The sequence below is a fragment of the Henckelia pumila genome, chromosome 4 (assembly GCF_033568475.1).
Source record: "Henckelia pumila isolate YLH828 chromosome 4, ASM3356847v2, whole genome shotgun sequence".
NCBI classification, from domain to species: domain Eukaryota; kingdom Viridiplantae; phylum Streptophyta; class Magnoliopsida; order Lamiales; family Gesneriaceae; genus Henckelia; species Henckelia pumila.
In genome coordinates this window covers 154,566,229-154,636,826 of record NC_133123.1, presented here as the reverse complement: position 1 = coordinate 154,636,826, position 70,598 = coordinate 154,566,229, and the positions used below count along the sequence as shown (strand labels likewise).

General features: G+C 41.4%; 4 protein-coding genes across 5 annotated transcripts; 1 reads left to right on the top strand and 3 right to left on the bottom strand.

Moving 5' to 3' along the window:
* Nucleotides 1-47,849: 47,849 nt before the first annotated feature.
* On the bottom strand, nt 47,850-51,064 carry LOC140862134 (uncharacterized). The gene is made up of 4 exons (XM_073265137.1): nt 50,485-51,064; nt 49,623-49,694; nt 49,313-49,525; nt 47,850-48,347 (listed from the first exon to the last, which is right to left on the bottom strand). The coding sequence occupies exons 1-4, from the start codon at nt 51,062-51,064 to the stop codon at nt 48,271-48,273; spliced, it is 942 nt and encodes a 313-aa protein (XP_073121238.1). The 3' UTR covers nt 47,850-48,270.
* A 1,219-nt stretch (nt 51,065-52,283) lies between these two features.
* On the bottom strand, nt 52,284-54,181 carry LOC140865198 (protein PLANT CADMIUM RESISTANCE 6-like). Its single transcript, XM_073269755.1, has 4 exons — nt 53,558-54,181; nt 53,046-53,117; nt 52,726-52,938; nt 52,284-52,515 (listed from the first exon to the last, which is right to left on the bottom strand). Exons 1-4 carry the CDS (start codon nt 53,994-53,996, stop codon nt 52,427-52,429), a joined length of 813 nt encoding a protein of 270 aa, XP_073125856.1. The 5' UTR covers nt 53,997-54,181; the 3' UTR covers nt 52,284-52,426.
* Nucleotides 54,182-56,795: 2,614 nt separating this feature from the next.
* LOC140864947 (peptidyl-tRNA hydrolase, mitochondrial-like) lies at nt 56,796-59,456 on the top strand. The gene is made up of 8 exons (XM_073269395.1): nt 56,796-57,073; nt 57,188-57,272; nt 58,094-58,161; nt 58,249-58,299; nt 58,381-58,454; nt 58,820-58,878; nt 58,966-59,042; nt 59,141-59,456. Exons 1-8 carry the CDS (start codon nt 56,828-56,830, stop codon nt 59,252-59,254), a joined length of 774 nt encoding a protein of 257 aa, XP_073125496.1. The 5' UTR covers nt 56,796-56,827; the 3' UTR covers nt 59,255-59,456.
* Nucleotides 59,457-59,685: 229 nt separating this feature from the next.
* Nucleotides 59,686-61,913, bottom strand: LOC140865794 (ATP-dependent Clp protease adapter protein CLPS1, chloroplastic). 2 transcript variants are annotated; one of them, XM_073270568.1, is made up of 3 exons: nt 61,765-61,913; nt 60,752-60,899; nt 59,686-60,083 (listed from the first exon to the last, which is right to left on the bottom strand). In XM_073270568.1, the coding sequence occupies exons 1-3, from the start codon at nt 61,829-61,831 to the stop codon at nt 59,822-59,824; spliced, it is 477 nt and encodes a 158-aa protein (XP_073126669.1). In that variant the 5' UTR covers nt 61,832-61,913; the 3' UTR covers nt 59,686-59,821. The 2 variants fall into 2 exon arrangements, with proteins under 2 accessions (XP_073126669.1, XP_073126668.1); XM_073270567.1 differs by having other exon boundaries at nt 61,744-61,910.
* Between the last annotated feature and the right edge of the window lie 8,685 nt (nt 61,914-70,598).

Below are 70,598 nucleotides of genomic sequence, written 5' to 3'. Positions count from 1 at the left end.
AAACACTTTCTCCCCGACATCAAACTGCAAAGGCCTACGCTTGGTATTAGCATAGCTGGCCTGACGATCCTGTGCAGTCTTAATCCGTTTCTTGATCTGATCAAAAATTTCTATCGCCTGCTGGATAAACTCCGGTCCATCAGCCTATCTCTCCCCCACTTTTTCCCAGAAGAGTGGAGTACGACAACGTCGCCCGTACAACGCCTCAAAAGGTGCCATCCCAATACTAGTATGATAGTTGTTGTTGTACGCGAACTCGATCAATGGAAATTGATCCTGCCAGGCTGAACCAAAATCCATGACGCACGCTCTAAGCATATCCTCCAAAGTACGTATAGTGCGCTCTGACTGACCATCAGTCTCCGGATGATAGGCAGTACTCAAACTGAGAGTAGTACCCATCGCACGCTGAACACTCCCCCAGAATCTAGAAGTGAACCTGGGGTCCCGATCGCTGACAATGCTCACAGGAACTCCATGAAGTCGAACTATCTCCTGAATGTACAACCGAGTCATACGATCCATATTGTACTCCCGACTATAGGCAATGAAATGCGCTGACTTGGTGAGTCGGTCCACCACAACCCAGATAGCATCACAGCTCCTCGGGGATACCGGGAAATGTGTCACAAAGTCCATTGTGATAAACTCCCATTTCCATTCAGGAATAGGCAGACTGTGAAGCAATCCTCCAGGTCTTCGGTGCTCTGCCTTGACCTGTTGACACACCAAACATCTCGAAACAAACTGATAAACACTGCGTTTCATTTCCTTCCACCAGAAACGAGTACGTAGATCCTTTTACATCTTGTTGCTCCCAGGATGAATACTCAACTTAGTGCGATGTGCCTGAGACAAAATCTCCTCTCGCAACTCTTCATCCTGTGGAATCACAAGCCTACCAGACAAACACAGAAAGCCATCTGACTGATAATGAAATCCAGACGAGCTACCCTCGTTAGCTAGACGAGCTAAACGCTGGGTCTTCGAATCAGACATCTGAGCATCTCGAATCCGCGAATACAAGGCTGGCTCAGATAGTATCGCAAACATCTGGATACTCTGCATACCTTTCTTATGCTTGAAGGTATATCCTGAAGTACAACAATCACTGATCGCACTAGACATCGAACAAGTCTGAAGTGCGGATAGTCGCACCTTGCGACTCAAAGCATCAGCGGTGAGATTAGCAGCTTTCGGATGGTACTTAATCTCGCAATCATAGTCCTTAAGCAAGTCCATCCAACGTCTCTGCCTCATGTTCAACTCCGCCTGAGTGAACAAATACTTGAGACTCTTATGGTCGGTGAAGATCTCAAATTTCTCGCCATACAGATAATGACGCCAGATCTTCAAAGCGAACACAATGGCTGCTAACTCCAAATCATGGACTGGGTAGTTGTCCTCGTGAAGCTTCAGCTGTCTAGAAGCATATGCGATCACATGCCCATTCTGAGTCAGAACACAACCTAACCCCTGAAGAGAAGCATCAGTGTATACCACATACCCTCCAGATCCTAACGGTAGTGCCAACACCGGCGCAGAAGTCAACCGCTGTCGAAGCTCACAGAAATTCTCCTCACACTCGGAGGACCACTCGAAGTCCACACCCTTGCGGGTAAGATGCGTCAAAGGCCGAGCTAACTGAGAGAAGTTCAGAATGAAGCGACGATAATACCCTGCTAGACCCAGAAAACTATGGATCTCAGCAACTATCGTCGGACGCGACCAATTAAGTACCGCTTCAATCTTGCTTGGATCAACAGAAATCCCCTCCCTGGATATGATATGGCCAAGAAAGACCACTCGATCCATCCAGAACTCACACTTGCTCAGCTTGGCGTACAACTGCTCATCCCAAAGAGTCTGCAGTACCAACCGCAAGTGAGAAACATGCTCTTCCGTATTACGCGAATACACCAAGATGTCGTCAATGAAGACCACGACAAACTTGTCCAAATACTCTCTGAAGACACGGTTCATCAGATCCATGAACATAGCCGGCGCATTAGTCAAACCAAATGGCATCACTAGGAATTCGTAATGCCCATAGCGAGTACGGAATGCAGTCTTGGCTACGTCCTGATCACGGACTCTCAACTGATGATAACCAGATCTCAAGTCAATCTTGGAGTAAACTGACGTGCCCTGCAGCTGATCAAACAAGTCATCAATACGAGGCAACGGATACTTGTTCTTCACAGTGACTCGATTCAGCTGCCGATAGTCAATGCACAGTCGCATCGACCCATCCTTCTTCTTTACAAAAAGAACAGGAGCTCCCCAAGGAGATACACTAGGACGAATGTACCCCTTGTCCAAAAGGTCCTGTAGCTGATTTTTCAACTCACGCATCTCTGACGGAGTCAGACGATACGGTGCTCGAGAAATAGGCGAAGTACCCGACATCAACTCTATGCCAAACTCGGCTTCCCTAACAGGAGGAAAACCCGGAATCTCATCAGGAAAAACATCTGGAAATTCATCCACGACTGGAATGCTCTCTATCCCAATGCTCTCAGCGGACAAATCAACTGCATAGATAAGGTAGCCTTCCCCGCCAGACTCTAGAGCTCGACAGGCTCTCAAAGCTGATACCAAAGGCATCGGGGGTCGCGCTCTCTCTCCATAGAAAAACCAGCTCTCACTCTCCTCCGGATGAAAGCGTACTAATCTCTGATAGCAGTCCACTGAAGCTCGATAGGTAGTCAACATATCTATTCCCAGAATGCAATCAAAGTCGTCCATCACCAGAACCATGAGATTTGCTAACAAAATGTTCCCTTTGAACTCTAAAGGGCAACCCATCACTAGACGCTTAGCCAAAGCAGATTGGCCCGTCGGAGTAGAAACAGACATCACTACATCTAGTGCAATGCATGGTAACTTATGCCTCTTAACAAAACGTGCAGAAATGAAGGAATTAGATGCACCAGTGTCAATAAGTACAAGAGCAAGTATACCCTAAAGCAAAAATGTACCTGCGATGACTTTCTCATTCTCCTCCACTGCCTGATCATGTCTCAGGGCGAACACCTGGCCAGAAGCTCATGGCCTTAAATGAGAACTCCCAGCAGGCTGTCCCTGCGACCTCTGCTAAACGGTGGCCTGAGAACCAGATCCTGAACCAGAACCAGAACCAGAACCGCCTCCCCCAGATAGTGGACAATCCCTCCGGATATGACCAGTCTCTCCACAGCGGAAACAAGCTCCAGAAGCACTACGGCACTTGTCGGATGGATGGTTCTTCCCACAGTGATCACACTTGTTCTTCTTACCAAAACGGACAACACCTCCAGAACCAGAGGAAGAAGTAGATCCAGACTTCTTAAAAGATTGGGCACGGGGACCCAAAGAACTAGCAGGCCTTGACTGAGGGAAAGACCTGTTCCGCCGAATGCTGTCCTCAGCCTGGTGACAACGGCTCACCAAACCCTCGTAGGAAATGTCGTCGCCAACCGCCACACGGTCATGGATCTCAGGGTTAAGGCCCTGAAGGAACAGATTATATTTCATCCCAGAGCTGTCAGCAATCTCGGGGCAATAGGATAGCAGATCAAAGAACTTATGCTGATACTCATAGATAGACATGGCTCCCTGTCGCAGACTCAGTAGCTTGCCTGCCTTCGACTGACGGAGTGCAGGAGGAAAATACAGCTTTTGAAAAGCTGTGCGGAACTCGGCACAGGTGGCCACTCCTCTCGTCGCAATAAAGGGTGCAGAAGTAAACCCCCACCACCTACGGGCTCGCCCATCCAGAAGATAGCCAAGGGTCTCCATCTTCTGCTCCTCGGTGCAGTGGAAAGTCTGAAAAGTCGTCTCCATGCGGTCTAACCAATTCTCCGCATCCTCCGGAGACTCACCTCCAACTAAGGGCTTAGGACCCATAGCTAAGAATCGACGCACAGTGAAACGCTCGTCGTCATGATGACGATGACGTCGTTCTCGGCGATGCTCTCGATCGGCATCGCCCCAACGACCGCCTCCACTTTCGTGGCTACTCTCATCATCGTAGTTTGCCATCTACAAAAATACCTCATGATGAGACTAAATCCCAAGAATACTTTTGCATGCTCTAATACCATAAATGTAGTGACCCTTACCCGGATCACTTACTAAACAGAACTTAGGTATGCAATAACTTAATAAAATAGATATCAGAATAACCTTGCGGAAACCATAAATAAATACAATCCCAAGGAAAGGAATCTGTAATTTATCCAAATACTATACAACCAAATAGAATAACTGTATCAACCCAAAACAACAGAAATAAAACCTAGACGAAGCTCCAGCTGGCCAACCACTGCCTAGCCCCTCTTGGATCCATCAGCCTCGTCCAATCGCAAACCTGCCCCATGGAATAGGGTGTCAAGAAACACAGAGTACGAGACGTGAGCATAAAACGCTCAGCACGAGAGTATGAGTATACATACATGCAAAGTGAACTCCTTATAAACTCGAGGTCAAGGATCAGATAACAGAGATAGACCGGGCCCTGGTATGTAGCACGCTGTGCCGTTGCTTCAGGAGGTGGCTCCCATATCATAATACAAGTGGATATGCCGGACCCAAATCGATGGAAGTTCAACCACTAACAGGATAGGGAAAAACCCTACTAACAGACATCTCGAAGGAGATAGCTCAGTGTAACGCCCCGTTTTTTTTTTTTTTTATCTTAAATGAGTTTATTTGAGTTAATCGGAGATTGCAGAGTTCGCGAGCCGACTTGATTTTGATCAGGGTCCTTTTTGCAAAAATTGGATTTTTCAGGGACTAAAATGCAATTAATGGATTTTATATATTATCTTGTCTAGTTTGACTTGGTCCATTCTATCCCTCTCTTTCCCCTTGCACGCATCCTCCATTGAAGACGCCCCATTGAGCTTCCAAGCTTTCTGATTTCAGTCCGAGCTCGATCCGGTCGTTGGAATTTATTTCTGAAGGCAGATTAGTGATCACTGCAGTGAGAGCTCCGTTATACCGTAAGTATTTCTCCGATCAGATATGTTTTGTTTTTCGGAGGTTGTTAGAATCGATCTAGATTCTAGTATGTTGTTCTTGGCAGAGTTCTGATCATTTATTATCTGTCGGTTTTGAATTAGAGCGACGTTCGGATTTGTTGTGATTTTTGGAAGCCATTTTTCGAAAGTTTGAGTTTTGAGATTTGTTGGGATTGCCTTGTTGTTGTTGTATTAACATCGTTATGAGATTATATCGGTATTGAACTGCTGTCTGCGTTTTCAGTTTGTTCAGTTTTTAGCCGTTATGCCGTCGGTTTGAGTTTTGGGATTTCGAACCATTTTTGAGTTGTTGAACTTGGCTTGTAAGTTGATCATGGTTATTGATCTTTGATTTGTATCTGAAGAGATTCGTTTGGAGTTTGTCAAGCCCAGGGTTAACAGCATTTGTTCGTTTCAGAGATTTGAACGAAGAACGGTATAGATAATTACCTTGAGCCTTGTTGTTGTTTAGATTGGTTAGACTTTGATACAATCTTTTGTTGTAGCTTCCCAGAAGTTGGAACTACTGCCTTGAAAGGTAAAAGCAGTCATCGATAGCGGGATAGCATACTCGGGACAGTTGGTTCTCGAGTTTCCCTTAAAAGCACATACTTGCATCTACACTTGTTCTAGCATGAGGAACTTGTGTCTTGTTGAATTGCTTGAGCTTTTATTATATGGCTATGTTTTATATTCTGTTATGCATTCATCTTGATCCAACTTTGATTTCAGCGGGCAAAATAGCCCTTTTTTGTTTAGACGTTTGGGAACTATAATTGAGTGGCCTAGGTCGTAGTCATTTCGCCTAGTGCTAGCATACTCATTATAGTTGCTCAAAGTCTAGAGGAGTGGGATACGTGGCACCACCTCGATTGGGAGAGTCGGTGAGTGGTTACGTGATCTCATCCTCGGGATCCCAAAAGCACAGCAGAAATCCCTCGTTTATCAGATTTGATATCCCGGTTTAAAGACATTCATTTCATTACGTTGTTATTGATTTTGTTGTTGTTTTGAAAGCATGTTTGTTGTTGTATTACTTGTATGTTGCTTTTACTGGGATTATCATTCTCACCGGTTATCCGGCTGTTGCTTTGTTTTGTATGTGTACTTGGCAACAGGTGGGGCAGAATCAAGTCAGAAGAGGCATGGTTAGCTTTGAGGGAATGATGTAGAAGTGAGACTCGGTTTAGAAGTCTTGTTAGCATGACAATCTAGTTTATGTTTTGAAGCATGTTAAGAACTGGAACTTGGATTGGAAGTGGTCTTGCTTGTGGTTAGAACTCTTGTATTCTGTATTTGGCTTGTAATAGCTAGCATCGATGCGTGTTCTTCACTTTTATGTATTTAAATGCTATGTTGTTGTATATATATTAGTTGGATCATGTTAGAGTTCTTGTGAGACCTCGATTCTAAACCACTAATCTCGGATTAAACAACAATTAAGCGAACAAGAATACAAGAGTAAAACAAGTCAAAGTTTTTTTTTTTTTTTTTTTTAAAAAAAACTCCGCGCGCCCGCGCGAGGAACCAAGCTCGCGCGCGCGCGGGCAAACGATCCCGAGGCCCAACGGAGGCCTCGCGCGCGCGCGAGGAACGCCTCGCCCGCGCGCGGAAGGCCTGGGCAGAAAAAGCTCAGGCTGCAGAAAAAAAAAATAAAGGATTCCGCGCTTGGTCCGACATGCCTTCAAATACAAATGCAATAACAGGGTGTAGGGAAACATGCCATAACAAGTCATGCTTTCAGAAGGCCTAAAAACAACCAGAAGTCTAAATCGATAAAGCAACAACATACTTCGATTTCAGATTTCAATCCGAATACAAACTAATTCGAATAACAAAACATATCAAGTTCGAGTTCTAACATGCTTCAATCTTAAACTAGATAAACATGCTAATTCGACTTCTAAACCGAGTCTCACTTCTACTACTTGCCCTCGAAGCTAACCATGCCTCTTCTGACTTGCCTGCCCCACCTGTTGCCAAGTACACATACAAAACAAAGCAACAGCCGGATAACCGGTGAGAATGATAATCCCAGTAAAAGCAACATATCAAGTAATGAATACACAACATGCTATCAAACCACATATTCAAGTCGAAGTTAATGATATGCATGTCTTTAAAACCAGGATATCGATTCTGATAAACACGGGAGTATTGCTCTTCTTTTGGGATTCCGAGGATGAGATCACGTAACGACTCACCGACTCTCCCAATCGAGGTGGTGCCACGTATCCCACTCCTCTAGACTTTGAGCAACCATAATGAGTATGCTAGCACTAGGCGAAATACTACAACCTAGGCCACTCAATCATAGTTCCCAAATGTCTAACAAAAAGGGCGGTTCTGCCCGATGAAATCAAAGTAGGCTCAAGATGAATGCATAACAGAAACATAAACATAAGCCACATAACAAAAACTCAATCAATCAACAATTACATGTTCCACGTGCTAGAACAAGTATCAATGCAATATGTGATTTAAAAAGGAAAACTCGAGAACCAACAGTCCCGAGTATGCTATCCCGCTACGATGACTGCTTTTACCTTTCAATGCAGTAGCTCCAACTCTGGATAAGCTACAAAAGAGATTGTATAAACAACTACACAATCTAACAACAACAAGGCAACGGTTCAAGGAAAACTCTTTATACCGTTCTTCGTCCAACTCTCGACGAACAATGCTGCTAACACAGGGCTCGACAAACTCCAACGAATCTGTAAGAATTCAAGAGTTGATCAACAACCACGATCACTCACACACCAAGACTTCAATCAATACAAAAACGATTCGAAAACCCAAAACTCAAACCGACGGCATAACGGCTATAAACTGAACAAACCGGCAACGCAGACAGCAGTTCAATACTGATAACAACTCAATTCAATGCCCAAAACAACAATAACAAAGCAAACCCATCAATCTCAAAATCCACATTTTCGAAAATGGCTTCCAAAAATCATAACAAATCCGGACGTCGCTCTAATTCAAAACCGACAGATAATAAACGATCAGAACTCTGTAGAGAACAACATACTCGAATCTCAAACGATTCTAACAACATCCAAAAACTAGAATGTATCGGATCGAAGAAGAACTTACGATATAACAGAGCTCTCACTGCAGTGATCACTAATCTGCCTTCAGAAATAAATTCCAACGGCCGGATCGAGCTCGGACTGAAATCAGAAAGCTTGAAAGCTCAATGAATCGGCTTCAATGGAGGGAGGCGATGCAATGGAGGAGATGGAGAAGAGAATGGGCCCAAAAGCCTTATAAATATCTATAAAAACCGATAATTGCGTTTTAGTCCCTGAAAAATCCAATTTTTGCAAAAAGGACCCTGATCAAAATCAAACCGGCTCGAGAACTCTGTAATATCTGATTAACTCAAATAAATTCAATTAAGATAAAAACAGGGCGTTACAATTCTCCCCCACTAAGAAGAGATTTCGTCCTCGAATCCACAAGAACCAAAACTCATAAGATAGAATAAAGAACTAAAGACAGTAAGAAGAACTCACGTCATCCGAATAGCTCTGGAAAACACTGTCTCATGTCAGACTCTGTCTCCCAAGTCGCTTCCTCAACACCGTGACGGCTCCACTGCACCTTCACTAACGGAATCAACTTGGTCCTGAGTTGCTTTTCTTTCCGATCAAGGATCTGAATCGGTCGCTCAAAATAGCTCAGGGTCTCGTCTAACTCGGCTTCGTCAGGCTGAAGGATATGAGAAATATCTGGTTGATACTTTCGCAGCATAGAGACGTGAAAAACGTCGTGAATACCAGATAAATACGGAGGAAGTGCAAGTCTGTAGGCAAGATCGCCTATCTTCTCGAGAATCTCGTACGGACCGATGAATCTCGGAGATAACTTTCCTCTCTTACCGAATCTGACGGTGCCTCTGAACGGAGAAATCTTAAGGAATACACGGTCTCCCTGCTCAAAACTCAGAGGTCGACGTCTGACATTCGCATACTTCGCCTGTCTATCTTGAGCTGACTTCATTCTGGTCTGAATGATCTTAACCTGCTCTGCCATATCTCTAAGCATCTCCGGTCCCAAATCTGGTGACTCGGACAATTCATCCCAAAACAACGGAGATCGGCACTTTCTACCATACAAAGCCTCAAAAGGCGCCATACCGATATTCGCTTGGAAGCTGTTGTTGTAAGAAAACTCGACAAGAGGCAAAGAATCCTGCCAACTAGTGCCAAAGTCTAGCACTACCGCTCGCAGCATATCCTCCAACGTCTGGATAGTCCGTTCTGACTGCCCATCTGTCTGAGGATGATAAGCTGTACTCAGATGCAATCGAGTACCAAGTGCCCCCTGAAGACTGTGCCAGAAGTGAGAAGTGAATCTAGGATCTCTGTCTGAAACGATCGACTTCGTCACACCATGCAATCTCACAACATTGCTAACATACAACTCAGCCATCTGATCATGACGATACGTCATCCTGTACGGAATAAAACACGCAGACTTCGTCAATCGGTCGATCACTACCCAAATAGCATCGCATCCTCGAACGGATCGTGGTAGCTTCATGACAAAATCCATAGAAATGTGATCCCATTTCCATTCAGGAACAGATAGGCTGTGCAAAAGACCACCTGGTCGCTTCCGCTCTGCTTTCACTTGCTGACAATTCAAACACCGAGATACAAATCTCGCAACATCGTCCTTCATTCTCTTCCACCAGAACTGACTCTTCAGATCGTTGTACATCTTACGACCTCCAGGATGAACGCTAAACCGACTGCAATGAGCCTCTCGGAGAATACGCTGTCTCAACTCCGAAATATCAGGCACAACAATACGGTTATTCACAAACAAAACGTCATCTCTAACCTGGAATTATGACTGATGCCCAGTTCTGACTTTCTCTACCGAAACCTGAATGCTCGGCTCAGACTTCTGTGCTTCTCTGATTGCAACAAACAACTCCGGCTCGGCTTGAATAGCAAACACTCTGATAGTCTCCCTATCTGTTTCAAACTCTAAACCAGAAGTGCAACAATCATCGACCAACTGAGAAACACCGATAGTTGAAAGAGATAAAGAACAAAGCTTTCGGCTCAAGGCATCTGCAACTGCATTCGACTTCCCTGGATAATACTTGATCTCACAGTCGAAATCCTTCAACAGATCTAACCATCTTCTCTGTCTCATATTCAGCTCTGCCTGTGAAAACAAGTACTTAAGACTCTTATGATCAGAAAAGATCTCGAAAGACTCACCATAAAGATAGTGACGCCAGATCTTCAAAGCAAATACAATTGCTGCAAGTTCAAGATCATGAACAGGATAACGAGTCTCGTGCGGTTTCAGATGCCTCGATGCATACGCTATCACATGCTTATGCTGCATAAGAACACAACCCAAACCTCGGTTAGAAGCATCACAATACACTGTGAAACCTCCAGTACCCTTCGGAATAGAAAGAATTGGAGCACTGGTCAGTCTCCTCTTCAGATCAACAAAGCTAGCCTCACAATCTGAAGTCCAGACAAAAGGCGCATTCTTCTGAGTCAGCTGGGTAATAGGCTTGGCAATAGACGAGAAACCCTCGATGAAACGACGGTAATAACCAGCTAAACCCATGAAGCTTCGGATCTCAGGTACTGATGTCGATCTAGGCCAATTCATAACCGCTTCGATTTTGCTGGGATCGACAGAAATCTCATCTTCAGAAATAATATGACCGAGAAAGACAACTCGATCTAACCAGAATTCGCATTTCGATAGCTTGGCAAACAACTGCTCAACTCGTAAAATCTGCAAGACGATTCTCAAGTGCTCTGCATGGTCAGTACGGTTCTTCGAGTAGATAAGAATATCATCGATGAAAATAATGACGAACTCATCTAAATAACGCTGAAAGATACGGTTCATCAAACCCATAAAAACAGCTGGAGCGTTAGTCAAACCGAACGGCATGACTATAAACTCAAAGTGACCATACCTCGTTCTGAATGCAGTCTTAGGAACATCTTCCTCTCGCACTCTCAACTGATGGTAGCCTGACCTCAGATCAATCTTAGAGTAGACAGAAGAACCCTGCAGTTGATCGAACAAGTCATCTATTCGGGGTAAAGGATACCTGTTCTTAACTGTAGCCTGATTCAATTGACGGTAGTCGATACAGAGCCGCATAGAACCATCCTTCTTCCGAACGAATAGAACAGGAGCACCCCAAGGCGATACACTAGGTCTGATGTATCCCTTGGCAATCAAATCCTCAAGCTGCTCCTTCAACTCTCTCAATTCAACAAGTGCCATACGATAAGGAGCTTTTGAAATAGGTTGAGTACCTGGCACTAAGTCAATGCTGAATTCAACCTCTCGAATGGGTGGCAATCCAGGAACATCTTCCGGAAACACATCAGCAAAATCTCTAACCACTGGTAAGTCAACCAAAGCTGGGCTAGATTTCAGTACATCAACCGCATAAACCAAAAATCCTTCTGCACCTCTCTGTAACAAACGAGTCATAGATAACACTGAAATCAAAGGAATTCTAGATCGAGAACCCTTACCAAAGAATTTCCACTCGTCTGCCATTTCAGGTCTGAACCTGACAACTTTCAGAAAACAATCAGCTGTTGCCCTGTACTTGGTCAAAGCATCTATACCGACAATACAATCAAAATCTGACAACCCAAGCACAATACAGTCGAATTCTAACCAATTCCCCTCGAAACAAAGTTCATAGTTCCTGACTAGTCGGACAGAAACAATTCCTCCACCCAAAGGTGAAGTAACAACTACTACTGTAGGCAACAATTCAGTTGGCAAAGCATGCAATAACACATATTTCTCAGAGATAAAGGAATGGGAAGCACCTGTATCTATCAAGACATGAGCAGAATGACCGAAAATCAAACAGTTACCTGCTATGACATCGTCAGGTGCTGCCTGAGCCTGATCCTCTGTCAATGCAAAGACTCGTGCTTGCTGTCTCAGAGGCTGATTTGCACTAGAGCTACCTCCTTGTCTGTTCTGCTGTTGCTGGGGTTGGAAAGAGTGTACTGCAGACGACTGCCTCTCCGTCTGAGCTGCAGGTCTAGACGAACTCCCACTCTGAGCTCTATCTCTATTACGTTGAGGGCACACTTTAGAGAGGTGTCCCGGTTGCTGACATGTGTTACAATTGCCAAAGACTCCCACACACTGATCCGGTGAGTGTCTTCCTCCACACTTGCTGCAGTACAAGGATGATGACCCAGAACTCGGTCCTGAACCGAATTGCTTCGAACCACTGGAACTGGACGAACTGTTCCCCTGTCTCTTGAACTGTTTACCTCTTGCCTTGTACTGATCCTTTCTGTTTCCCCCACTGTTTCCACCTTCATACCTCTGCTGCTGGTTCTGATGTTGAGGTGGCTGATTCTGGTACTGAGATGGTTGGTTCTGATACTGCCTCTGCTGCTGAGGTGCCCCCTGATTACCTCTTTGCCTCCACAAGCCTGCTTCTGCTCCCTTTGCGTAATTCATGGCATCCGCAAAGTTGCTAGGCCTGTTGGTGTTAACCAACGTGAAGACATCGGGGTTCAACCCGTTGATGAACTGATCTGCCTTAGCTTCTTCATCTCCGGCAATTAGCGGTGCAAAACGCAACAGACTATCGAACTTAGCCACGTACTCTTCAATGTTCAGATTCCCTTGCCTCAGATTTGCAAACTCTGCTCTCTTATCCTTACGATACGAGATAGGGAAAAACCGCTTATAAAACTCAGATTTAAAAAGAGTCCAAGTAACCTCTGTACCTCTACTCTCAATTGCTTTCTTTGTCATGATCCACCAGCTCTTAGCACCACCACGCAGCTGATGAATTACTAACCTGATTCGGCGGTCATCTGTGTAGTCAATGGAATCAAAAAACTGATCCATATCATCCAACCAACTCTCACAGTCAACTGGATTTTCTGAACCCATCAACAATGGCGGATTGAACGACTGAAACCTCTTCAGCAAGGTTTCCATAGGAGTTGCTGAAGCATCCAACTGATCAACCTCAGTGCTAGCTTGCTCAGTCGCAGGGATAACTGGTGGTGTGTTTCTGTTTATCACTCGACGAGGACCCATCTGATAATCAAAGGTTAGCACACGAGATATCTCAATCGCTACCATCAGTGCCCTTACAACCGCTTGGAATACCGAATACCAGTCGAGAACAGAAACAGTTATATCTCAAGTAGATCATGCTTTATTAATTTAAATCACACAACCATGTAATTCAAATAATGCTCAAACAATAAAGCATGCTCTCATGGAATTAAGTACACAATTAAATAATTCAAACACATGCGAGGAGTCATTACACACAGACTCGATCTACCCCGCTCACTCTAGTTCAACCAAGAATCATATTGCTCTGATACCACTTAATGTGAGACCTCGATTCTAAACCACTAATATTGGATTAAACAACAATTAAGCAAACAAGAATCCAAGAGTAAAACAAGTCAAAGTTTTTTTTTTTTTTTTTTTAAAAAAAAAACGCCGCGCGCCCGCGCGAGGAACCAAGCTCGCGCGCGCGCGGGCAAACGATCCCGAGGCCCAACGGAGGCCTCGCGCGCGCGCGAGGAACGCCTCGCCCGCGCGCGGAAGGCCTGGGCAGAAAAAGCTCAGGCTGCAGAAAAAAAAAAAAAGGATTCCGCGCTTGGTCCGACATGCCTTCAAATACAAATGCAATAACAGGGTGTAGGGAAACATGCCATAACAAGTCATGCTTTCAGAAGGCCTAAAAACAACCAGAAGTCTAAATCGATAAAGCAACAACATACTTCGATTTCAGATTTCAATCCGAATACAAACTAATTCGAATAACAAAACATATCAAGTTCGAGTTCTAACATGCTTCAATCTTAAACTAGATAAACATGCTAATTCGACTTCTAAACCGAGTCTCACTTCTACTACTTGCCCTCGAAGCTAACCATGCCTCTTCTGACTTGTTCCTGCCCCACCTGTTGCCAAGTACACATACAAAACAAAGCAACAGCCGGATAACCGGTGAGAATGATAATCCCAGTAAAAGCAACATATCAAGTAATGAATACACAACATGCTATCAAACCACATATTCAAGTCGAAGTTAATGATATGCATGTCTTTAAAACCAGGATATCGATTCTGATAAACACGGGAGTATTGCTCTGCTTTTGGGATCCCGAGGATGAGATCACGTAACGACTCACCGACTCTCCCAATCGAGGTGGTGCCACATATCCCACTCCTCTAGACTTTGAGCAACCATAATGAGTATGCTAGCACTAGGCGAAATACTACAACCTAGGCCACTCAATCATAGTTCCCAAACGTCTAACAAAAAGGGCGGTTCTGCCCGCTGAAATCAAAGTAGGCTCAAGATGAATGCATAACAGAAACATAAACATAAGCCACATAACAAAAACTCAATCAATCAACAATTACATGTTCCACGTGCTAGAACAAGTATCAATGCAATATGTGATTTAAAAAGGGAAACTCGAGAACCAACAGTCCCGAGTATGCTATCCCGCTACGATGACTGCTTTTACCTTTCAATGCAGTAGCTCCAACTCTGGATAAGCTACAAAAGAGATTGTATAAACAACTACACAATCTAACAACAACAAGGCAACGGTTCAAGGAAAACTCTTTATACCGTTCTTCGTCCAACTCTCGACGAACAATGCTGCTAACAAAGGGCTCGACAAACTCCAACGAATCTGTAAGAATTCAAGAGTTGATCAACAACCACGATCACTCACACACCAAAACTTCAATCAATACAAAAACGATTCGAAAACCCAAAACTCAAACCGATGGCATAACGACTATAAACTGAACAAACCGGCAACGCAGACAGCAGTTCAATACTGATAACAACTCAATTCAATGCCCAAAACAACAATAACAAAGCAAACCCATCAATCTCAAAATCCACATTTTCGAAAATGGCTTCCAAAAATCATAACAAATCCGGACGTCGCTCTAATTCAAAACCGACAGATAATAAACGATCAGAACTCTGTAGAGAACAACATACTCGAATCTCAAACGATTCTAACAACATCCAAAAACTAGAATGTATCGGATCAAAGAAGAACTTACGATATAACAGAGCTCTCACTGCAGTGATCACTAATCTGCCTTCATAAATAAATTCCAACGGCCGGATCGAGCTCGGACTGAAATCAGAAAGCTTGAAAGCTCAATGAATCGGCTTCAATGGAGGGAGGCGATGCAATGGAGGAGATGGAGAAGAGAATGGGCCCAAAATCCTTATAAATATCTATAAAAACCGATAATTGCGTTTTAGTCCCTAAAAAATCCAATTTTTGCAAAAAGGACCCTGATCAAAATCAAACCGGCTCGAGAACTCTGTAATCTCTGATTAACTCAAATAAATTCAATTAAGATAAAAACGGGGCGTTACAGTTCTTTTGGTTATGTTATTGCACTTTTAGAGGCTTGTTTTGAGCCAATTCAGCAGGCCATGCGCGCCCGCGTCTCGGGTGGCGCGGGCGCATTCCGCACTTTGTTTCGGAAGTTTTGGGCAGAGCTTCAGGTGCGCCCGCGCCTCGGGTGGCGCGCCCGCGCAAGGGCTTGGGCAGGACGCTATGCGCACCCGTGCCTCAAGCGGCGCGCCCGCGCGTCCCTTTTAAAAAAAAATGCTCTTGGCTTTTAATTGCTTACTTATTGAATTATTCCTTTAATTGTTGTTTAGAACCGAGGTCTCAAATTAAGTGGTATCAGAGAGTTAAGATTCTTGGTCGAACTAGAGTGAGCGGGTAGATCGAGTCTGCGTGTATTGGCTCCTCGCATGTGTTTGAATTATTTTAACTGTGTACTTAATTCCATGCGAGCATGCTTTATTATTGAGAATTATTGAATTACATGGTTATGTGATTTAATTTATAAAGCATGATCTACTTGAGATATAACTGTTTCTGTTATCAACTGGTATCCGGTATTCCAAGCGGTTGTAAGGGCACTGATTGTAGCGATCGAGATATCTCGTGTGCTAACCTTTGATTATCAGATGGGTCCTCGTCGAGTGATAAACAGAAACACACCGCCAGTTATCCCTGCGACTGAGCAAGCTAGCACTGAAGTTGATCAGTTGGATGCTTCAGCAACGCCTATGGAAACTTTGTTGAAGAGGTTTCAGTCGTTCAATCAGCCATTATTGATGGGTTCAGAAAATCCAGTTGACTGCGAGAGTTGGTTGGATGATATTGATCAGCTATTCGATTCCATTGATTACACAGATGACCTCAGAATCAGGTTAGTCATTCATCAGCTACGTGAGATTGCTAAGAGCTGATGGATCATGACAAAGAAAGCAATAGAGAATAGAGGTACGGAAGTTACATGGACTCTTTTTAAATCTGAATTCTATAAGCGGTTTTTCCCTATCGCGTACCGTAAGGACAAGGGAGCAGAATTTGCCAATTTGAGACAAGGGAATCTGAACATCGAAGAGTACGTTGCCAAGTTTGATAGTCTGTTGCGTTTTGCACCACTAATTTCCGGAGATGAAAAAGCTAAGGCAGATCACTTCATAAATGGCTTGAATCCTGACATCTTCACTTTGGTAAATACTGCTAGGCCAGAAAACTTTGCGGATGCCATGAATCACGCAAAGGGAGCAAAAGCAGGCTTGTGGAGGCAAAGAGGTAATCAGGTAGCACCTCAGCAGCAGAGGCAGTATCAGAACCAACCATCTCAGTATCAGAATCAGCCACCTCAGCATCAGAACCAGCAGCAGAGGTATGAAGGTGGTAACAGTGGGGGAAACAGAAAGGATCAGTACAAGGAAAGAGGTAAACAGTTCAAGAGGCAGGGGAACAGTTCGTCCAGTTCCAGTGGTTCGAAGCAATTCAGTTCAGGACCGAGTTCTGGGTCATCATCCTTGTACTGCAGCAAGTGTGGAGGAAGACACTCACCGGATCAGTGTATGGGAGTCTTCGGCAATTTTAACACATGTCAGCAACCGGGACACTTCTCTAAGGTGTGCCCTCAGCGTAATAGAGATAGAGCTCAGAGTGGGAGTTCGTCTAGACCTGCAGCTCAGCCTGAGAGGCAGTCTTCTGCAGTGCACTCTTTCCAGCCTCAGCAGCAGAACAGACAGGGAGGTAGTACCAGTGCAAATCAGCCTCCGAGACAGCAAGCACGAGTCTTTGCTCTGACAGAGGATCAGGCTCAAGCAGCACCTGACGATGTTATAGCAGGTAACTGTTCGATTTTCGATTATTCTGCTCATGTCTTGATAGATACATGTGCTTCCCATTCTTTTATCTCTGAGAAATTCGTATTATTGCATGCTTTGCCAACTGAATTGTTGCCTACAGTAGTAGCTGTTACTTCACCTTTGGGTGGAGGAATTGTTTCTGTCAGATTAGTCAGGAACTGTGAACTGTGTTTTGAAGGAAATTTGTTAGAATTCGACTGTATTGTACTTGGACTGTCAGATTTTTATTGTATTGTCGGGATAGATGCTTTAACCAAGTACAGGGCGACAGTCGATTGTTTCCAAAAATTTGTCAGGTTCAGACCTGAAATGGCAGACGAGTGGAAATTCTTTGGTAAGGGTTCTTGATCTAGAATTCCTTTGATTTCAGTGTTATCTATGACTCGTTTGCTATGGAGAGGTGCAGAAGGATTTTTGGTTTATGCGGTTGATGTACTGAAATCTAGCCCAGCTTTGGTAGATTTACCGGTGGTTAGAGAATTTGCTGATGTGTTCCCGGAAGATGTTCCTGGTTTTCCACCTATTCGAGAAATCGAATTCAGCATTGACTTAGTGCCAGGTACTCAACCTATTTCAAAAGCTCCTTATCGTATGACACTTGTTGAATTGAGAGAGTTGAAGGAGCAGCTTGAGGATTTGATTTCCAAGGGATACATCAGACCTAGTGTATCGCCTTGGGGTGCTCCTGTTCTATTCGTTCGAAAGAAGGATGGTTCTATGCGGCTCTATATCGACTACCATCAATTGAATCAGGCTACAGTTAAGAACAGGTATCCTTTACCCCGAATAGATGACTTGTTTGATCAGCTTCAGGGTTCTTCTGTCTACTCTAAGATTGATCTGAGGTCAGGTTATCACTAGTTGAGAGTGCGAGAGGAAGACGTTCCTAAGACCGCATTCAGAACAAGGTATGGTCATTTTGAGTTTATAGTCATGTCGTTCGGTTTGACTAACGCCCCAGCGGTTTTTATGGGTTTGATGAACCGTATCTTTCAGCGTTATTTAGATGAGTTCGTCATTATATTTATCGATGATATTCTTATCTACTCGAAGAACTGTACTGACCATGCAGAGCACTTGAGGACCGTATTGCAGATTTTGCGAATTGAGCAGTTGGTTGCCAAGCTGTCGAAATGCGAATTTTGGTTAGATCGAGTTGTCTTTCTCGGTCATATTATTTCTGAAGATGGGATTTCTGTCGATCCGAGCAAGATTGAAGCGGTTATGAATTGGCCTAGACCTACTTCAGTGCCGGAGATCCGAAGCTTCATGGGTTTAGCTGGTTATTACCGTCGTTTCATCAAGGGTTTCTCGTCTATTGCCAAGCCTATTACCCAGCTAACTCAGAAGAATGCGCCTTTTGTTTGGACTCCAGATTGTGAGGCTAGCTTTGTTGATCTGAAGAGGAGACTGACCGGTGCTCCAATTCTTTCTATTCCGAAGGGTACTGGAGGTTTCACAGTCTATTGTGATGCTTCTAACCGAGGCTTGGGTTGTGTTCTTATGCAGCATAAGCATGTGATAGCGTATGCATCGAGGCAACTGAAACCGCACGAGACTCGTCATCCGGTCCATGATCTTGAACTAGCTGCGATCATCTTTGCTCTGAAGATCTGGCGTCACTATCTTTATGGTGAGTCTTTCGAGATCTTTTCTGGCCATAAGAGCCTTAAGTACTTGTTTTCACAGGCAGAGCTAAATATGAGACAGAGAAGATGGTTAGATCTGTTGAAGGATTTTGACTGTGAAATCAAGTACTATCCGGGGAAGTCTAATACAGTTGCAGATTCCTTGAGCCGAAAGCTTTGTTCTTTATCTCTTTCTACTATCGGTGTTTCTCAGTTGATCGATGATTGTTGCACTTCTGGTTTAGAGTTTGAAACAGATAGGGAGACTATCAGAGTGTTTGCTATTCAAGCCGAGCCAGAGTTGTTTGTTGCAATTAGAGAAGCACAGAAGTCTGAGCCGAGCATCCAGGTTTCAGTAGAGAAAGTCAGATCGGGTCATCAGTCCGAATTCCAGGTTAGAGATGATGTTTTGTTCGTGAATAACCGTATTGTTGTGCCTGATATTTCGGAGTTGAGACAGCGTATTCTCCGAGAGGCTCATTGCAGTCGATTTAGTATTCATCCTGGAGGTCGTAAGATGTACAACGATCTGAAGAACCAGTTCTGGTGGAAGAGAATGAAGAGCGACGTAGCGAGGTTTGTATCTTGGTGTTTGAATTGTCAACAGGTGAAAGCAGAACGAAAGCGACCCGGAGGTCTGTTGCATAGTCTATCTGTTCCTGAATGGAAGTGGGATCACATTTCCATGGATTTCGTCACGAAGCTACCACGATCCGTTCGAGGATGCGATGCCATTTGGGTAGTGATCGACCGATTGACGAAGTCTGCGTGTTTTATTCCGTACAGGATGACGTATCGTCATGATCAGATGGCTGAGTTGTATGTTAGCAATGTTGTGAGATTGCATGGTGTGCCGAAGTCGATCGTTTCAGACAGAGATCCTAGATTCACTTCTCACTTCTAGCACAGTCTTCAGGGGGCACTTGGTACTCGATTGCATCTGAGTACAGCTTATCATCATCAGACCGATGGACAGTCAGAGCGGACTATCCAGACGTTAGAGGATATGCTGCGAGCGGTAGTGCTAGACTTTGGCACTAGTTGGCAGGATTCTTTGCCTCTTGTCGAGTTTTCTTACAACAACAACTTCCAAGCGAGTATCGGTATGGCGCCTTTTGAGGCATTGTACGATAAGAAATGCCGATCTCCGTTGTTTTGGGATGACTTGTCCGAGTCACCAGATTTGGGACCGGATATGCTTAGAGATATGGCAGAGCAGGTTAAGATCATTCAGACCAGAATGAAGTCAGCTCAAGATAGACAGGGGAAGTATGCGAATGTCAGGCATAGACCTCTGAGTTTTGATCAGGGAGACCGAGTCTTTCTGAAGATTTCTCCGTTCAGAGGCACTGTCAGATTCGGTAAGAGAGGGAAATTATCTCCGAGATTCATCGGGCCGTACGAGATTCTTGAGAAGATAAGCGATCTTGCCTACAGGCTTGCACTTCCTCCATCTTTATCTGGTATTCATGACGTTTTTCACGTCTCTATGCTGCGAAAGTATCATCCAGATCCTTCTCATATCCTCCAGCCTGACGAAGTCGAGTTAGACGAGACTCTGAGCTACTTTGAGCGACCGATTCAGATCCTTGATCGGAAGAAGAAACAACTCAGGACCAATTCGATTCCGTTGGTGAAAGTGCAGTGGAGCCGTCACGGCGTCGAGGAAGCGACTTGGGAGACAGAGTCTGGAATGAGACAGGGATTTCCGGAATTATTCGGATGACGTGAGTTCTTCTTACTGTCTTTAGTTCTTTATTCTATCTTATGAGTTGTGGTTCTCGTTGATTTCGAGGACGAAATCTCTTCTTAGTGGGGGAGAATTGTAACACCCCGTTTTTTTTTTTATCTTAAATGAGTTTATTTGAGTTAATCGGAGATTGCAGAGTTTGCGAGGCGACTTGATTTTGATCAGGGTCTTTTTGCAAAAATTGGATTTTTCAGGGATTAAAACGCAATTAATGGATTTTATATATTATCTTGTCTAGTTTGACTTGGTCCATTCTCTCCCTCTCTTTCCCCTTGCACGCATCCTCCATTGAAGACGCCCCATTGAGCTTCCAAGCTTTCTGATTTCAGTCCGAGCTCGATCCGGCCGTTGGAATTTATTTCTGAAGGCAGATTAGTGATCACTGCAGTGAGAGCTCCGTTATACCGTAAGTATTTCTTCGATCAGATATGTTTTGTTTTTCGGAGGTTGTTAGAATCGATCTAGATTCTAGTATGTTGTTCTTGGCAGAGTTCTGATCGTTTATTATCTGTCGGTTTTGAATTAGAGCGACGTTCGGATTTGTTGTGATTTTTGGAAGCCATTTTTCGAAAGTTTGAGTTTTGAGATTTGTTGGGATTGCCTTGTTGTTGTTTTATTAGCATCGTTATGAGATTATATCGGTATTAAACTGCTGTCTGCGTTTCCGGTTTGTTCAGTTTTTAGCCGTTATGCCGTCGGTTTGAGTTTTGGGATTTCGAACCATTTTTGAGTTGTTGAACTTGGCTTGTAAGTTGATCATGGTTATTGATCTTTGATTTGTATCTGAACAAATTCGTTTGGAGTTTGTCAAGCCCAGGGTTAACAGCATTTGTTCGTTTCAGAGATTTGGACGAAGAACGGTATAGATAATTACCTTGAGCCTTGTTGTTGTTTAGATTGGTTAGACTTTGATACAATCTTTTGTTGTAGCTTCCCAGAAGTTGGAACTACTGCCTTGAAAGGTAAAAGCAGTCATCGATAGCGGGATAGCATACTCGGGACAGTTGGTTCTCGAGTTTCCCTTAAAAGCACATACTTGCATATACACTTGTTCTAGCATGAGGAACTTGTGTCTTGTTGAATTGCTTGAGCTTTTATTATATGGCTATGTTTTATATTCTGTTATGCATTCATCTTGAGCCAACTTTGATTTCAGCGGGCAGAATAGCCCTTTTTGTTTAGACGTTTGGGAACTATAATTGAGTGGCCTAGGTCGTAGTTATTTCGCCTATTGCTAGCATACTCATTATAGTTGCTCAAAGTCTAGAGGAGTGGGATACGTGGCACCACCTCGATTGGGAGAGTCGGTGAGTGGTTACGTGATCTCATCCTCGGGATCCCAAAAGCACAGCAGAAATCCCTCGTTTATCAGATTTGATATCCCGGTTTAAAGACATTCATTTCATTACGTTGTTATTGATTTTGTTGTTGTTTTGAAAGCATGTTTGTTGTTGTATTACTTGTATGTTGCTTTTACTGGGATTATCATTCTCACCGGTTATCCGGGTGTTGCTTTGTTTTGTATGTGTACTTGGCAACAGGTGGGGCAGAATCAAGTCAGAAGAGGCATGGTTAGCTTTGAGGGAATGATGTAGAAGTGAGACTCGGTTTAGAAGTCTTGTTAGCATGACAATCTAGTTTATGTTTTGAAGCATGTTAAGAACTGGAACTTGGATTAGAAGTGGTCTTGCTTGTGGTTAGAACTCTTGTATTCTGTATTCGTCTTGTAATAGCTAGCATCGATGCGTGTTCTTCACTTTTATGTATTTAAATGCTATGTTGTTGGTTATATATTAGTTGGATCATGTTAGAGTTCTTTTGGTTATGTTATTGCACTTTTGGAGGCTTGTTTTGAGCCAATTCAGCAGGCCATGCGCGCCCGCGCCTCGGGTGACGCGCCCACGCATCCCGCACTTCGTTTCGGAAGTTTTGGGCAGAGCTTTAGGTGCGCCCGCGCCTCGGGTGGCGCGCCCGCGCGAGGGCTTGGGCAGGACGCTATGCGCGCCCGCGCGTCCCCTTTTTTTAAAAAAAATGCTCTTGGCTTTTAATTGCTTACTTATTGAATTACTCCTTTAATTGTTGTTTAGAACCGAGGTCTCACACTCAGTATGCAAATGAATGCAGCATAAATCAATGACATATAAACCATGCAGTCACATGATACATGCATACTCAGTCAGGATATCTCGAATAGTACTTTCGTACCTCAAATCAGTGCAAGCTCTACCAACTCTAGGTCCACGCGTATAGTCTGCTCTACACTGCCAAATGATACTACTATCATTAAAGTGCTCTAAAAGCCTTAACTAAGCTATTTCATACTCCTAAATATTTATAGGAAGCAAAATCTATACCTTCGTCCGTCGTTAGCCATTTGATGTCGATGCCTCCAGAACTTGGGCACAACTCCGCTACAACTATCGAACGTCTCGACGACTCCCGGGTCAAGCCTAGGAAGGCTAGAACAACTCGAATACGACTAGAGTAGAGAGGAAATCCAGAATTGGAAATTGCAAATGAATTCTCGGCCTTCTATTTATAGACAACGATCGAAGCCTCCGATCCTCGATCGGAACGTCCGAACCTCGATCGGAACGTCCGATCCTGCCATCGGAGCTTCCGAAGATCCTGATCTGCCACGTTTCAAAATATCACTTGTTGACTTCGGATAGGGGTGATCGGAGCTTCCGATCTTGCCACACGTCATGTCTGACGTAATACTATCGGAGCTTCCGATCCTGCATCGGAGCTTCCGATCCTGTTCGGAGCTTCCGAACTCATCTTCGGAGCTTCCGAACTCTACCCAAGTAATTATGATTAATTCATTAATTACTGATTTTGGTTACGGGCTACTACACGAAGTAGAGATCGGGCGATCCGAACTCGACGTGTCTTGCATGCAGACAGTGAGTTGGATCGGACGATCCGAACTCAGGTTCGGACGGCCCGAACTCGTCCGAAACTTTTCCTATAAATAGGGCTCATTCGATTTCATTTTGAAATACGAATTCCCGAGATTCCTTCTTCAGTTATATAGTGTGAGATATACACTTGAGGGCCCTATCGGTTATAATAAAGGTTCTGGAATAACCAAGGAGTGGTTATAGTCATCCGGGACTAGCGACTTCAAAGGGCTATCTAAGGACGAAGGTATGGTCCGAGAATCTATTTAATTTTTGGGAGTACTTATTAGCTTAGTTAAGGCTTATAGAATTTATGTAGTGATACGGTGAACTTTTGAATATAGGCTTGGAACCTAGGATCCTACTATACTTGAACTAGACTAGAGGTACGTACACATTGACTGAGATTGCCAGCGAATATACATGTTTATATGTTGCATTTATTTGGCATTATTATATGGCATGATATATGATTTACCGCTTTCTATATTCATATGTCATGTGCATATACACGTTGAGCCTATACCTTGTTATACCTGACTATAGAGCCGCTCAGCTCTATACTCGATAGTCTGTCACTGAGAGTACCGCGACGGCGGGGGCATTTATGTCTGTCTACTCTGGTGTACTTGACGAGTGTGGTTGCACCCAGAGGTTGATCCGTGCGGTGGCAGCACTCATGTGACGCCGGTTCTGAGCATGACTTTTCAGATGATCTTTTACCAGTCATCATGTTGCATGCATCATATTTATACGTGTACTCATGTTTATGTACTGGGCGTTAGCGCTCACGTCCTAGTTGTTATCTTGGACACCCTATTCCATGGGGAAGGTCGCAGGATGGACGGAGTTGGTGGTTCAAGGCAGGATTAGGGAGCAGGCCTTGAGGAGTTAATTCTACAGCAAGATTCGATATAGCTGTATAATGTTTACTTTTAAGTATTTCGATATGGTTGTATCACTACTGATGAATAAGCTTGACACTTTTATACTAAGCTGATATGTAATTTATGGTTATGTTTCCGCACGTTTTACTCTGTTAAGTTATTTTTTTGTATTAAGTTTAATGCATGCTATTAGTTGCCAGTTAGTAGGTGATACCATGCAGGGTCACTACATTTTATGGGATCTAGTTTAGACTTGAGTAATCTTGCGCATTTGGGATTTTAATGTGCAATTCCTTTCAGGATATGGCTGACGAGAGTCATGGTAGTGTTGGCCAGGGAGGTGGTCATCATCATCGTCATCACCGCCATCATGATGATCAACATCGTGATCATGAGGGTAGACGTCGCTACTCTATCAATAAATTCATGCAAGTAGGACCGAAACCTTTGGTGGGAGGCGAGAATCCTGACAAGCAATTAGTTGGATGTCTAAACTCGAGAGTACTTTTCGTGCTTTCGATTGTACTGAGGATCAGAAATTGGAAGTTCTAGAATTTTTTATAGAGGATCGAGCACGTTTTTGATGGGATGCCAAAGCTGCTCAGGCCCGTACTGAGAAAGGACAGGTGACTTGGTGAGATTTCTGTCAGCAGTTCCAGAAACTGTATTTTCCTCCAGCTGTTCGCCAAGCACGATCAATATCAGCAACGATTTTTTGATCTGCTACCTTTCAGTCCTCATATTAATGAGAGTGATGCATCGAAGTATGATCTCTTTCTACAAGGTTTGAATCAAGATATTTACTCACAGGTTGTTGTCTGTGATGACCCAGTATCTTATGAGACTTTGGTGAACCGTTGCCATCTTGTGGAGACCAGCAACAGGAGTGCACAGTTGTTGATGCCAACACAGCTTAGTGGATCATTTGAGCCTAGAGCTCAATCTGTTGTGCAATCTGGACCTACGTCTTCTTCTACTCCTACTACTTCATCTGGATCTCGTGGTTCACGAGGTATGTTCCGTTTTGGGAAGAAGAAGAAGAAGGAGGAGTTTTGTAGTCACTGTGGAGGGAAGCATCCTGCAGCTTCATGTCGGAGAGCTACTGGTGCTTGTTATATTTGCGGTCAGCAGGGACATCTGCGGAGAGATTGTCCTCAGCGCATGGGTTCTGCTAGTGGATCGGGATCACAGGTTGGATCTCAGGCTTCTACTTTTCCACGACAGCAGCCAGCACCACAGAGTTCTTCTGGTTACCGTGCCCAGACTCAAGAGCAGGTATTTGCTCTGTCTCAAGAACAGGCTACTGAGAGAAGCGATCGCATGTTGGCAGGTACCTTTCTGTTATGTGGTATTTCTGCACTTGTTTTAATTGATACTGGAGCATCGCATTCCTTTATTTCTAGTAGCTTTGTTAAGAGACATAGATTACCTTATGTATCATTAGATATGGATTTAGTTGTATCTACTCCGCTGGAGCAGGAGATAGTAACTAAGCGTCTAGTGATGGGTTGCCTTCTAGAGTTTGAGGGTAATACGTTATTGGCTAATTTGATGATATTAGCGATGGCAGATTTTGACTGTATTTTGGGAATAGATATGCTGACTTTGTATCATGCTACTGTGGATTGTTATCAGCGTCTGGTACAGTTTCATCCTGCTGAGGGTGATAGCTGGTATTTTTATGGTGAGGGTGCGCGACCTCCGATGCCACTTGTTTCGGCTCTGAAGGCATGTCATGTTTTGGAGTCAGGTGGGGAGGGCTACCTTATCTATGCAGTTGATATGTCCATGAGTAGTACGGGTATTGATCAGTTACCGGTAGTCAGTGAGTTTCCTGATGTATTCCCTGATGAGATTCCTGGTTTTCCTCCGGTGCGAGAGGTTGAATTTGGTATTGATTTAGTACCAGGAACTACGCCTATATCCCGAGCGCCTTATCGTCTAGCACCATCAGAGATGAGGGAATTGAAACAGCAGTTACAGGATCTGCTTGATAAGGGATATATTCGTCCGAGTGTTTCTCCGTGGGGAGCACCTGTTTTGTTCGTCAAGAAGAAAGATGGATCGATGCGATTGTGTATTGATTACAGGCAGTTGAATCGTGTCACCATCAAGAATAAGTATCCTTTGCCACAGATTGATGATCTGTTCGATCAACTACAGGGTACTTCTGTTTACTCCAAGATAGATCTGATATCTGGATACCACCAGATGCGGGTACGAGACTCAGATATTTCTACGACTACTTTTAGGACCAGATACGGGCATTATGAATTTCTGGTTATGCCATTTGGTTTGACGAATGCACCGGCAGTCTTTATGCATAAAAGAAAATACCTATTAAACCAATCACAAGAATACTGGATGTGGATGATGATATCTATCTGATGAATCAGGTATTTCGAGAATATCTGGATAGATTTGTCATCGTCTTTATTGATGATATTCTTGTCTATTCTCATGATAAGGATGAGCATGCACAGCATTTGAGAATTGTTTTACAGACGTTACGAGATAAGCAGCTGTATACGAAATTGAGCAAGTGTGAATTCTGGCTTGATCGGGTAGTGTTTCTCGGTCATGTGATTTTTAATGAAGGAATATCTGTTGATCCTAGTAAGATAGAGGCAGTGCTGAACTGGTCTCATCCGACGACGGTTGCTGAGATTCGTAGTTTCTTGGGTCTAGCTGGATATTACCGTCGGTTCATCGAGAATTTTGCATAGTTGGCCAGACCTTTGACACAGCTTACACGGAAAGATTTTGCCTTCATATGGTCCTCGGATTGTGAGGAGTCATTTCACGAGCTGCTTGGACGTCTTACTACTGCACCTGTGCTAGCTCTACCTTCTGGATCAGGAGGGTATGTTGTCTATAGTGATGCCTCTGGTCAGGGGTTAGGATGTGTTCTGACACAGCATGGACATGTTATTGTCTATGCTTCTCGACAGTTGAAGATGCATGAGAGTAATTATCCAGTACATGATCTCGAGTTTGCCGCCATTGTATTTGCACTCAAGATCTGGAGGCATTATCTTTATGGCGAGAAATTTGAGATATTCACGGATCACAAGAGTCTGAAATATTTATTCACTCAGGCGGAGTTGAATATGCGACAGAGACGTTGGATGGATCTTCTGAAGGATTATGATTGCGAAATCAAATATCATCCAGGTTCTGTTAACCTTACTGCTGATGCCTTGAGTCGGCAGGTGAGACTTTCTGCACTTCAGACTAGTGAAGTATCTCATATGATTCAAGAGTGTTGTTCATTGAGTTTTACGCTCAAGCACAAGAAAGGGAGAAATGGGATTCGATTGTATACTATTTTGTCTGAACCAGCATTGTATTCTCGGATCAGAGATGCTCAGATATCTGATGTTAAGACTCAGCGTTTGGCACGTTTAGCCAATGGAGTTAATACATCTGGATTTCATTTTCAGGCAGATGGTTTATTGTGCTTATCTAATCGAGTGGTTGTACCTAATGTTGCGGAGCTCAGGAACGATATTCTATCTCAAGCTCACAGGAGTCGATTATCAGTTCATCCTGGAAGCATGAAAATGTATAAGGACTTGCGAACTAGATTCTAGTGGAAAGAGATGAAGAGGAGTGTGTATCAATTTGTTTCGAGATATTTGGTTTGTCAACAGGTCAAGGCTGAACATCGACGACCAGGTGGATTATTACAGAATCTTGAGATTCTCGAATGGAAGTGGGAGCACGTGACTATGGATTTTGTTACCCACTTACCTATGACTTCATGTCAGTGTGATGCTATCTGGGTCGTTGTTGACCGTTTGACGAAATCAGCACACTTTATTCCTTAAAACCGGAAATATTCTTATGATCGCATGGCACGCTTATATGTCCAGGAGATAGTGCGATTACATGGGATTCCAGTGAGCATAGTCAGTGATAGAGACCCGCGATTTACCTCACGTTTTTGGGGTAGTTTTCAAGAGGCGTTGGGTACCACTCTGAGTTTGAGCACTGCATATCATCCGGAGACTGACGGACAGTCAGAGCGGACGATTCGTACATTGGAGGATATGCTACGTTCTTCTGTCATGGACTTTGGCTTATCTTGGCAGGATCAGTTACCTTTGATCGAATTTGCCTACATTAACAGTTATCATCGTAGTATTGATATGACACCTTTTGAGGCATTGTACGGTCGACGGTGTCGTACTCCGTTATTCTGGGATGAAGTCGGGGAATGACAAGTCGAGGGTCCTGAATTGGTGCAGCAGATTGTAGACAAGGTAGATTTGATCAAGCATAGGATCAAAGTTGCTCAAGATAGACAATCCAGTTATGCTAATATTCGTCGCAGGCCACTTCAGTTTGAGCCTGGTGAATATGTGTTTCTACGAGTATCACCTTTCAGGAAGGTGATGAGATTCGGCATGAAAGGCAAGTTGTCTCCTCATTTTATTGGACCTTTCCAGATACTGGAGAAGATCGGAGATGTTGCATATCGTTTGGTTTTACCGCCAAATCTTTCCAGTATACATAATGTTTTTCATGTGTCGTTACTTCGACAGTATATAGCTGATAAATCTCATGTGATTCAGTCTACTGATATTCAGTTAGAGCCAGATCTGTCTTTTGTTGAACGACCAATCCGTATCTTAGACAGAAAGGAGAAAGTTCTTCGGAACAAGACTATACCACTTGTGATGGTACAGTGGCAGCGCCGAGGCGTTGAAGAAGAAACTTGGGAAACTGAGAGTCGTATGCAAGCAGAATATCCTGAGTTGTTTGCTTTGTATTTTTTATTACCATGTAGTTGTAATTACAGTTGTTGTAATAAAACGTGGTTTGATATTTCATATTGTTGTCTTAATTTGTCTTTAGATGTTATTTCGCGGACGAAATATCTAAAGGTGGGGAGAATGTAGTAACCCAGAAACCATTTTAAGATAATAATATGTTAAACATGATTAAGGGTTGGTAGTTAACCAATTCCGGGATTTAATCGAACTTCAAAAACAAGAAATGAAATTTCATTGCCTGAGCCAGTTCAGACGATCCGAAGAGGACTTCGGACGGCCCGAACTTGACCACCAGGGGCTCCGAAGGTGAGCTTGTTGACTTCGGAGTTAAGGCTGGTTCGGACGATCCGAACTCAAGTTCGGACGGCCCGAACTCGTTTGTGCCAAGTAGGCAGGATTACTCAGCAATGAATTTTGACAAGTGTCGGACTGAGATCACTTCGGACGATCCGAACTCGAAGTGTCTCGCATGCAGACAGTGAGTTGGATCGGACGATCCGAACTCAGGTTCAGACGGCCCGAACTCTTCCAAAACTTTTCCTATAAATAGGGCTCATTCGATTTCATTTTGAAATACGAATTCCCGAGGTTCCTTCTTCAGTTATGTAGTGTGAGATATACACTTGAGGGCCCTATCGGTTATAATAGAGGTTCTGGAATAACCAAGGAGTGGTTATAGTCATCCGGGACTAGCGACTTCAAAGGGCTATCTACGGACGAAGGTATGGTCCGAGAATCTATTTAAGTTTTGGGAGTACTTATTAGCTTAGTTAAGGCTTATAGAATTTATGTAGTGATACGGTGAACTTTTGAATATAGGCTTGGAACCTAGGATCCTACTATACTTGAACTAGCCTAGAGGTACGTACATATTGACTGAGATTGCCAGCGAGTATACATGTTTATATGTTGCATTTATTTGGCATTATTATATGGCATGATATATGATTTACCGCTTTCTATATTCATATGTCATGTGCATATACACGTTGAGCCTATACCTTGTTATACCTGACTATAGAGCCGCTCAGCTCTATACTCGATAGTCTGTCACTGAGAGTACCGCGACGGCGGGGGCATTTATGTCTGTCTACTCTGGTGTACTTGACGAGTGTGGTTGCACCCAGAGGTTGATCCGTGCGGTGGCAGCACTCATGTGGCGCCGGTTCTGAGCATGACTTTTCAGATGATCTTTTACCAGTCATCATGTTGCATGCATCATATTTATACGTGTACTCATGTTTATGTATTGGGTGTTAGCGCTCACGTCCTAGTTGTTATCTTGGACACCCTATTTCATGGGGCAGGTCGCAGGATGGACGGAGCTGGTGGTTCAAGGCAGGATTAGGGAGCAGGCCTTGAGGAGTTAATTATACAGCAAGATTCGATATAGCTGTATAATGTTTACTTTTAAGTATTTTGATATGGTTGTATCACTACTGATGAATAAGCTTGACACTTTTATACTAAACTGATATGTAATTTATGGTTATGTTTTCGCACGTTTTACTCTGTTAAGTTATTTTGCTGTATTAAGTTTAATGCATGCTATTAGTTGCCAGTTAGTATGTGATACCATGCAGGGTCACTACAGTTATGTTAAACCTTGATGTTTTGGACTTCAAAAACAGAGAAGATCTTATAGATGATTGGACGTCAGCTATGAGAATAGCAGCAGGGACATTAGATCTCAATAAAGAAGGATTCATTAAACTTCTAGAAATGAGTCTAATAAGATCTGTTAAGATCGCATGGGAGATGACTATGCCAGAAACTAAGGAATCAATCTTAGCAGGAGAATCCCTCAGTGAGATTGGAGAAAGAATGACCACCCTATTTAAAGCACAATTCATAGGGGTAGACTATTTCAATAATCAAAATACAGAGAAAAAGAGAAGATATACTCAAGCTCTTTATAGCCTCGAGTTACATGATATCTGCTTAGTTGATAAATACATTATGTTATTCACTAAATACAGATGGAATTCGGGAGTCGAGGAAAATATAGCTATTCAGCTATTTTTTGCAAAAATGTCAAGTCCCTGAAGAGAAATGCTGATTAAAGAATATTTTCCAGGAAATCATGATACATTGGCAAGACGTGTCTCCTTTTTGAAAGGAAAATTAGCAGAATGGTGCCATATGGCAGCATTACAGAAGAACTACAAGAAAATAAGGGGTATAGATAAGCGTACACCTTTGTGCTGTAGAGAAAATTATCTTCCAACGATCATTGGAAACAGATCACAGGGATTTAAAAGGAAGAAATTCAGAAATAATCCCTATAATAAAAGAATGAAAAGTTCTTGGAAACCAAGAACATTTTGGTCCAAACAAAAGGCCAGATCCTATAGATCAGGTAGAAGAAGTGGACCTATAAGAACATCCCCAGCAACAGGCTCATCGCAAAGCAGGGGAAGAACACCATCAAGAGGAACGTTCAGAAGAACTCATACAAGAGAAAGTGAAAGTTTCAAGGATTGCAACTGCTGGACATATGGAGCAAGAGGACATATATCTATAAATTGTCCAGAAAACGAGAAAAAAAGGAGTTAAACTCTTTGAAGCAACACCAGATATGGATGAAGTGGTCTTCTTTCAAGATCTAGTCCAAGTATATCAATTTGAGGATATCCCCTCAGATGAAAGCATATACGAAGAAGAGATATTGTTTAGTCGAGAAGTTTCTGAGGATGAATCAGAATCAGAATTAGAGTAAAGAGGAAGTGTTTCACCATGAAACACATGAAAGTTTGGCTGGGTTCTTTAGTCAAACCACGATATCTCATAATATGGTCCAAAGGATTATGAGAGAAAATCCAACATTACAGAAGTACCAAGGATTTTCGGCAGGACAAGTTGAAAGAGTCTTAGGAAACCTAGGGCTAAGACAAAGAAGACATAATTTGATTTATAAGGTATCCAAAAGGGAAATGGCGATCCCTATGGAATTAACCAGTAATCAAATTGAAATGCAGTTAATTCACTTTGAAGAAATTCGAGAAGAATTACAGAAATTAAAAGCAGAAGTAGCAAAGGCAATGTCTTGGATTCATATTGGAGCAATCCAGATTATGATCAAAGCTACTTTTAAAGAGGGAATAGATTCACTCATAGATATAGTAATATGCGATAAAAGAATGGGGAATATACAAGATGCGGTTCTAGGAACTATCTCGAAAAATTTATGTGCTGGAAAAATTGTGGGAGTTATTTATCCAAGAATAGCCTACAATTTAGCTGATAGAGATTTTAGTCGAGCCTTGACTTTGCATCAAAACTTCAAGGAAAAAAGACTAATGAAGGAAGGTAATAGGCCATATTCTATTACGTATCAAATTTCATATGCTCTTTCTAATACTCACTATTCTGAATTATTTATTAGAAATGAGTTCATTGAAATTCCAGAGATCTTTGGGAAAGTTGCTCAAGCAATATACCCGGAAAAAATCGAGTTTCCTTTAATTCAGGAAACAGACATTCAAATTCAAGACAGACCGGTTCTATACAGAGACCCTAAAATAGAACCCCGAAGGTTATCTTTCCAAGGAGACAGAATGACAAGCAGGAGATGGGACAAATCTCCTATTCAAGAAATTCCACTAGAAGAAAAAGAGTTTTCTATAATATAAAAACTTAGATCTCCAGAAGGATGGAAAGAAGTAAAAATAGTATTCGAAATTACAAGTCATCGGAACTTGTTCCCTTGTAACTCGATTTACTATTTGGAACAACAAGAAAAAGGAACTTACCAAGGAGTGATAAATATTGAAGAATTGAAAGTTCAAATTTGGGGAATTCCAGGAAAAGAAATGGATCAACTCATTCTTGGTCTAGAATTCCTGGAGGACCATAAACCATGAAAACGCCTTGAAAAAGGAATAGAGTTCATGGCAAAAGAAAAGACTTGGAGGATTCAATAAGAATTCTACGAAATGGAAAACCAAGAGAATTGGATAAGGGACAATCCCTTAATTGGATTCGAGAACTCTGTTCACAAACAGAGGAAGAAGCAACAGTTGAAATTAGTAAGTCATGAACATGATTTACTAGAACGCATTGAAGAAATAGAAAGGAGTAACCATACTCTACCTTCTGAGGCCTTAGGGAAACTAAAGGTAAATAGTCTTAATCGGATTACTGAGTTACAACACAGTCTGTTAAAAATGACGGGGCCATTTAGTAATCCCTTTAAAAAATGACAACAAGTCATTTTCTCCATATACATTCCGATAGGGATGTTATATGAACAATATAAGGCTGAGTATTTTGCAGCTTATATTGACTCGGGAGCAGAAATTTGTACAGCAAAAAGAGGAGTCTTTCCTGAAAATGTGAAGAGAAATTGCCAAAAATTGCTGGACGAGATTTCTCTCGAAGAATTTTAATTCTTTGCAAAGGAATAAAACAAGTAGAGATCCTTATAGGAGGTGCAGGTCAAACGCCTTGGTACAAGGTAAAAACACCACCAATATATTTCCATGATACATGAGCTGATATTCTGTTAGGAAATAGCTTCTTACAAATGTTTAAGAAGTACACACAAGACAATGAGTCAAGAAGACTTATGTTCACTACAATTAGTGATCATAAAATTATCGTTCAAAGACTCAAGGTTGCTTTGTATCGACAATTGCCGATAATATTTCGCAGCCAGCGTGGTGATAAAGGACAACTTTTTCACCCAAAAATGAATGATCCAAGAAGGTTTGGAGAAACCATGTTGAAAATAACAACAGAACAAGAACTCCAAACAGAGGATATGAAGCTTCTCAAGGTAACTCTAAATCACAGAGATATAGAGTTAGAGAATAAAGTATCCCTTGAAGATGTCAAAAAGAGGCTCAAAGAAAGTTACAACGAGCATCCTTTGGCATGATGGGATAGAAATCAACTCAAAGTCAGTCTTACTCTAAAGGAAGGTAAAGAGTATGAATTCGTCAGATATAAGCATATCCCAATGAACATAACAGATCAAAGGGATATGAGAATGATTATCAAGGAACATTTGGACCTTGGTTTAATCAAAGAAGGAGTTTCACCATATAGCAGCCCAGGTTTTCTGGTTAGAAATCATGGTGAAATAAAAAGAGGGAAACTCAGGCTAGTTATTAACTACCAAGGTATTAATAAAATTCTGGAGTTTGATGGGTACTTCATACCGAGTAGAGAACACCTAATTAGCTATATACGAAATGCTAGAGTGTTTTCAAATTTTGATTGTAAGTCTGGATTTTACTAGATTCGAATGGAAGAAGGAAGTTAGAAATTCACAACCTTCTCTACTCCACAAGGACACTATATTTGGAAAGTTATGCCTATGGGATTGGCTAATGCACCCCAGATATTTCAAAGAAAGATGGATAACCTTTTTAAAGATTATTTCAACTTTATGTTTGTTTATATTGATGATATTCTTATAGCATCAAAAAATATAGACGAACACGTTAAACACTTAGAGATTTTCTCTAAAATTTGTAAACAAGAAGGACTGGTTTTATCTGAAAAGAAAGCAGTCATAGCAACAAGGAAATTGAATTCCTCGGTATTGAGATTGATGAAATTGGAATAATTCTACAACCCCATATTGTGGAAAAGGTAAAGAATGTTCCAGATAAACTCAAAGATGTAAATCAACTCCAGAGTTTTCTTGGAGTAGTTAATTTTGCAGGGATGTTCATTAACAATCTAGCAATGTACAGAAAGGTGTTCAGTTCTTTGTTAAAAAAGGATGCTAGGTTTATATGGACCAATGACCATACTAAAGGGGTAAACCAATTAAAAAAGATATGTAAGAATCTCCCAAAAATGGCTATACCCGTAGATGAAGATGATCTGGTATTATTTACGGATGCCAGTGACGATTGGTGGGCAGCAGTCCTTACCAAGATCACTCCAGATGGGGAAATACCATGCAGATACTGTAGCGGTCTTTTTTCAGAATCTGAGGCCATTAGATGGCATATCAATGAGAAGGAATTTTATGCAGTTAAAAGGGCTTTTGAAAAATGGCCATTATTTTTACTTGCTAAAAAATTCACTCTGAAGGTTGATAACACTCAGGTAAAAGCTTTCCTAGAAAATAAGATTGAATCTAAACCTGAGAAAGCTAGGTTATTAAGATGGCAAGCATTATGTCAAAATTATATTTTTGATATTGTTATTATTAAATCTCATGAAAATATTCTTGCAGATTTCTTAACAAGACATGGAAGGCAGTGACGTGGATTCCATCATGAAAATGCAGAGGCATCTCAGGGAACACCTTGGGTTGCTTCAAAACGAGTTCAACCAATTAGCCATTAATGCTGAAATGGCCAGCAGGTTACAACAAGATGATCGGATCAAATTATCTAATCGAATTACAGGATGTATGTAGTGACCCTTACCCGGATCACCTACTAAACAGAACTTATGCATGCAATTTACTTAATTAAACAGATATCAGAATAAAACTGCGGAAACCATAAACAATATACAATCCCAAGTAAAGAAATCTGTAATTTATCCAATAATATACAACCAAATCGAATAGCTGTATAAACCCAAACAACAGTAATAAAACCTAGACGAAGCTCCAGCTGTCCAACCACTGACTAGCCCCTCCTGGATCCACCCTCCTCGTCCAAACGCAAACCTGCCCCATGGAATAGGGTGTCCAGAAAAATACAGAGTACGAGACGTGAGCATAAAACGCTCAGTACGAGAGTATGAGTATACATGCATGCAAAGTGAACTCCCTATAGACTCGAGATCAAAGATCAGATAACAGAGACAGACCGGGCCCTGGTATGTAGCACGCTGTGCCGTCGCTTTAGGGGGTGGCTCCCATACCGAGATAACCATGGATACGCCGGACCCAAATCGATGGAAGTCCATCCACTAACAGGATAGGGTACAACCCTACTAACAGACATCTCGAAAGAGATACAGCAAGATGCAAATGAATGCAGCATAATATCATGGCATATAAATCATGCAGTCACATAATACATGTATACTCAGTCAGGATATCTCGAACAGTACTTTCGTACCTCAAAACAGTGCAAGCTCTACCAACTCTAGGTCCACGCCTATAGTCTGCTCTACACTGCCAAATGATACTACTATCATTAAAGTGCTCTAAAAGCCTTAACTAAGCTATTGCATACTCCTAAATATTTATAGGAAGCAAATGCTATACCTTCGTCCGTCATTAGCCCTTTGATGTCGATGCCTCCAGAATTTGGGCACAACTCCGCTACGACTACCGAACGCCTCGCCGACCTCCGGACCAAGCCTAAGAAGACTAGAACAGCTCCAAAAGGGCTAGAATGGAAAGGAGAACTCGGAATTGGCAAATGAAAGTGAAGCCTCGGCCTTCTATTTATAGACAACGATCGGAACTTCCGATTCTTGATCGGAACGTCCGAACCTCGATCGGAACGTCCGATCCTGCCATCGGAGCTTCCGAAGATCCTGATCTGTCACGTGTCAAAATATCACTTGTTGACTCCGGATAGGGGTGATCGGAGCTTCCGGTCCTGATCGGAGCTTCCGATCTTGCCACACGTCATGCCTGACGTAATATCAATCGGAGCTTCCGATCCTGTTCGGAGCTTCCGAACTCACCTTCGGAGCTTCCGAACTCTACTCAAGTAATTATGATTAATTTCTTAATTACTGATTTTGGTTACGGGCTACTACATTCTCCCCCACTTAAGATATTTCGTCCTCGAATTCAGATCTTAAGTACCGAATGCAAATACAAAAATCAGAAACATTCTTTATTCAAATCAAACGTTTACAGAGTTTGCAACTGAATACAACTCAAAGAATGAAATCAAAATAACTCAGGGTGGTCTTTACGCATCCTGTTCTCAAGCTCCCAAGTAGCTTCCTCAGTGCCTCGGCGCTGCCACTGAACTAAAACCAAAGGAATGACTTTGTTCCGTAAAACCTTATCCTTATAATCCAGGATACGAAGAGGTTTCTCAACATAAGTCAAATCCTTGTCTACCTGAACCTCAGACCGCTGCAGAACATGAGATTCATCCGCCACATACCGTCGCAACAGGGATACGTGGAACACGTCGTGAATACTGGATAGATGCGATGGCAAAGCTAGTCGATAAGCCAAATCGCCAATGCTCTCCAAGATCTCAAACGGACCGATAAATCTGGGAGACAACTTGCCCTTAAGGCCAAATCTGAGAATCTTGCGGAAAGGTGACACTCTCAGAAACACTTTCTCCCCAACCTCGAACTGCAAGGGCCTACGCTTGATATTAGCATAACTGGCCTGACGATCCTGTGCAATCTTAATCCGTTTCTTGATTTGGTCAGCAATATCTATCGCCTGCTGGATAAACTCCGGTCCCTCAGCCTGTCTCTCCCCCACTTCTTCCCAGAAGAGTGGAGTACGACAACGTCGCCCATACAACGCCTCAAAAGGTGCCATCCCAATACTAGTGTGATAGTTGTTGTTATAAGCGAACTCGATCAACGGCAAATGATCCTGCCAGGCTGAACCAAAATCCATGACGCACGCTCTAAGCATATCCCCTAACGTACGGATAGTGCGCTCTGACTGACCATCAGTCTCCGGATGATAGGCTGTACTCAAACTGAGAGTAGTACCCATCGCACGCTGAACACTCCCCCAGAATCTAGAAATAAACCTGGGGTCCCGATTGCTGACAATGCTCACAGACACTCCACGAAGTCGAAGGATCTCCTGAATGTACATCCGTGCCATGCGATCCATAGAGTACTCTCGGCTATAGGAAATGAAATGCGCTGACTTGGTGAGTCGGTCCACCACAACCCAGATAGCATCACAGTTCCTTGGGGATACCGGCAAATGGGTCACAAAGTCCATTGTGATAAACTCTCATTTCCATTCAGGAATAGGCAGACTGTGAAGCAATCCTCCAGATCGTCGGTGCTCTGCCTTGACCTGTTGACACACCAAACATCTCGAAACAAACTGATAAACACTGCGTTTCATTCCCATCCACCAGAAACGAGTACGTAGATCCTTGTACATCTTGTTGCTCCCAGGATGAATACTCAACTTAGTGCGATGCGCCTGAGACAAAATCTTCTCTCGCAACTCTTCATCCCGCGGAATCACAAGACTACCAGACAAACACAGAAAGCCATCTGACTGATAATGAAATCCAGACAAGCTACCCTCGTTAGCTAGACGATCTAAACGCTGGGTCTTCGAATCAGACATCTGAGCATCTCGGATCCGCGAATACAAGGCTGGCTAAGATAATATCGCAAACATCTGGATACTCTGCATACCTTTCTTATGCTTGAAGGTATAACCCGAAGTACAACAGTCACTGATCGTACTAGACATCGAACAAGTCTGAAGTGCGGATAGTCGCACCTTGCGACTCAAAGCATCAGCGGTGAGATTAGCAGCTCCCGGATGGTACTTAATCTCGCAATCATAGTCCTTAAGCAAGTCCATCCAACGTCTCTGCCTCATGTTCAACTCCGCCTGAGTGAACAAATACTTGAGACTCTTATGGTCGGTGAAGATCTCAAATTTCTCTCCATACAGATAATGACGCCATATCTTCAAAGCGAACACAATGGCTGCTAACTCCAAATCATGGACTGGGTAGTTGTCCTCGTGAAGCTTCAGCTGTCTAGAAGCGTATGCGATCACATGCCCATTCTGAGTCAGGACACAACCTAACCCCTGAAGAGAAGCATCCGTGTATACTAATACCCTCCAGATCCTGACGGTAATGCTAACACCAGCGCAGAAGTCAACCACCGTCGAAGCTCACAAAAATTCTCCTCACACTCGGAGGACCACTCGAAATCCACACCCTTGCGGGTAAGCTGCGTCAACGGTCGAGCTAACTGAGAGAAGTTCAGAATGAAGCGACGATAATACCCTGCTAGACCCAGAAAACTACGGATCTCAGCAACTGTCGTCGGACGCGACCAATTAAGTACCGCTTCAATCTTGCTTGGATCAACAGAAATCCCCTCCCTGGATATGATATGGCCAAGAAAAACCACTCTATCCATCCAGAACTCACACTTGCTCAGCTTGGCGTACAACTGCTCATCTCGAAGAGTCTTTAGTACCAACCGCAAGTGAGAAACATGCTCTTCCGTATTACGTGAATACACCAAGATGTCGTCAATGAAGACCACGACAAACTTGTCCAAGTACTCCCTGAAGACACGGTTCATCAAATCCATGAATATAGCCGGCGCATTAGTCAAACCAAATGGCATCACTAGGAACTCGTAATGCCCATAGCGAGTACGGAATGCAGTCTTGGCTACATCCTGATCACGGACTCTCAACTGATGATACCCAGATCTCAAGTCAATCTTGGAGTAAACTGATGTGCCCTGCAGCTGGTCAAACAAGTCATCAATACGAGGCAACGGATACTTGTTCTTCACAGTGACTCGATTCAGCTGCCGATAGTCAATGCACAGCCGCATCGACCCATCCTTCTTCTTCACGAAGAGAACAGGAGCTCCCCAAGGAGACACACTAGGACGAATATACCCCTTGTCCAAAAGATCCTGTAGCTGATTCTTCAACTCACGCATCTCTGACGGAGCCAGACGATACGGTGCTCTAGAAATAGGCAAAGTACCCGGCATCAACTCTATGCCAAACTCGACTTCCCTAGCAGGAGGAAAACCCGGAATCTCATCAGAAAATACATCTGGAAATTCATCCACAACCGGAATGCTCTCTATCTCAATACTCTCAGCGGACAAATCAACTGCATAGATAAGGTAGCCTTCCCCGCCAGACTCCAGAGCTCGACAGGCTCTCAAAGCTGATACCAAAGGCATCGGGGGTCGCGCTCCCTCACCATAGAAAAACCAACTCTCACTCCCCTCTGGATGAAAGCGTACTAATCTCTGATAGCAGTCCACTGAAGCTCGATAGGTAGTCAACATATCTATTTCCAGAATGCAATCAAAGTCGTCCATCGCCAGGACCATGAGATTTGCTAACAAAATGTTCCCTTCGAACTCTAAAGGGCAACCCATCACTAGACGCTTAGCCAAAGCAGATTGGCCCGTCGGAGTATAAACAGACATCACTACGTCTAGTGCAATGCATGGTAACTTATGCCTCTTAACAAAACGTGTAGAAATGAAGGAATGAGATGCACCAGTGTCAATAAGTACAAGAGCAGGTATACCATAAAGCAAAAATGTACCTGCGATGACTTTCTCATTCTCCTCCACAGCCTGATCATGTCTCAGGGCAAACACCTGGCCAGAAGCTCGTGGCCTCAAATGAGAACTCCCAGCAGACTGTCCCTGCGACCTCTGCTGTACGGTGGCCTAAGAACCCGATCCTGAACCAGATCCAGAACCGCCTCCCCCAGACAGTGGACAATCCCTCCGGATATGACCAGTCTCTCCACAACGGAAACAAGCTCCAGAAGCTCTACGGCACTTGTCGGATGGATGGTTCTTCCCACAGTGATCACACTTGTCCTTCTTACCGTAACGGACAACACCTCCTGAACCAGAGGAAGAAGAAGATCCAAACTTCTTGAAATTTTGGGCACGGGGACCCAAAGAACTAGCAGGCCTCGACTGAGGGAAAGACCTGTTCCGCCGAATGCTGTCCTCCACCTGGTGACAACGGCTCACCAAACCCTCGTAGGACATGTCGTCGCCAACCGCCACACGGTCATGGATCTCAGGGTTAAGGCCCTGAAAGAACAGATTATACTTCATCTCTGAGCTATCAGCAATCTCGGGGCAATAGGATAGCAGATCAAAGAACCTCTGCTGATACTCATCGATAGACATGGCTTCCTGTCGCAGACTCAGTAGCTCGCCTGCCTTCGACTGACGGAGTGCCGGAGGAAAATACCGCTTTTGGAAAGCTGTGCGGAACTCGGCCCAGGTGGCCACTCCTCTCGCCGCAACAAAAGGTGCAGAAGTAAACCTCCACCACCTGCGCGCACGCCCATCCAGAAGATAGCCAAGGGTCTCCACCTTCTGCTCCTCGGTGCATTGGAAAGTCTGAAAAGTCGTCTCCATGCGGTCTAACCAGTTCTCCGCATCCTCCGGAGACTCACCTCCAACTAAGGGCTTAGGACCCATAGCTAAGAATCGACGCACAGTGAAACGCTCGTCGTCATGATGACGATGACGCCGTTCTCGACGAGGCTCCCGGTCGGCATCACCCCAATGCCCACCAACACTGCCATGAGAACTCCGGTCGTCACGATTTGCCATCTACAAAAATACCTCAAGATGAGACTAAATCCCAAGAATTATTTTGCATGCTCTGATACCATAAATGTAGTGACCCTTACCCGGATCACCTACTAAACAGAACTTATGCATGCAATTTACTTAATTAAATAGATATCAGAATAAAACTGCGGAAACCATAAACAATATACAATCCCAAGTAAAGGAATCTGTAATTTATCCAATAATATACAACCAAATCGAATAGCTGTATAAGCCCAAACAACAGTAATAAAACCTAGACGAAGCTCCAGCTGTCCAACCACTGACTAGCCCCTCCTGGATCCACCCTCCTCGTCCAAACGCAAACCTGCCCCACGGAATAGGGTGTCCAGAAAAATACAGAGTACGAGACGTGAGCATAAAACGCTCAGTACGAGAGTATGAGTATACATGCATGCAAAGTGAACTCCCTATAGACTCGAGATCAAAGATCAGATAACAGAGACAGACCGGGCCCTGGTATGTAGCACGTTGTGCCGTCGCTTCAGGAGGTGGCTCCCATACCGAGATAACCGTGGATACGCCGGACCCAAATCGATGGAAGTCCATCCACTAACAGGATAGGGTACAACCCTACTAACAGACATCTCGAAAGAGATACAGCAAGATGCAAATGAATGCAGCATAATATCATGGCATATAAATCATGCAGTCACATAATACATGTATACTCAGTCAGGATATCTCGAACAGTACTTTCGTACCTCAAAACAGTGCAAGCTCTACCAACTCTAGGTCCACGCCTATAGTCTGCTCTACACTGCCAAATGATACTACTATCATTAAAGTGCTCTAAAAGCCTTAACTAAGCTATTGCATACTCCTAAATATTTATAGGAAGCAAATGCTATACCTTCGTCCGTCGTTAGCCCTTTGATGTCGATGCCTCCAGAATTTGGGCAGAACTCCGCTACGACTACCGAACGCCTCGCCGACCTCCGGACCAAGCCTAAGAAGACTAGAACAGCTCCAAAAGGGCTAGAATGGAAAGGAGAACTCGGAATTGGCAAATGAAAGTGAAGCCTCGGCATTCTATTTATAGACAACGATCGAAACTTCCGATCCTTGATCGGAACGTCCGAACCTCGATCGGAACGTCCGATCCTGCCATCGGAGCTTCCGAAGATCCTGATCTGCCACGTGTCAAAATATCACTTGTTGACTCCGGATAGGGGTGATCGGAGCTTCCGGTCCGGATCGGAGCTTCCGATCTTGTCACACGTCATGCCTGACGTAATATCGATCGGAGCTTCCGATCCTGTTCGGAGCTTCCGATCCTGATCGGAGCTTCCGAACTCTACTCAAGTAATTATGATTAATTCCTTAATTACTGATTTTGGTTACGGGCTACTACAATGTATGCAAGCTCAAACACAACTATGGACTGCTATTCAAGGGCCAATTGTGAAGGCTATAGAGAAACCATTGGTTTCTCATAAACAAGATATGCTAAAACCATTGGTTTTACAAAAACAAGAAATACAACCACCGGTTGTGAAACAAGATGTTGAAGAATCTAAACTCAAGAAACAAGTGCTAATCTATCATCAGCCTTTGATGATCTGGATGAAGCAACAATTGATGAGGATAACTCATCAAGTCAACCCTCCGCCTCTGGGGTAAAAGAGGAAGAGATCAATCTTACGCCCAACACTGACAAGGGCAAATCTAAGATTGATACTAATCCATCTATTATTTCTCCATTCCAGGTTTATCAACAGAGGTGGGAGAAATTGAATACAAGGAGTGAAATCAACCTGAACACTTGCAGGGTTGATGTTGCAGGAATATACCCAAGAGTTTGGCTAAAAAACAATGTCAATCCTAAAGATGTAAAACTCTGGTATGAATTTGGGGCTTTGGCCTTAGTTTATACATCACCAAGCTTCCCGGAGATATCACAGTTACCAAAATGGATCCATGAAGCAGTCCAAGAAACATGGGCAAATAATGATCATTTGTCCAGAGGAGATGTGCTTGAGTTATACTTTTTCAGTGCACCTCCAGAACCAACAGTGAAAGGATCACACGAACCCTTTCATTTCATCAAGCTGAGAAGACCTGATATAAACAGTCATAAATTTATCAAGGATCCTAAAACTGAAGAAATACCCTTGGTGTCCACTTTCGAGGAAAATGAGATCTCAACCAGAAGGGCATGGGGTATTTGGGTTTGTCTTACTGAGATGGACAAAGTCAAGTTTCCATTCAAATTTTATCAGAATTCTGTGAATGGATCGTTCCTGTTAAACACAATAACAGGAAAAACTACAGCATTTGCGAAAGAACTCTTCGAAAAGAAGAGAAATCTTTTGTGGAACAACAAGCTGTCGGGGAGTAAAGAAACTCACCGAAAATTTTGTAACATGGCTCATATTGGACGATGGTCAGAAAATATCTGCCCAGAATGCCCAAATCAGAAGGAGCCAGAATTTGGAAAAACCTTTAGACCCCGAACGGATCGAAAAGATTTTTCCAAGACAAGCAAAGGTGGACAAGGACCACCGAAGATGTGTTTTCACTGTAGTGACCCTGCATGGTATCACCTACTAACTGGCAACTAATAGCATGCATTAAACTTAATACAACAAAATAACTTAACAGAGTAAAACATGCGGAAACAAAACCATAAAATACATATTAGCTTAGTAATAAAATCTAGGCTTAAATCTGTAGTGATACAACCAAATCGAAACCTTAAACAGTAAACATTATACAGCTATATCGAATCCTGCTGTATAATAAAATCCTCAAGGCTCCTGCTCCCTAGTCCTGCCTTGAACTACCAGCTCCGTCCATCCTGCGACCTGCCCCATGGAATAGGGTGTCCAAGATAACAACTAGGACATGAGCACTAACGCTCAGTACATAGACATAAGTAAACATATGTATATAATGCATGCAACATGATGACTTGTACAGGGTCATCTGAAAAATCATGCTCAGAACCGGCGTCACATGAGTGCTGCCACCGCACGGATCAACCTCTGGGTGCAACCACACTCGTCTAGTACACCAGAGTAGACAGACATAAAGGCCCCTGCCATCGCGGTACTCTCTGTGACAGACTATCGAGTATAGAGCTGAGCGGCTCTATAGTCAGGTATAACAAGGTATAGGCTCAACGTGTATATGCACATGACATATGAGTATAGAAAACGGTAAATCATACATCATGACATATAATAATGCCAAATAAATGCAACATATAAACATGTATACTCGCTAGCAATCTCAGTCAATGTGTACGTACCTCTAGGCTAGTTTAAGTAAAGTAGGACCCTAGGTTCCAAGCCTATATTCAAAAGTTCACCGTATCACTACATAAATTCTATAAGCCTTAACTAAGCTAATAAGTACTCCCAAAACTTAAACAGATTCCCGGACCATACCTTCGTCCGTAGTTAGCCCTTTGGAGTCGCTAGTCCCGGATGACTATAACCACACCTTGGTTATTCCAGAACCTCTATTATAACCGATAGGGCCCTCAAGTGTATATCTCATACTATATAACTGAAGAAAGAAACTCGGAAATTCGTATTTAGAAATGAATCTGAGAAGCCCTATTTATAGGCAAAATTCCCGTCCAGGATTGGAACTTCCGATTTCAGGATCGGAGCTTCCGATCCAGCTCATTGCATGCATGTGTGACACGTCGGGATCGGAACTTCCGATCGGGCGATCGGAGCTTCCGATCTGCTCTACGTTCAACACTTGTCAAAACTCGCGGCTGAGTCATCGAGCATTGCTGGCAGCTGGAGATAGGAACGTCCGTTCCAGGATCGGAGCTTCCGATCTCTGTGCTTCCGATGAGGTTCCGAAGTGGCTAGGATCGGAGCTTCCGATCTGGGTTCGGAGCTTCCGATCCGGCCCAAAGTCAAAAGCCCATATTCTCTTCCGAAGTCCAATAACACTCCGAAATTGATTAATTACCAACCTTTAATCATGTTTATCATATTATTATCTTAAAATGGAATCTGGGTTACTACATTCACAGGGGCCTACTTCAAAAGCAAAATATGCCCCGACAACAATAAAGCAGACACGTGAGGAGAATAAAGACAAAAAAAAGTGGCAGGCATGTGATTTCTCCTCTAGTAAAAGATGCCATCAATAATGGCATAAAAAATTCAAGACAGCTGCCTCCTCCACTAGTAAAAGATGTCATCAATAATGACATAAAGAAATACAAGACAACTGTGAGATTCCCTGAAGTTTCTCGATGAAACGAGTGGAACTACAACTATAAATACAAGCATTTGAGGAAGCTGAAGACATCGATCATTCCCTTCAGTTTTCTTACAAATAAATTATTGTAATATTTCTCTATCTTTGTATTAAGTTTTATTTTATGTATTTCAAGAACAAGGCTACTATGAGTAGCTAAACAAGTTGTCTTCTCCTCTTCAAAGGAGTTGATTTATGTAATAATATTATGTCTGAATAAATTTCCTAAATCTCTCGTTCTTTCATGTTCATATTTTATAATTAAATTTATATACCATACGCCTTAAGGTAGAAAACGAATTAAGACTGTGCTGGGTGTCGTTGAAGGAGCTTGTGCAGAAACCATCTGTTGCGACTGCGTGGTTGGAGTGTGAGGAGCACTTCATAAAACTCGGCAGGTATGACCCGACGACATTATGGTCAAAGAGGTATTTAAATTTAATTCATCTTACGGAAGCATGTTGGACCCTAATCTGGAGTATATCGGCTGAAAATCTTGCGTAACTAATAGTCTTGCATGGCCGGGACTGGTTCGATAGGTATAACAAAGTCACGTACAAATGATTAGTTTTAATTATATTTTAATTCAAATATGGGAACCACTAGGGAGTGAAAATAAATAAAGGGGTGGATAGGAAGTTAAGTTAAAGAGAAGTTTGGTAGTGGGGAGTTTAAAATAATTTGCCCATTTTGATTCACATGTTCACAAGTTTCGAGCATAATATTATAATTATTATATTGAGAAAAATTCATCCTTAGGGATGTAAATGAGCCGAGCCGAGACGAACAGTATTAGGCTCGGGCTCGGCTCGTTAAGTATATGTCGAGGCTCAGGCTTGGGCTCGGCTCAGGTAGGGATGTAAACGAGCCGAACCGAGCCGAATAATATCAGGCTCGGGCTCGGCTCGTTTGGTACCCGAGCACGAACCGAGCTTTTATAATAAAGCTCGGCTCGGCTCGTTTACTACATATGTCAGCTCGGGAGCGGCTCATTTATCGTATTAAGCGAGCCGAATAATATCAGGCTCGGGCTCGGCTCGTTTGGTACCCGAACACGAACCGAGCTTTTATAATAAAGCTCGGCTCGGCTCGTTTACTGCATATGTCGGCTCGAGTTCGGCTCATTAAACGAGCTGGTTTTCAGGCTCGTTAGCTCGTTTAGCAGGTTCGTATTCTGACTCCTTAATTGGGCTCGGGCACGTTTTTGAACTCGTGAAGCCTAAATACAACACAATACATTTTTATAAATTAATTATAAATTTAAATTATTTTTTTTTAAATAAAATAAAAATGAAAAACATAATTTAAAAAAAAAACATGCAAAAAGTCACTTTTTGGTGTTAAATAAAAAAGTTCTATAACTTTCATTTGAACACCAAATCGAGATTCCAAACCGATTTATCCCAAAATTCAAATAAACACATTGTCATTAATGTTAATCACATTTTCAAGTTCCTAGCTTAACTCGCCCAGAATTTCGAAAAACAATAAGCATCTTCGCGAACTTAAATACAAGATATATTTTTGACATGTTTCAGCAGAACAATCATATATAGAGCCGTCAATTTGGGTTAGGCCCGTCGGGTTGGTCCGGCCCGCCACACAATTTAAGTGGGTTGAGTTGAAATTTTTTCAACCCAACAAAAGGTGGGCCTAGATGGGCCAACCCGCCTAGGCCCGCAGGCCTAGAAAATTAATAATTTATTTTTATATTTTAAAAAAAAGTTGTGATTTTTTTTGTATTAATTACTTTATATAAAATTTACACACATGAAATTAATAATTAATTTTTTTATTAATATGTTTATATTAATATTTATTTATGAAATGATATCTATAATTAATTATAATATTTATTTATTTATTTTTATTTGTCGTGATCCAATCCGCGGGCCGGCCCACCTAACCCGCAACTCACCTTGGGTTGGGTTGGGTTGGGTTGAGAATTTCCAGCCCGCCAAGATGGTGGGTCGGCCCGCCATCGACCCGCCAAAAGGTGGGTTTTTGGTGGGCCGACCCGCCCTGTCATGGGTTTGCCCGTTTGACAGCTCTAATCATATATAATCTATATGTTCATCAAATTAAGTTTTTCCAACGCCAAATGGACGACAAGAAAAAATACAACAAGTTTTTTTGTAGTGCACACTAAAATTCTGCATGAATCAAACTCATTTAACTCGATTAATAAACTACATGTAGATTGAACCTACTATTAAAGCATAAATCCGAAGCTAACACACTAAACGAGCCGAGCTCGAGCTTCCTAGCCTATTAACGAACATGTTCGCGAGCTAACGAGCCGAACATCCTTAAGCTCAAGCTCGGCTCGTGAACATTGCCAAGCTCAAAATTAAGCTCGGGTTCGACTCGATAAACTCAACGAACGAGCCCGAACGAGCTTTTTCACAAGCCGAACTCCGAATAGCTCGCGAACAGTTTGGCTCGTTTACATCCCTACGTAGAGAATTTGGTGGATAATATGATACATAGAATTGATCACATGATGCCAAATATACAATTTTAAATTCTCAAAATTGACAATATATATATATATATCGAAAGCAAGCCTTCAAAAATTTATAATTTTCACATCGTCATCATTTGCCCCATTGGAGGTGTCATAACCAATTGCCGCCTCATCCTCGCCTCATTCCCCGCCCAACCTAGCAAAAGAAAATATATATTACTGAAAATAAAATATTTGTATTTTTTTTAATCTTAGAATTTGATTTTTGAAAAGTTTCATTTTGATAAAATTCAAAATGTGGCCATCATTTTGTATTGCAACTTGTGAGAAAGAGCTCTAACTACTTCTGTTCAACTTTATGTAATGGGAAAATTACATTTTTTGTCTTATATGTTCGTTTTTTTACGATTTTTGTTTTTTATGTTATTAGATTTCAATTTTAATTCACTATTTTTGTTCTTTAGACAATTATATTTTATTCATTTCTTTCCAATATACGCGGCATCAATACAACGCCGAAGTGGAGCTGGCGTGTATAGTGCTACATCAGTGTTTCCGATGAAAAATGACTAAAATTATAAAAAAATCGAAAAATACATGACGGAAACTGAAATTCAAAAACATAAATAACCAAAATTGAAATTCAAAAACATAAATAACCAAAATTAAAAAGTGACAAAATTATTTGACCAAAATTGTAATTTATATATATGAGAAATATTTTTTTGTCATGTATATTTGACTATTTGTAATTTTTGTCTTCAATATAATCACATTTCAGTTTTAATTATGCATTTAGTTTTTGGCAAGTGTAATCATTTTTTAACATGAATTTTACTTGAAACTAAACAGAACAGTCTCATGTTGGGAAAAAAAACCCCAAGAAAAATGCACTCCAGAAAAATAAAGGACTATAAAACTAGAATTGAATATATAACACATAGAACCAAAATTGCAAATAAACATACATGATCAAAAATATAATTTTCTCATTTTTTTTTATTGCATGAGATAAGGTTTTTTTTGGCAATCATATGAGATCGAACTCAACACCATCTATTTTCATCAAGATGTTTATATATATGTTTCATGTGCACAAGAATTAGCTCGTAGGAATTTTGAGATAATTATTGCATATATATAGATATACACATGACTTACCAATAGAAGGATCATATCCCATATCCTTGAGCTGCCTATATTCTTGACATAGAGCACACCATTCACAGCAGCAGTGAACCACCCAGTCTGGTGCTGGAGACTCGACCAGTCCAAATTTAGCCCTCAACTTGGTTCTATATGAGCACGATATTATACACGGTATCGCGAAGCAAAACGCGATCAAACTGTACAACGTCCCACTCGTCGCACACGCTATGTAAACCGGAAAAAAGTTACATATATAAATTGTTATAGATTTTAGTCAGTAAGATAAATAAATTCATTAAAGTTGTTTATCGAGTTAACTTACAGGTGCTGCCATAGTCCAATATCTCCGCAATCTGCCCAAACGTTATGCAGGGGCAGCAAAACGTGATGAGAGCTGAAATTTTTATTCAATAATATATCATTTTATTTGGCTGCTTCAAAACATATATATTGTAGTAATAATTAAAATTTGGCAATTATTATATTTGTTTGAGAAAATTATATTTTTGGGGGAAAATTGCTTTTTTTAGTCCTGTATATTTGTTACTTTGCGATTTTGGTCATCTATATTTTCAGATTTCAGTTTTTATCCGCTATCTTTATTTTTTTGGCAATTTTAGTCATTTATCTGATGTGGTGCTGATGTGGAACCAATGCAGCACTGATATGGAGCTGACGTGTATAGTGTCACGTAAGCATTTTCGAAACAAAAGGACTGAAATTGCCAAAAATCGAAACATATAGGACTAAAAGTACTGAAATATGAAAACATAGAGGATCGAAATCGCAAAATAACAAACATAAATGACCAAAATTGCAGTTTTTCCTATTTTTGGTTCTATTGGGATTTTCGTGCTCGACCATGCTCAAAATGGAATTTTAGTATTTATTGCCCAAAATTTTTTTATCTGCAAACTTGAATTTATTAAAATACATACTCTATGATAAGATTAAGGTCAAAATAAAAAATTTAAATAATACTTAAAAAAACAGTACTAGAGCTCAAGATAACATTTTTTGAATCATCAAGCATAAAGCATGAGTTGGACTCAAGAAAGTGCTTGAACTGGTTAAGGTAGATGAAAATCAAGTTTCAATCAAATATTTTTGGAGCCCACCCACAACCCAAATTGATGGTTATCATGCAAAATATGATATGAACTATATATAAATCAAAAGAGTACCATTTTCAGGATCATTCATGCAATCAAAGAGGCCACTGTTCCAAGGCTTATCTTGAAGAACCTGAGCCGGTGGGACACCACTAACATAGAGCGGCTGCTGAGCCAACGGAGCCGCCACCGGATAAACCACCTGCACGCCATGTTGAGACGACGGATGCGTTGGCTGCGGAAAAATATACATGCTTGCCGGAGAGAATGCATGTTGGGGCGGAGGCGGAGGCGTTGGCTGCGGAAAATGCATGTTTGCCGGAGGGAATGCGTGCTGAGACGGAGCCGTTGGTGGCATGAAATGCATGTTCGCCGGAGGGAATGGCTGATTAGGAATCCCATATTCATTAATGTTTTGTGGAGGAAAGGATACAGGCCTAATTGGATCCTGGTGATGATCATCAATGGGATACAAGTCGTCTTCTTCTTGATCTCCTTCTCCGTGGGGGCGATTCGACTGGGGTTTATTAATGTTGCTTGGTGCTTGGGATATTGGAGGTGGAGGCGCGTTCTCCGGGAATGAATCGGAGATCGTTTCTTGCGCTTGGGATGCTGTGTTGTTTTGCGGTTCGTTATCTCCGACGCGGCCCATGGCGGATTGATCTTCGCTTATGTTTGTCTTGGTTTGGTTTATTTGCTTGTTCTTGGTGAAGAAGTGGGAGTTTATAGGCAGTTTGTTGATGGTTTGTTCCCCTTGGAAGTTTTTGGAGACTGGGCTGGCAAGGACAACCTTGGATTTGAATATATATTTTGTTTGATTTATTATTCGAGTACTATATTTGTTAAATTGCCGAAAAATCCCCAATGCGAACATGTTTTGCTCTGTATTTTGTAGCCATTTTTATATACCATAATTTTTATTAATTTATATCACATCTTATATGGTTTTGTACCACATGATGTATGATGTTGTACCACATTTTATGATTAGAGAACCTAAAACAAAACATGTTTGCATTTGGGGATTTTTGAGCAAATTGCCCGCAATGTATATATTATATACAATTGAAGGAAATGATAACAAGTGATTATATTTTTAAGTGATTTCATTGTTGTCTTTCCTTTGGATACTCCGTCAAATAGAAAAAAATTTGGAACTTTAATCATTTATATTTGTGTTTTTTTTATGTAAATCATCTATATTATCGAATGTTCAGTTTTAAATATGTTATGTCTGTTTCTTTTGTGATATAATTATTTTTTTTTTTCTGAAGTTACGTTGATATAATATTATGTTAACGTGTAATATCATCTCAAAAGTACTCCAACAAAGAAATTAAATGATACAAGTAATTAAATTTGATAATATATGTCCAAAAATGCAAAGTACCGAATATACATAACAAAAATTTCAAAGTTGTCTACTTAATTTTTAAGTCAAGTGTGAAATGAGAAATTAGCAATTTAGCATATGCAAAGACTTGCAAGATTAATATTCACGATAAAAAGTGTCGTCTAAAGCTCTAAAAAAACGAAAATATATACAATACTAAAACTTAAATTAATTTAAATCATAGAGTCATAGACAACTAATATCGTAGAAAAATACAAACGTATATACATGACGGATAACATAATTTCCCAGTTAAATTAATGATCACAAGATGCCAAAAGGATGTAGACATGTATTTTGCAGACAAATTAAAAGATGTACATATATACTAAACCTTCAAAAAATTATAACAAAGAGCAAAACATACGCATATAGCCGGCTAGTTCACTTCATTATCGTTTATACACACCCCAATTTAGAAAACAATAAACAAAAGTACCCAAAAAAAAAAAAAAAAAAAAAAAAAAAATAATAATAATAATAATAATAATAATAATAATAATAAAATTGCACACTCAAAAAAACGAAAACTAATCAAACATATCCCACATAAAATGTGATATCAACACAATTCAACGTTTATGTTACACAACAAATTTCGTGGTAAAGGTCGACGCATGCTCACATCATCATCCTCTGCCCCCCCGGAGGCGTCATTCCGCCGAACTGCTGGTTTTGTTGCCTCATCTTCGCCTGATTCCCCATCCAACCTGTCCACAATGGAACATTATATTCGAGTTAAGAATTAGGAAGATTTCCGATTAACGTTTGTAATTTCAGTCATTTTTCAGCACCGATGTGCCACGTAACCTCGTACTAAAAAAATCACTAAAGCCGCCCACAACAAAAGTCAAAAATAGTCCTAACAAACTAAAACTGAAATTTGATAATATATACGACCAAGAGACGCTTTTACTTACCAATAGTAGGGTCATATCCCATATGCTGGAGCTCTCTGTACTCTTGGCACAGAGCACACCATTCGCAACAGCAGTGAACCAACCAGTCCTGTGCTGGTGACTCCATTAGCCCGAATTTAGCCCTCAACTTGGTTCTGTATGTGCAAGACATTATACACGGCACCGCAATACAGAATGCGATGCAACCGTACAATATCCCACTCGTCGCGCAAGCTACATTTACATCATAGACATATAAATCGAACCATATAAGTAAAGTTACGTTGAAGCCATTGTGATTGATTAAAGTCGCATATATATATGTCGAATCGATCACTCACTGGTGTTGCCGGAGTCCAATATCTCCGCAATCTGCCCGAACGTTACACAGGGAAAGCACGCCGTGATCAGAGCTGCATACATGTTTTTATTCACATAGTTTATTCATATAAACTAATAACTTACAACCATAGGGCTGGTAATTATTAAAATCTATATATAGTGTCATGTACATATCATGACATCTATTTGACTTTGGCATTAATCACCCTAAGCCCCTTCGGATATGCACCACAGTTTGGGTTAGATCAAGATAGTGTTCAACCTAACATATGTGTAGTTTATCTAATATCACGTAATTTGTCACATCAATAATATATCATTAATTACATTTATAAGTAAAAATACGAATCATTAAATACATGATTTGAGTATTATCTTAGTGTAGGATTTCATAAACCATAACATCATATTGAATTTTTTGGATAAATTTGTCACGTATGTATCGTCGGCGACGATGAGTCAAACATACAAAATCAAAACTGCAATTTTATGTGATATACTTAGTACGTACCATTTTGAGGCTCGTTCATGCAATCAAAGAGACCACTGCTCCAAACCTTGTCTTGAGCTGCGACCTGGCCGTAAACATTAAGTGGCTGGACCGGATGGCCCATCTGGGGCATCCCGTGTTGCGGCTGCGGCTGCGGCGGCGGCGGCTGATGAGCATAATAATTCACGTTCGGCTTAGGGGGGGCATGCTGGTTAGGAAGCTCGTATTCGCTGTTCTGTGGAGGAAATTGCGCAGTAGTTTGGTCATGATGATGATGATGTTGTTGTGAAGAAACATAATACAAGTCTTCTTCTTCTTCTTCTTTGTGGGGGCGATTCGTCTGCGGTTTGTTGTTACTCGGTGCTTGGGATCTTGGCTTGGCCGCCGGCTGATCGCCTTCCGGGAACGAGTCATCGATCGTTTCTTGAGCTGGCTGTTCGTTGTTTCCGACGCGGCCCATGGCGGATTCCTTTGCCTTGATTCACTTCTCTTGTTGGTTTGTAATTTGCTTGTGCTTTTTTGTGTGTTATTATGTTGTGTGGCTTGTATGTGTGTAGGTCAAGGTGTGATTTTTAATGTAGCATTAATGTGAAGGAGTGGGAATTATTTTAGGCCAGTTGACATTAGTTTATTTCCCCTCTGCAGTTTTTGGAGACTTTGGGCTGGCAAACGTACACGACTTGGGGATTTGATTTTTTCTTTTTTCTTTTTTTTTTTTATAAAAAATATGGGATTCATTTGTAAATTAATGGAAATGATAATACTAGCCATTATATTGAAAAATTACATTTTTAGTTATGTATATTAATCTCTTTTAATTTTTTTGCGATCGGTTACCTGTGTTATCGGATTTTATCATAATCATGTATTTATGTTACTTTTAAATGATTTTAGTCAATTTTCATCTCAGTACTAACATGTCACTACACACGTTAGCTTCATGTTGATGTCGTATAGCTCTCACGCCAGCGTCAGCGTCGAAAAAAAGACTACTTAAATTGGGAAGGAAAAAAATAAAGAAGCAAAAATAACCCCTTTAGACTGAAATTTGAGGAAACCCAAAATTACAAGGAAAAAAGGTAAAACCATAGGACATTTTTTTAATGTTCCCTATTATACGGAGAAGAGATAAGTTTTTGGTTGTGATTCCGTAGAAGACTTCGTCAACCGATTGATTTATTTTTAAAAAACCTAACAACGTAAACTAGAAGCATTGACTTGAGATTATGTCCAAATTCGCAATTCACCGCAAGTGGGAAAATTATATTTTGGAGTACATGAAATGAGATGGGGATTAGATTAGCATTCGACCAAATTTGTAGTAAAAAATGTAGAAAACAAATAATAATAAATGTATGGCCATGTAAATAAGGACACAATCCCGTACGTCCGACAATGAAAATGATAAGATAATAAATATCGTTTGGTCAAGTAATTAAGCAAAATTAAGTTGGATCAACCACTCCCTTTGAATATAATACGTAACTTGCTTGATATATACTCGTATAAACGCAATCCACAAAGAAATTTGTGTGCAAAACTTGTTAAAATATTCGTGATTCCAATCTCAAAACCCGAACGAAAAATCGAGGGTCCGAACTTTATTTCAAACTCGACGGGGTAAAAAAAGAAAATCAATGTGGAATTTGAGTCAATATCGTAATTTGTAATAGAGTAAGGGTAAAAAAAATAAAAATAACTTTAGTGTAGATAGTTGACTTGGAATAGTAGTAGAAGATATGATAATTGATAAGTCTTGTGGGAATATATATCATTGGAGTTTGTCAATGGTTGACTCCGCGTATGCGCCATGTGCTTTTCACGTTCTCATGCTATAGACAATATTAGGTTACACTGGCCATTTCACACTTGAGGTAGGCATGAATATGATGAAGGTTGCATTGCTAAATAATCCAGTTCAAAAGATGGCTTAGATTCAATATTAATTATTCAAATCAAACTTATGATTATTTATCATATCATTATTTCAATTATATTCAATTATTTCGATAATCCTAATCGCGATCTCCTTGACTTATATTACCACATCAGTTTTGTGTGTTTATTTCTTTGTGATATTTTCGTTTTTTTTTTAACGTTGACAAATTTTGGTTTTTCTTATATGTTTTTTAATTTTTTGGCAAAATTTTTGTTATTATTTTTCCATAGTGAATGTTGATGAGACACTCCATGCATCAATTTCACACTAACAATACATCAAAAAATGGATCAAGTCATATGCAAAAGAAACTATAAAATGACCATATATACATATACATATACATATATATATATATCATAAGTAACGGGTGAAAACTGATATTTCATCACATAAAAGATCATATTGCAAAGAGGTATTACTACATGAGAAAAATTGCATTCCACCGTCATTCAAAAAAACAAAAATAATTCCCCCACATTTTTAATAGGTTCAGGAATCAAGGAAAAATTAAAAATTTCATATGTGTTTACTATAATTTATGATTAAATTAACAATACCATACATTTATATATTTTTGAAAGAATAATATCATCTTTTCAAAAAGAAAAGAATAAGAAAAAATAATATCATATTTGTGTATTTGAAACGATTGATTCAAGCTTCAAAGATAACTCTATTGATTAGTATGTACGTTTGGTTAAAAGAAAAAAAATTGAAGATTTGAATTTTGCAACGAGATATCATCATATTTGTGTATTTGAAAAGATTTATTCAAGCTTTAAAGATAACTCTATTGATTGATATACGTTTGGTTAAAAGAAAAAAAATGAAGATTTGAAATGTATAATTTAAATTACTATATTTTTTACATCATTTTTAGAAAGAAAACTAACCTCAAGTTTGCAACGAGATATCAGTTTCGACATACATAAAAATATTTAAGAAAGACAAAACGTAACTAATGTAATTATAAGTTATTTCGGTAGTTCGAGGGTTTACCACCCAATACATATAAATAAATTCTAAATTAATAGTGATGACAGGTTTCACACCTCACTAAATTAAAATAAAAAATAAATAAATATCTGCAACCTTTACAGAAATTTCAAATTTGCATCAATATATACCCAAGTATCATTAAAAAAAATTAAATTAAAACAATATAAATGACGAAGTGGGCCAATTTTGGAAAATAACTTGGCCCAATATCTTACACCCCCCGAGGCCTAATTTACCAACCTAAGAACCAGGCCCAATTACACAAAATCCAAGAATGGCCCATCATTGAAACATCTAGTCGAGAACTAGCGCCTAGCGGTAAGGTTTCGCTTCTGAATGTACATGAAAGAATGTACATTGCCGGTGGTGCATTCATTCCTCAGTCTTCCCCGGCGGCTGCGGCGGCGCTTGGGTACAGCCGCTTCGTCTTGAGAGCAATAACCCCAATTTCTACGAAGTTTTATCGGATTCATGAAAACAGGAGTCGGAGCCTCAAACTAATGGCTTCGATTTCAACCGAGGCAGAAAAGACCAAACCTTGGCTTCTGGTCGGCCTCGGAAACCCTGGGAAGCGTTACAGCTGCACCCGTCATAATGTTGGTATTTAGCGCGTAATCTTGTTGATTGACTTATAATTGTAACTTAATGAATGTATGTTTTGCATTGATTCAGGTTTTTGCTTTTCCTCTTCTTCTGTTTTGAACGAACAGGTGGGATTTGAGTTGGTTGATTTCATTGCTGAAGCGGAAGGGATTGCTATGAGCGGTGTTACGTTCAAATCCTCTTTCGGAAAAGGTTTTCGTTGTTCTTGTTTTCTGTAGTTTTTGGTAACTTAACCTAATCGTTTATGTTAAGATGCATTGCATTCTCTTGCTTGGTTGCTTGCCTCGGCCTGTTTCAGTTGCGTAGCTATGTAAATGTCAATGCTTGTTTAAATGAAGTGTGATCAGGAAGATTATGCTTTCACCACTTGATTTCACATGTCAAGTTACAGGTGCTTACAAGTTACATGCTTTATATGCTGAAACTATCTTTTACTTGTGTTTTTGAATCATTCATTCCGCCATTTTACGTCGCCCGTGAGCCCTTGCGTGTGAAAGTTTTTAGCTTCCGGATGTATCGGACAAGCTATAGAGGCACAAGCGTTGTTTTGTGAGTTTGATCGAGTGGAATTAAAGATTTGTTGTAGCAAATCCTAGTCAATCACCATAGCTGAAAATGAATATGGAAGAGGTGTAGAGCCTGTTCCTCTACATCAATCTCCTGAACTACTTGTATTGTCTTTTAACTGTGAATAGTGATGAATAATTGTAGTGGTGGTTTCTCTGTATGTAAATCAGTAAATTTGATTAATGGGGGAAACTAGAATGTGCTGGAAGTGTTCTTTAGTACAGTTCATGAGTTGTGCGGCATCCATAAGTGTGTATTTTTGGGAGTGTATTGTATAATATAGTTCAATGTGATTATCTGGCATCTTTTGAAATATCCAACCATCCAAAACTGCGGAGAAAACTCAAATGTTAACACGACGAGGGAATGATAATTCTTTTAAATACTTTTTCTGATCTTTAAACCCATCTTTTTTTATTTTTATTTAATGTGTGTGGTTTGGTTAGGTTATATTGGAGATGTTCCGGTTATGCTTGCTAAACCCCAGACTTTTATGAATGCCAGCGGTGAGTCTGTAAGTTCTCCGACCTCGACTTAATACTCATCCTCAAATCTTCCTGCATTAAGCAATGAATACTTGTGTGTTATTTACGGTTCACAGGTCGGTGCTATTGCTTCGTACTATAAGATACCATTGAATCAAGTTCTTGTGGTATATATCCAAATTTCAAGGCCATATTTCTTTTTCGTATCCCTTCTGTAAGCACTATGTTACAGGTTTCTCCATATTCAGATTCTGGATGACATGGATCTACCTTTTGGAAAGTTGAGGCTACTGCCGAAAGGTGGACATGCGGGACATAATGGGTATCTCCTGTTTTCCTGAAATGGTTGCTTTTGTTGTTTACGCGGCAGAAAGAAGTAATGCATGTATGATATATTGTTGTTTCCTGTTGCGCATTCTTAATTGATTGAAATTTTAGGTGTTACCAGTAGACTGTTTTTCTCCTCGGATACTAACCTGCCGGTGTGTATACTATCCATGTTTAAATTGCAAATTGTGCTGTATGTCTAGAGAGTGCAATATTTTGTGAAACCAAGCCAAGCTTGTGAGTTCAAGCTCGAGCTCGTCTCATATATACTTATATCCACCATAATGTTTCTATTCATAAATGTTTGTTTTTGTAAGAAAAGCATGCTGTCATTCTTTGAATCAATTGTTGCTCTTGCAGGATGAGAAGCATTATGAGTCACTTTAAAGGCAGTCAGGATTTTCCTCGTCTACGAATAGGTATATCCTTACATAACATCTTTACAATCTGTCATATATACATATATAAAAACATAAACTTGGAATCACCATAATGAGTTTCGTTAGGCATTGGGAGGCCTCCGGGAAAGATGGATCCTGCAAATTTTGTTCTCCGCCCCTTCAACAAAGAGGAAGCCGAAGAGGTACTCGGTGTGAGCTCTTGTTTTCGAATAAGCATATCACTTATTCAGCAAAGGGATCGTATGTGCTCACACATAACTGCATTTTTGTCTTTTCCCAGTTGGATTTCACTTTTCAGAATGGCCTGAAGGCGGTTAGAATTCTTGTGCAAGAGAACTTCAATAAAGCCGCCACCTTTGTAAATACAAGTGCCAAATCGCTGGAAAAATTATAGGATTTTTTCATACAAGGGGTATTTAATTTAGGCCTCTAATTCTTGTAATATTTATTTTTTCTCTGGAGTAAATCTAATTCTTGTAATATTGATGATACCCTTTCACCTTTGGATGGAAACTTCACGTGGTCGAGGGACCTGAGTATACCTGTAACATTATTTTATTACCTCATTCATAACTTGGAATTTGTTACGAATCGTTCGTTATACATCAAATTTTGATGTTCAAAATGTTACATAAGTACATGACCAATTATCGTTTTACGATTGTACAATATTTTTAATTTTTTACTGCAAAACAAGAGATGTTGGCTCGACAACAGTTTTGCTCGAAAAATGAGATGATGAATATATGTTTGAACAAATTATCATTGGAACAAAGATGCGTGATCAATTCATGCAACGACGAAAGATCTCATGCAAACTACAGATACTAGGAACGGAGCCGAGTCTTTGTTATTATTTTTAGTTTGTATCTTAACACTTAACAGTGATCTGAAAAGTCGTTTTTCCATTTCATATCTACATATACGCAAGTGTGACAGTAACATATTGGTTACGATAAACCTAACAACCACCACTGGCAGGTTCAATTGAGCTCAAAAGGCCATTCCCTCTGAGCTGCGTGCAGTGCTCTTCTGCATCTGCTTGGCCACAAACTATGACCATGGCAAGGCCATTGTAATGCGCTTCCTGCATAATATTCACGGCATTATCGAGGGTCATCCCAGGTATAACCTTCATTAATACTTGCACAACATACTCCCTTTTATTGTAATTGTCATTGTGCAGCATCACACGAAAAGGCGGCGACATCTTCCTTGATTTCCTAGACGAACAAAACGAAAACTTGTATAATTTGTCAGTGGCAATAACAGTTGAATCATAATTTCCACTGTTTTAAATGTTAATATTACTGATAAACCATCAAACTCAACATAGGCGCACATATGTGAGATCAAGCCAAGCAAAGTTGGTATGTAATATGTGAGATTCATACGTTGAAACATCAAGGGAACAGAAATATGCACTTACAACAGGTGAATTGGATATATATGCGGGGGTCTTCGCAAAGACAGGACAAGATCTCAGCCCAAGTATTTCATTTGTGGGACAGATATTAGAGCAGAAGGGTTATACACAAGTTAGGACTAAGAATATCTGAATGACCAGTTTGTGTTGCGTGGAAAGTAAAAAATATAAGTGTGTTATAGACATTTTCATCCTTAAGTACTGATACTAAATGTGAAAGATGCGAGCATATTTCATGCTAAAATACCTAAAAACTGTGACATAAGGAAAATTAAAATCCTAACATGAAGAAAAATCACATTACATAAGAAAAATCTTCAAACACTCTCCTCTAGTTGATCCATAAAACATCATAAGCTTCAATCAAAACTTTCGTTAAGGTTAGCCCTCCCAACTCAAAAGGGCAATAAAAATAGAACCAGCGAATGTGTGGCATCTACACCATTTAAATCAGAGTGCACATACCTCAAATCAAACTCAGATTCACGACCAGGAGTAGTTTTTTCTATGACGGGTTTGTCTAAAACTCCACCACCTTTGCCCAGACCAGCAATTGGCATTGCCATGGATGTGCGTCGGCTGGTGCATTGTTTATGCAGTGGATATTTATCCCCTGCACGAATAAACTTATCACATTGCAACTCTCATTCCAGAGAACCAATCGAAATGTAAACAGCCCTAGACAACTTGAAAATAGAAACGGGACTGTCCAAGAGACGCACTCGCAAAGAAAAAGCGGCTATTATTTTATTGGAGGTGCTAAATATCATTAGCCATGTGCTACAGACACATACATTAGAACTTCAGATAATCTCATGTACTCAATACTCATTACTAAAGAATTGTCCAATCCTGGCCAGATATTTGATCCATACTCAAACATAATTAATAAGGAGCTCGTGATGAGTGTTAGCTCACAAATAGGCACACCAATCCGAGATAGAATAGAGGTATAGCATGATGAATCCCTAGTAATAGCAAAAAATGGAAAGACACTTGATTTGGCCAAAATATGTAATAAAGAACAATGTAAGAGCCTTCCTCTAGTCCTCTACAACCTCTAAAAAAAATTACTAAAATCAACTATAATACACTTTTGTTTGTCCATTTTCAGATACATGCTCACACAAATGTCATCTAACTTTCTACAGGTATTTCCTTCTTCACTTCGTTTCTTCATCAATTATAATAATAAACAAAAAACAAGAAAATTCGAAGCTCCGGTTTCATGAAAAGCTTCCCTCTTCACTCAAAAAAAAGAAAAAAAGCTTCCCTCCTTCCACCGGCAAGCAAATCAATATACAGCGGAATGAAACTAAATCGGGTGAAAGAAACGATAAATCAGACACACATAAATTAAAATAGGCGAACTCGATACGCATACACACAAAAAACAAAACGAAAAAAAAAACAGATGACTGAACGAAAATAATCAGAAAATTAGTCAAAAAAATCACCGAAAATAGCAGAAAAATCACCGGGTGCTTGATGGAAAGCTTGATTTGGGGAAAGAACCACTCTTCCGCAGCTAATCGTGGTCTCCATTTAGCTTTCTCCCCCACCACACGCACACTGGCGGAGTATGTGTACTGTGTTCGATGCTCGATTCTCACAAATCGCTCTCCCCTCAAAATTACAAATTAATAAATAAGTTTTTTTTAAAAAAATAAAATAAAATACATTATTTCAGAGCTTCAAAAAAAATAAATTATTTTCAGCGGTATATTATTATATTATATAATAAAAAATCCCTTTTTATAGGGCTGATATTAGGGGTGGGCGTCGGGTCAGGTAGCGTCGGGTTCGGATAGTTCGGGTCGGATACCCGATAGGTCGGGTGGCAAATTTTACTATCCGAACCCGATCCGAAATTGTCGGGTACCCGAAAAAGTCGGGTAGTTTCGGGTACCCGGCTAATTGCAATCTTTTTTTTAAAAAAAAAAATCTCATACATATAAATCTAAGAGTGAATTGTTCTAAAATCCCTAATACCCTTCCTAACTTTATTAGAACTCCCTAGGCAAAAGATTATTTACTATAACTCCCTAGGACCACCAAAATTGAATATTTTAATATTTAATTTTTGTGCTGGATTTATGCTAATCTATGCTTGAAATCTATAGGTTATATGCTTAACTTGTAAAGGTTTTATGCTTGAATCTGGAGATTTTGTGCTCATTTGCAGTATAAAGAATTATGCAAAAAAAAATGGTATCAAAGCTTTAGGTTAATTATTCAGACATAATATTATTCGTTAATTCATGTTTTTCTTTGTTGAGGAGAATATTTTACAAAAAGATGACTTCAAACGAAGGTTTGAATCAAGAGAATTTTATTCATACGAAATCCTATAAACAAGTTAATCTATTCACAATAGATTACTTACAACAGGTTGCGACTAATGCTCTCAAATTTGAAGAGATAAAGAAAAATGATTTCTAACTCTAAATTTTTAGAGATTATCCCAGATTCCTCTAAACTCTCCGGAGATCTTATAGAAATTCAAAAGACGGTACAATATTACAGCAATCAGTTGTATGAAATACCTCGGTAAATTGAAGAAATCCTTAAAAAACAAGAAGAAATTCTTGGAACTCTAAAGGATCTTCAAAATAAAATCCTAAACCTAGAACATACTTCTGGTTCTAAAAAAGGAAATACAGGAGGAAGGTTACCACTCTCGTTTGGTACCGAACATTTGTTACATCATAAAGGTAAAACCAAAATGGTTCAAAAACCTTTAACTAATGATGAAATGATGATTGATCTTATAAAAGCAGTATCAGAGAAAAACACTATCTGATGACTACTTTAGAAAGATTAAATCTCGAGGATCTACAAGATCTTGCGGATTCTTTTGCGAATCTCAAAGTTGTAGATCTAAAAATAAATTCCCCTGAGGGTGAACAACCCATGGAAAATCCCCCAAGATATGTGGTAAAAACAGAAGAACCACATAGTGAGTTTCATGTGGGAGAAAATTCACATCCAGCAGGAACCGGATCAAGAAGGAGTAAAATACCACTACATCAAACTCCTTATGGAAAAACTGTTTTAGACCCGATACATCCTTATGGGGTTATGTTAAACCTTGATGTTTTGGACTTAAAAAACAGAGAAGATCTTATAGATGATTGGACGTCAGCTATGAGAATTGCAGCAGGGACATTAGATCTCAATAAAGAAGGATTCATTAAACTTCTAGAAATAAGTCTAATGGGATCTGTCAAGATCGCATGGGAGATGACTATGTCAGATACGAAGGAATCAATCTTAGCAGGAGAATCCCTCAGCGAGATTGGAGAAAGAATGGCCACCCTATTTAAAGCACAATTCATAGGGGTAGACTATTTCAATAATCAAGATACAGAGAAAAAGAAAAGATATACTCAAGCTCTGTATAGCCTCGAGTTACATGATATCTGTTTAGTTGATGAATACATTATGTTATTCACAAAATACAGATGGAATTTGGAAGTCGAGGAAAATGTAGCTATTCAGCTATTTTTTGCAAAAATGTCAAGTCCCTGGAGAGAAATGCTGATTAAAGAATACGTTGCAGGTAATCTTGATACATTGGCAAGACGCGCGTCCTTTTTAAAAGGAAAATTGGCAGAATGGTGCCATATGGCAGCATTACAAAAGAACTGTAGTAGCTCGTAACCAAAATCAGTGATTAAGGAATTTATCATAATTACTTGGATAGGATTCGGAAGCTCCGAAGGTGAGTTCGGAAGCTCCGAACAGGATCAGAAGCTCCGAATGAGCGATCGGAAGCTCTGATCGAATTACGTCAGGCATGACGTGTGGCAGGATCGGAAGCTCCGATCAGGATCGGAAGTTCCGATCACCTCTATCCGAAGTCAACCAGTGAGATTTTGACACGTGGCAGATAAGCGAGATCGGAAGCTCCGATGTCGGGATCGGACGTTCCGATCGAGGAACGGAGGTTCCGAACGTCGTCTATAAATAGGGGGTGCCGAGCTCACATTTGAATGCACCAATTCCTCTCTCCTCTCTCAATTCCTTAGCCTTTTAACTCAGATCTAGGTAATTCTAAGCGTCCCGTGGGGAATCCGGAAGTGGCATAGCGATCCAGGCGTCGTAGCAGACATGTGGCCTAGTTTTGAGGCACTCGACATCAAAGGGCTAACGATGGACGAAGGTATAGCTTTTGCTTCCTATAAATATTTAGGAGTATGCAATGGCTTAGTTAAGGCTTTTAGAGCACTTTAATGATAGTAGTATCATTTGGCAGTGTAGAGCATACTATAGGCGTGGACTTAGAGTTGGTAGAGCTTGCACTGATTTGAGGTACGAAAGTACTGTTCGAGATATCCTGACTGAGTATGCATGTATTATGTCACTGCATGGTTTATATGTCATTGATTTATGTTGCATTCATTTGCATACTGAGTTATCTCATTCGAGATGTCTATTAGTAGGGTTGTACCCTATCCTGTTAGTGGATGGACTTCTATGGCTTTGGGTCCGGTAAATCCACTGGTATTATGGTATGGGAGCCACCTCCTGAAGCGACGGCACAGCGTGCTACATACCAGGGCCCGGTCTGTCTCTGTTATCTGATCCTTGACCTCGAGTTTATAGGGAGTTCACTTTGCATGCATGTATACTCATACTCTCGTACTGAGCGTTTTATGCTCACGTCTCGTACTCTGTGTTTCTGGACACCCTATTCCATGGGGCAGGTTTGCGATTGGATGAGGCGGGTGGATTCAAGAGGGGCTAGGCAGTTGTTGGCCAGCTGGAGCTTCGCCTAGGTTTTATTCTGTTGTTATTGGATTGATACAACTATTCGATTTGGTTGTATTATATTTGGGTATTTACAGATTTCTTGCCTTGAGATTGTATTTTGTTTATGGTTTCCGCAGTTTTATTCTGATATCCATTTTATTAAGTTAATTGCATGTCTAAGTTCTGTTTAGTAGGTGATCCAGGTAAGGGTCACTACATTTATGATATCAGAGCATGCAAAGTATTCTTGGGATTTAGATTCTACATAAGATAACCGTTAGGTTAATTTTGTAGATGGCAGATCGTGACGACCAGAGTTCTCATGGCAGTATTGGTGGGCGTTGGGGTGATGCCGACCAGGAGCCTCGTCGGGAACGCCGCCATCGTCATCGAGATGAGGACCGTTTCAGTGTTCGTCGATTCTTGCAGATGGCACCTAAGCCCTTGGTTGGAGGTGAGTCTCCGGAGGATGCGGAGAACTGGTTAGACCGCATGGAGATGACTTTTCAGACTTTCCAATGCACCGAGGAGCAGAAGATGGAGACACTGGGTTATCTTCTGGATGGACGTGCGCGCAGGTGGTGGAGGTTTACTTCTGCACCTTTTGTTGCAGCGAGAGCAGTGGCCACCTGGTTCGAGTTCTGCACAGCTTTTCAGAAGCTGTATTTTTCTCCTGCACTCCGTCAGTCGAAGGCGGGAGAGCTACTGAGTCTGCGACAGGGAGCCATGTCTATTGATGAGTATCAGCAGAAGTTCTTTGATCTGCTATCCTATTGCCCCGAGATTGCCGACAGCTCCGAGATGAAGTATAATCTGTTCCTTCAGGGCCTTAACCCTGAGATCCATGACCGTGTGGCGGTTGGTGACGACATGTCCTACGAGGGTTTGGTGAGCCGTTGTCACCAGGCAGAGGACAGCATTCGACGGAACAGGTCTTTCTCTCAGTTGAGACCTGCTAGTTCTTTGGGTCCCCGTGCCCAATCTTTCAAGAAGTCTGGATCTACTTCTTCTTCCTCTGGCTCTGCTGGTGTTGTCCGTTTCGGTAGGAAGGACAAGTGTGATCACTGTGGGAAGAACCATCCATCCGACAAGTGCCGTAGAGCTTCTGGAGCTTGTTTCCGTTGTGGGGAGACTGGTCATATCCGGAGGGATTGTCCACTATCTGGGGGAGGCGGTTCTGGTTCTGGTTCAGGATCTGGTTCTAAGGCCACCGTTCAGCAGAGGTCGCAGGAACAATGAAACGCCTACTACTAATAAAATAAAAATGCGAAAAAACTTTTTTTTTTTTAAATAATTAATTTCCCTAATTATGCATGCGAATTTACGTATTAAAATTTCCGGGTGTTACAATTCTCCCTCCCTTAAATTGAATTTCGTCCTCGAAATTCGACTGATCAAAATCCATAGCGGAGTCTCTCAAAATCCTATTTACTAAATCCACGCCTATCTAGCTAGTTCCCAAGTTTCGGTATTCCAAAAGTCATGCTTCTGCTGCGCACTCTGATAAACAAAATATTTTTAACTTCACCAAAGGTCCCTTAAAAGAATAAGTTATGGCATACCGATGTCAAAGAGGTGTTTGGGTTCGCCTCAGCTACTTGCATGACAAATACCCTCCCTGTGGTGTTCTTCTTCATGGGACAATTCATGGACATGTGCCCCGGCTCCTTGCAATGGAAACACACATTCAACCCATTCAGGCACAGACCCGAATGTGGTTTCTGACACTTCGGGAAAAGTGGTACTCCTCCTGACTTAGGGGCCCCGCCCCTCTGTTGCTGCTGCTGCTGACCCTGCTGACTCTGCTGGTTAAGGTCCTTAGATGGCCCTGTGAACTGTTTCTTTATGGGTGGTAGCGAAGATGGTTGATAAGATTCCAGCTGGAACTGTCTCTTACGCTGCTGTTCCTTCTGTATATCTCTTCTCCCCTCCTCAGAGCGCAATGCTCTACTAACTGCAGCCTCATAAGTAGCGACATCCAACATGCGGACGTCATGCTTAATGTCAGCCCGTAACCCATCAACAAACTGTCTCAATTTATCCGGTGCACTGTCAGCAATAAGGGGCACAAAGCGACACCCTCTCTCGAACTGTGTGATGTACTCCACCACAAACTTGTCCCCCTGGCGGAGACTCATGAACTCCCGGATCATGCGGCTGCGCACATCCTCAGTAAAATACTTGGCATAGAACATACGTCTGAACTCTATCCACGTCAAAGTAGGTAGGTTCACGCCCCTAACAGCGCCTTCCCACCAAGAGGCTGCATCCCCTCTCATCATATACACCGCACACTTGACCCTATCAGCATCTGTAATCCCCATATAGTCAAATATAGACTTCAATGATCGAATCCACCCCTCAGCAATGAGCGGATCAGTGGTGCCTGTAAACTCCTTTGGTCCCTTCTTCTGGAACCGCTCAGCTACATCCTCATCATGTGTGAGCCTAGGACGAGTAGCTTGCTGCTTTAACAAAGCAGTGATCCCTGCCATCATGTTAGCATTGGCCTGCTCCAATGCTGAGAGAGGGTTCTACGAAGGTGGAGGTGGAGGTGGAGGTCCTCCGCGTCTATTCATCTGTTTGGGAGGCATTCTGTACCACCACATATTTCTTTACGTAAATCGCAATGCATAACTAAGGGTTTCAAAAGTCTTACTGAACATGAAATACTTAAAATTAATACATAAGCTCCTTCTAAATCTTAATAAAGTATTTAAAACTTACAGACCGGTAGCAGGATTTTTGAGCTTCACGTGACAGTAAACACCCTCCAAGGACCGCGCTCTGATACCAATTGAAACGCCTACTACTAATAAAATAAAAATGCGGAAAAACTTTTTTTTTTTTAAATAATTAATTTCCCTAATTATGCATGCGAATTTACGTATTAAAATTTTCGGGTGTTACAGACAACCTGCTGGGAGTTCTCATTTGAGGCCACGAGCTTCTGGCCAGGTGTTTGCCCTGAGACATGATCAGGCAGTAGAGGAGAATGAGAAAGTCATCGCAGGTACATTTCTGTTTTATGGTATACCTGCTCTTGTACTTATTGACACTGATGCATCTCATTTCTTCATTTCTGCACGTTTTGTTAAGAGACATAAGTTATCATGCATTGCACTAGACGTAGTAGTTTTAGTTTCTACTCCGACGGGTCAGTCTGCTTTGGCCAAGCGTCTAGTGATGGGTTGCCCTTTAGAGTTCGAGGGGAACATTCTGTTAGCGAATCTCATAGTTCTTGCGATGGACGACTTTGATTGCATTCTGGGAATAGATATGTTGACTACCTATCGAGCTTCAGTGGACTGCTATCAGAGATTAGTACGCTTTCATCCAAAAGGGAATGAGAGCTGGTTTTTCTATGGAGAGGGAGCGCGACCCCCGATGCCTTTGGTATCAGCTTTGAGAGCCTGTCGAGCTCTAGAGTCTGGCGGGGAAGGCTACCTTATCTATGCAGTTGATTTTTCCGCTGAGAGTATTGGGATATAGAGTATTCCTGTTGTGGATGAATTCCCAGATGTATTTCCTGATGAGATTCCGGGTTTTCCTCCTGTTAGAGAAGTCGAGTTTGGCATAGAGTTGATGCCGGGTACTTCGCCTATTTTTCGAGCACCGTATCGTCTGGCTCCGTCAGAGATGCGTGAGTTGAAGAATCAGCTACAGGATCTTTTGGACAAGGGGTACATTCGTCCTAGTGTATCTCCTTGGGGAGCTCCTGTTCTCTTTGTGAAGAAGAAGGATGGGTCGATGCGGCTGTGCATTGACTATCGGCAGCTGAATCGATTCACTGTGAAGAACAAGTATCATTTGCCTCGTATTGATGACTTGTTTGATCAGCTGCAGGGCACTTCAGTTTACTCCAATATTGACTTTAGATCTGGGTATCATCAGTTGAGAGTCCGTGATCAGGACGTAGCCAAGACTGCATTCCGTACTCGCTATGGGCATTACGAGTTTCTAATGATGCCATTTGGTTTGACTAATGCACTGGCTATATTCATGGATCTGATGAACCGTGTCTTCAGGGAGTATTTGGACAAGTTTATCGTGGTCTTTATTGACGACATCTTGGTGTATTCGCGTAATACGGAAGATCATGTTTCTCACTTGCGGTTGGTACTGCAGACTCTTTGAGATGAGCAGTTGTACGCCAAGCTGAGCAAGTGTGAGTTCTGGATGGATCGAGTGGTCTTTCTTGGCCATATCATATCCAGGGAGGGGATTTCTGTTGATCCAAGCAAGATTGAGGCGGTGCTTAATTGGTCGCGTCCGATGACGGTTGCTGAGATCCGTAGCTTTCTGGGTCTAGCAGGATATTATCGTCGCTTCATTCTGAACTTCTCTCAGTTAGCTCGACCTTTGACGCAGCTTACCCGCAAGGGTGTGGATTTTGAGTGGTCCTTCGAGTGTGAGGAGAATTTCTGTGAGCTTCGACGGCGGTTGACTTCTGCGCCAGTGTTGGCATTACCGTTAGGATCTGGAGGGTATGTGGTATACACTGATGCTTCTCTTCAGGGGTTAGGTTGTGTCCTGACTCAGAATGGGCATGTGATCGCATACGCTTCTAGACAGCTGAAGCTTCACGAGGACAACTACCCAGTCCATGATTTGGAATTGGCAGCCATTGTGTTCACTTTGAAGATCTGGCATCATTATCTGTATGGCGAGAAATTTGAGATCTTCACCGACCATAAGAGTCTCAAGTATTTGTTCACTCAGGCGGAGTTGAACATGAGGCAGAGACGTTGGATGGACTTGCTTAAGGACTATGATTGCGAGATTAAGTACCATCCGGGAGCTGCTAATCTCACCGCTGATGCTTTGAGTCGCAAGGTGCGACTATCCGCACTTCAGACCTGTTCGGTGTCTAGTGCGATCAGTGACTGTTGTACTTCAGGATATACTTTCAAGCATAAGAAAGGTATGCAGAGTACCCAGATGTTTGCGATATTATCTGAGCCAGCTTTGTATTCGCGGATTCGAGATGCTCAAATGTCTGATTCGAAGACCCAGCGTTTAGCTCGTCTAGCTAACGAGGGTAGCTCGTCTGGATTTCACTATCAGTCAGATGGCTTTCTGTGTTTGTCTGGTAGATTTGTGATCCCGCAGGATGTAGAGTTGCGAGAGGAGATTTTGTCTCAGGCGCATCGCACTAAGTTGAGTATTCATCCTGGGAGCAACAAGATGTACAAGGATCTACGTACTTGTTTATGGTGGAAAGGAATGAAACGCAGTGTTTATCAGTTTGTTTCGAGATGTTTGGTGTGTCAACAGGTCAAGGCAGAGCACCGACGGCCTGGAGGATTGCTTCACAGTCTGCCTATTCCTGAATGGAAATGGGAGTTTATCACAATGGACTTTGTGACCCATTTGCCGGTATCCCCGAGGAACTATGATGCTATCTGGGTTGTGGTGGACCGACTCACCAAGTCAGCGCATTTCATTTCCTATATCATTTCCTATAGCCGGGAGTACAATGTGGATCGTTCGACTTCATGGAGTGCCTGTGAGCATTGTCAGCGATCGGGACCCCAGGTTTACTTCTAGATTCTGG

Coding starts and splice junctions, on each gene's coding strand:
- LOC140862134 (XM_073265137.1), bottom strand. CDS start 51,064: ATGGGCCGCGTCGGAGATAACGAACCGCAAAACAACACAGCATCCCAA. Junction 49,695..50,484: donor CATGAATGATCCTGAAAATG/GTACTCTTTTGA, acceptor TAAAAATTTCAG/CTCTCATCACGTTTTGCTGC. Junction 49,526..49,622: donor ATTGGACTATGGCAGCACCT/GTAAGTTAACTC, acceptor CGGTTTACATAG/CGTGTGCGACGAGTGGGACG.
- LOC140865198 (XM_073269755.1), bottom strand. CDS start 53,996: ATGGGCCGCGTCGGAAACAACGAACAGCCAGCTCAAGAAACGATCGAT. Junction 53,118..53,557: donor CATGAACGAGCCTCAAAATG/GTACGTACTAAG, acceptor ACATGTATGCAG/CTCTGATCACGGCGTGCTTT. Junction 52,939..53,045: donor ATTGGACTCCGGCAACACCA/GTGAGTGATCGA, acceptor ATGTAAATGTAG/CTTGCGCGACGAGTGGGATA.
- LOC140864947 (XM_073269395.1), top strand. CDS start 56,828: ATGTACATTGCCGGTGGTGCATTCATTCCTCAGTCTTCCCCGGCGGCT. Junction 58,300..58,380: donor CATTGAATCAAGTTCTTGTG/GTATATATCCAA, acceptor CTCCATATTCAG/ATTCTGGATGACATGGATCT. Junction 58,879..58,965: donor TTTTCCTCGTCTACGAATAG/GTATATCCTTAC, acceptor GAGTTTCGTTAG/GCATTGGGAGGCCTCCGGGA.
- LOC140865794 (XM_073270567.1), bottom strand. CDS start 61,831: ATGGAGACCACGATTAGCTGCGGAAGAGTGGTTCTTTCCCCAAATCAA. Junction 60,900..61,743: donor TGATTTTTCTGCTATTTTCG/GTGATTTTTTTG, acceptor TTATTCGTGCAG/GGGATAAATATCCACTGCAT. Junction 60,084..60,751: donor GAATCTGAGTTTGATTTGAG/GTATGTGCACTC, acceptor TTGTTCGTCTAG/GAAATCAAGGAAGATGTCGC.